This window comes from Alnus glutinosa, chromosome 13, assembly GCF_958979055.1.
Source record: "Alnus glutinosa chromosome 13, dhAlnGlut1.1, whole genome shotgun sequence".
Lineage (NCBI taxonomy): Eukaryota > Viridiplantae > Streptophyta > Magnoliopsida > Fagales > Betulaceae > Alnus > Alnus glutinosa.
The window spans coordinates 295,413-361,345 of NC_084898.1; the positions used below are offsets into that span (position 1 = coordinate 295,413).

The 65,933-nt window shown below is 35.2% G+C and overlaps 6 protein-coding genes across 9 annotated transcripts; 4 read left to right on the forward strand and 2 right to left on the reverse strand.

Annotated features, from left to right (window-relative positions):
- The first annotated feature begins 4,976 nt into the window (after positions 1-4,976).
- On the forward strand, positions 4,977-7,560 carry LOC133853749 (heavy metal-associated isoprenylated plant protein 30-like). Its single transcript, XM_062289766.1, has 3 exons — positions 4,977-5,406; positions 6,400-6,475; positions 7,021-7,560. Exons 1-3 carry the CDS (start codon positions 5,260-5,262, stop codon positions 7,341-7,343), a joined length of 546 nt encoding a protein of 181 aa, XP_062145750.1. The 5' UTR covers positions 4,977-5,259; the 3' UTR covers positions 7,344-7,560.
- A 3,625-nt stretch (positions 7,561-11,185) lies between these two features.
- LOC133854393 (uncharacterized) lies at positions 11,186-16,679 on the forward strand. Of its 3 annotated transcripts, none has more exons than XM_062290583.1 (6): positions 11,186-11,358; positions 11,685-12,124; positions 13,226-14,997; positions 15,466-15,645; positions 15,817-15,994; positions 16,062-16,679. In XM_062290583.1, the coding sequence occupies exons 2-5, from the start codon at positions 11,698-11,700 to the stop codon at positions 15,991-15,993; spliced, it is 2,556 nt and encodes an 851-aa protein (XP_062146567.1). In that variant the 5' UTR covers positions 11,186-11,358; positions 11,685-11,697; the 3' UTR covers position 15,994; positions 16,062-16,679. The 3 variants fall into 3 exon arrangements, with proteins under 3 accessions (XP_062146567.1, XP_062146568.1, XP_062146569.1); XM_062290584.1 differs by having other exon boundaries at positions 13,226-14,988; XM_062290585.1 differs by lacking the exon at positions 16,062-16,679 and having other exon boundaries at positions 15,759-15,897.
- Positions 16,680-26,903: 10,224 nt separating this feature from the next.
- Positions 26,904-29,124, reverse strand: LOC133854462 (B3 domain-containing transcription factor NGA1-like). 2 transcript variants are annotated; one of them, XM_062290688.1, is made up of 2 exons: positions 29,006-29,124; positions 26,904-28,609 (listed from the first exon to the last, which is right to left on the reverse strand). In XM_062290688.1, exon 2 carries the CDS (start codon positions 28,570-28,572, stop codon positions 27,385-27,387), a length of 1,188 nt encoding a protein of 395 aa, XP_062146672.1. In that variant the 5' UTR covers positions 28,573-28,609; positions 29,006-29,124; the 3' UTR covers positions 26,904-27,384. The 2 variants fall into 2 exon arrangements, with proteins under 2 accessions (XP_062146672.1, XP_062146671.1); XM_062290687.1 differs by having other exon boundaries at positions 28,688-29,122.
- Positions 29,125-39,521: 10,397 nt separating this feature from the next.
- Positions 39,522-41,701, forward strand: LOC133854858 (mitochondrial import inner membrane translocase subunit Tim13). The gene is made up of 2 exons (XM_062291128.1): positions 39,522-39,712; positions 41,355-41,701. The coding sequence occupies exons 1-2, from the start codon at positions 39,593-39,595 to the stop codon at positions 41,502-41,504; spliced, it is 270 nt and encodes an 89-aa protein (XP_062147112.1). The 5' UTR covers positions 39,522-39,592; the 3' UTR covers positions 41,505-41,701.
- A 67-nt stretch (positions 41,702-41,768) lies between these two features.
- Positions 41,769-43,088, reverse strand: LOC133854857 (F-box protein At2g27310-like). Its single transcript, XM_062291127.1, has one exon. The coding sequence runs from the start codon at positions 42,908-42,910 to the stop codon at positions 41,822-41,824; it is 1,089 nt and encodes a 362-aa protein (XP_062147111.1). The 5' UTR covers positions 42,911-43,088; the 3' UTR covers positions 41,769-41,821.
- A 13,736-nt stretch (positions 43,089-56,824) lies between these two features.
- On the forward strand, positions 56,825-58,565 carry LOC133854394 (protein DMR6-LIKE OXYGENASE 2-like). Its single transcript, XM_062290586.1, has 4 exons — positions 56,825-57,081; positions 57,194-57,441; positions 57,544-57,865; positions 58,094-58,565. Exons 1-4 carry the CDS (start codon positions 56,863-56,865, stop codon positions 58,343-58,345), a joined length of 1,041 nt encoding a protein of 346 aa, XP_062146570.1. The 5' UTR covers positions 56,825-56,862; the 3' UTR covers positions 58,346-58,565.
- Positions 58,566-65,933: the final 7,368 nt, after the last annotated feature.

The window sequence follows — 65,933 nt, forward strand, 5'->3', positions numbered from 1 at the left end:
GATTTTTTCTTTCATTCTTTTTATATATATATATATATATCGTGAAAGGTTCAACTTTAAGCAAAAGAAGGAAATCTTGAGTCATTTCAAGAAACACATAATCCAAACAGAGATAGATCTATCTCGATTTTGTTGATGAGTTTTACCCAGTTGAAAACAATGTACAAACTGTCACTAAGGAAGAGTGGGTAAAAGAAGATAACACAGTCGTGTCTTCAAGTCACCCTCTACAAGAAACCATAGTGTTCAAGCATAGAACCACTACGGTTAAAGCCTCGCCCTTTAAAGTTGCATCTGAGAACACAGATGTAAAGAAAGCCAAAGAGCTGGTTACGCAGTGCTAAACCAAACACTTGTAATCCAACCTTGTCTCTCATAAGCCAAACACTTGTAATGTTTCATTCCAGTGTTTCTAAGTCTAAGTTTGTAAACGTCAGAATTCATCTGACCTAAGTTCATTTGTAAGTTTTCATTCAAGTTATTTTGAATCTAAGCATTACTTTGAAGTTTATTCATGATCTTTGAGTATTCTGTTATTTTATACTCTGATTTTGAATTTGAATTACGTATGCACATCACCATGTTCATCTATGCTCACCACTTTTCTGTCCACTCCACTTACACCACTTTCTATTTCTAAGTCATATATCTGCTTTGGTCCCCCTTTGTGTGTGTGTGTGTATATATATATATTTAAAGAAATTGGGGGGAAGGGGGTCGTCCTTGATTTAGGACACACAAAATTTAGTTTGATCAACCGATAAAGGAAGGTTTGATTAAATTCATATAATCTTAAATAAAACATAAGTTTTTCCTATTGGATACTCAAATTTAGACATTGTTAGTACAATTTTCGGTATGGTGTGAACTGCACGTTATTTCAGGAGTTTTGCTTCGATGCCTAAATTAGTTTATGTAAGAAAAATTATGCTTAATGCACAAAAGTTCAGTGGCCTATTTATAGGTAAAGAGGCAGATGTCAACATAAATTAGGCTTTTTATTCCTTCTTGATCTAGGAATACTGTCAGAGTTTTACTTGGACTTGATAATTTATTAGACATATGATCTATTCTCGAAAAATTCGGGATCAGATTTGGACTACAGTGAAACAATATACTATATGTAAGCATGAACTAAAAAGTAACAAATAACAATAGTCATTGGTCAGTATATATTAATTGGTTATATGTATATAAATAGTAAAAGAGAATAATATCAATACTTAATTGTTAGTTATATGATATACTGATAATCCAGATACTTAATCATATTATTCATGTAATATAATAGGATTATAGGACTATATGATCATATAATAATATAGCATTGTGGCATATGACATGTAATAACTTATTATATGTTATAAGTTTAACATTAGATATTTAATAATCATTATATCATTTATTTTTATTTTTTTAGTAAATTATATAGTTTATTTAACATACAATATAAATATATAATGTTTATATGTTATATAATATAATATTAATTTTTAAATGAGCTCACCCATCTTTTTTGTATCTTAAATAAATTACAAAACTTACAACAAAATTGGCCGAGCTGAGCTTAATTTTTAAAATTTGTCTTGAACTTAATTTTTAAAACTCGTAAGGAGCTCGAACTCAGCTCAAGCTCGTGATAAAAAAGCTCGAGCTCGACTCGGGCTTGTGATAAATGAGCTCGAGCTCGGCTTAGGCTCGTGATAAATTTAAATGAGCCGAGCTTGCACAAGCACTACTCATTCAAGCTCGGCTCGTTTACAGCCTAGGACTACTTATCAAACTAGACTTAAACCCGGATTATGACTCCTACTTCAATTCTACTTGGAATAGAGTCATAATCTAGATTTCTTAAAATGACTGACACCTGAGTTCCCGGGACATGATTGTCTCGAGCCTTGGCTGGCTAAGTTGACTTTCGATCACAAGTTGTCTGCACTCCCGGGACCCAATCTGGTTTTACCTCCTGTCGCGTATTATCGGGAATAGCTGCTCACTGCCTGACTTTATAGGAATTTCGGGAAGTGCTGCTATCTTGGCTACTTAACGTCTATCTTCTGGGATATGTAAGGGATATAAATAATATAGTGGGATTTTAATGGGTTAATTAGGTTAGTAGGCCTTTAATCTAATGGACTTTTGTTTGTAAATAAGTTAGTTTTGTTGGGCTTTTTACTTTGTAATTTTTTAAGGTGTTGGACCATATTGTAAGTAAGATAAAGAGTGAAGTAGTGAGCAGATAAAGATAAGCAATTAGTGAAGTGGCAATAGCAGAAGACTCTAGAAGATGAGCTAATAATATTCTGTTAGTAAGAAGATTCTAAAAGATGAGTTGGCAATATTTTGTTAGCAACCGATTGGATCTATAAGAATCCAACCGGTAGAGAATGAAAGGAGAAAAAAGAAGAATATTAATCCTTATTGGGCCGGTACTGACCTGAAAGCTCATAATTTTTTTGATGGGCCGTTTTAAGTAAAATTATTTCCAATAGACATTTATAATTATTTTAGAAGACACCTGATCAATTTAAAACTTCCAAATCAACTATGTTTCGATTTGAGTAGTTAATTAATTAAGGGCTATAATTGATAACATCACATACATTGAAAAATTTATAAAGAAAAAAGAAAAATGGTTTGATTAAATTGATTTTGATTATCATCAGTCTTCAATCACAGAAATAAGAAATATTTTGAATCTTAATTAAGACAAATATTATTTCACCAAATGAAAAATAGAATCCACAACGGGACGATTTGACTAGTCAAAATATACATATATACTGCACTTGGAACATATATATGTAACTTCAAAAGCCTATATATATATATATATATATATATATATATATATATATATATATTTTTTTTTTTTAAAAGGAACCTCCATTAATTAAAGCTCATGATCAAGTCTACTTTTCTTTGGAATTTTAAATATCATAGTGATATCATATAATTATGGTCCTACATACCTTATGATAAGATCGAAGAACCTCTAGTATTTCAGTGTGCTGCCTTTCCAACTGTCTACTGAACCTTTTACAAAAACATTAATGGAAGTAGCTAGCTAGCTAGTAATACATATGTTGTTAGGAGGAGATGGCCTCGATCGATGATAATTTATAATAATAAAGACATTCATTCTCATATACGGTTTGTCTCTAAACTGTCGTTGGTGGCATTGATCGACAACAAAAATTGTTTAATTTCTCCATTAATTCATGATAATTAAAAGAATTGCAAACAGCGCAGCAGAGGCCTATCATGTGTGCTGAAACATTATCAATTAATGTTTGAAAAGTTGGAAGAATAATCTAAGTATCGAACCCTCCATATATATGCATGAAATTAATGCAAATGATACGATATAATTAACCACGTACATATTCCTTTCAAAAGATGCATTTGCATTATCATATGTCGTTTGGAGGCGATTATATATATATATATATATATATATATATATATATATATATATATATATATATATATATATATATATATATATATATATATATATATACAGATTTAATTAAAACCATATCAAAAGTATATGCTAGCTGCTCGCTACAACAGTGCATAAGCCTGCGTCATCTGTAATATTTGAAGAAAGAATTTAGTTGGATATATATTTCTGAGAAAATATATAATTTGCCAATTCGATCTGAAGGAAATTAATGAAAATAATAATTAAGTGCTAAAGTAGTTCCTTAATTTAATTTATTTTAAGAATAACGAATAGTTGAGATTTATCACGAGGAATATTACAACCTAATAATTAATGCATAAAATATTCTCCTAATCATGGATGCTTAATTAAGCTCAAAGAATCTCGTGCGGCTGAAGAAGAATTTTCTCAAAACACAAAAGAAGCTAGAGGTGATTTATCACTTATAAGTTGTCGGGTGTGATATTTGTAATATTCGCAGTTACATTTGTAATTAATATGTAGATAACACTTTTAATATCTGCACCTGCATCGTATTTATATTGATCGATTGTATTCGCCCAGTTATAGCAATTATTATCCTTTGTCCGTATATTAGGTAATTATAAGCTTTTTGGACATAATTTATTCTTTTTGACCTTCTTTAGGTCTTTATTAGGGTATATTTTAAACGATTTTGAAAAATAATTTATGCCGGTTTTTAGTGTTTTGAGATTTTTTTTTTTTTTTTTTAAGCCATAATCTTTTAAGAATATATTAATTTCACATTACTTTTACTTTTTGGTCCAAGTGTTATACAAGAAAGCAATGCAACCAATTAAACCAATATAAACGTAACCTATATCAAATCCAAAACAACCGTATCCATATATCCTAAAATCGCTATATGCATACGCATATACGGAAAGTGATTTTTGCTAACCGCATCCGCATATACATACAACAGATAGAGTTTGCAAAAATCACTATCTGTCTTCTGCCCTCATAGATACCCTTAAAAACTATCAATAATAAACGTGTAACCAACTTGTTTCAATATCTGTAAATAGAGTATGGATCGATTTTGTATTAATATTTTCTGGTGGTGTGGAGTGATTGCTGGAAGAATAATGATGTTATTGGTATATATATAAGAATTCAATGGTTCTCATTATTTCAGTACCGTACGTGTTCACTTTAGCTTATTAAATTCCATTTTTTTTTAAAACTATATATAAATCATATATATATAATTAATCCTAAGATTCTCTTCGATCTCCAAAGGCTTATAAAAATGTGAAACACCTAGAAATTAAATAAGAAGAGAATTGAAGGGGCAAACTAGTTAATAGCAATTAATATTAATGTGCATATATATATATATATATATGGGAATATAGCTTTGATATGCTTTGTAGATAGATGTTGCATGTTGTGTAGTGAAGATTTTGAGAATCTATTTTCCCTTTGCATCAAAACCCAGCTAACTAGCTTTCCTTCTTAAGCCCATCTATATCTCATGAGACCTGATATTCCCTTGTGCGTATCAGCAAACCCATGTCAGCAGCTAGCTAGCTTGACCCACATTTGAAGCACTAATGTGAGGATTTAGATACCATTCCCTGGCTAAAGGGTCTAATAATTTGGGAGACTTTATCTCCAAGTCCACTGAATTTAACCACAAGAAATTGCTTGCATGCAATAGTAGACAACAATTTGGAATATTTCTGAGAATAGATTAAGCATTAAGGAAGGTGCAATACCAAGGCCACAGAGGAATATCTTCTAGGGCTTGGTTTTCCCTTGTATATATTTAAGTAACCTACGGTGCCATGGTTGCCGTATTAAAGAAAGCATTCGGCTCCATCATATCTGCCATTGCCCAGTACTGCTACTTTCGCTATCGGGACATCCACAAACTCAACAACTTCGACAACTTCAACTACAACATGCCCAAGGGTCGTCCACTCTCCTTGCAGGTTCACTTTCCTAAGTCTTTTGTTTTCGATCGTTCGAGGTATCTCCCTTTGGCTTCAGCTTTCACCATATTTTTCATTTTCAACTTGCTAGCTAGCTAGCTAGCTACGAGAAAAGAACGGCCGGCCACCTCTCTCTCTCTCGAGTATTTTCATGGCACCATATATATATATAGCATGTCTTAACTTTCTTCTTATTCATCTTCTTATTTTTGCTCTTCTTCTTTCTCTCGTAGCGTTGGCCGTACTATAGCCATACAAATCATGTATTAATTACTCTTTCATTTCTTCAAAGATATACAGTTGTTTCTGTAAAAATATTAATTAAATAATTAAATATATTTTTTCTTTCAATTACTTTTGAGATCGATAAATAGTGATTTAATTTTGTAATAGAACAAAAATCATATATATATATATATGGTTGAATTATGACATGTTTTTGCAGGACATGATACCAAACTAATCATGATTAATTATACAGTGATAAAACCAGGTTACCCATAAATATATATATATATATATATGTAAAAGATCATGATAGCCAAACTCATACGTGTCAATGACTTCTTCAATGGAAGATGGAACATGCCCATCTCTTTTGAACTAACTAGAAGGACCCACTTGTTTTAATAAATAGTGGTAGGATCTCCTTCCATGTCTGATCGATCACTTTCATTCTATATATTAAACCGATTTGGCTATAAAACAAGTTGAAACAAAGAATATATCGACAATATGTTCCCAGCCTAGTGAGCAAAAAAGAATCTCTGACGACAAAAAAGATTAATTTAATTATAGTACCCCTACATAGCTTTTCTTAATCCCTTTTAATTAGTTTCCGGCCCATATATAACCGTCCAAAGTAGAAAGGTCTTTTGATCGATCGAAGAACAAAAGGAACAAAGGAATAAGAAGATTTCATGGATCGAATTAAGCAGCTAGCATCTGTAAATCGTGTTATTCCGATGTGCTAAAACCGTGTTTGCTTTCCAGACCGTGGAGCTCAGAGTAAGAATGTGCTGCGCTGGCTGCGAGAGAGTTGTCAAAGATGCCATTCACAAGCTTAGAGGTACGTCCATATATAGCTTTTTGTTTTTCTATAATTAATAATACATGTCCCCCACTCTTGCATTACTAGCATTCTATTCTATCATTCTATGTATGACACTTCGGTTTCTGTTCTTGTATCCTCTGTTCCATCTCAAAGGACCATGTATATATATCGACCATTCTCAAAATTTATGGGCCATGGTCACTGCCGGCCTGGAATTCAATTAATTATACAGTTTATTTCTCTGATCATCGATGAATTCTGTATGCACAACTAATCATAGGATTATATTATGCTAACACATGCACGGATAAATTTTCAACAAGTTAGCTTTCTCTCACCCAAATCGTAAGTTAAAAAATTTGAACATACCCGCTTGTCGGTTTAATTAAGGCGCAATTCCGAGAGACCAAGTCATACAATTAGACAAGGTACTTCTTGTTTAATTAGTTAATATGGTAATTTATCCACTAAACATATATATTGTCCACAAGAGAAAAATTGGAAGAGACTAGAAAACAAGGAATATTACTTGATGAAGCATGTATGTATATTTTTGTCAGGGGTTGATTCGGTGGAGGTGGACCTAGAGTTGGAAAAGGTAACTGCGGTCGGGTACGTCGATCGAAACAAGGTGCTCAAGGCAGTGAGGAGGGCTGGAAAGAGGGCTGAATTCTGGCCTTACCCGGAACCACCTTTGTACTACACATCCACCGATCGCTATTTCAGAGACACTACTAACGAGTTCAAAGAGAGTTACAACTATTATAAGCACGGCTACAATCTCGGCGACAGGCACGGGACCATTCCGATTAGTCATCGAGGAGACGACAAGGTCAGCAACATGTTCAACGATGACAACGTCAATGCCTGCTGTCTCATGTAATTAACACCATGCGCATCATGATCATCATCATGTGTACGTAATATATGTTACCATATATATCTAGCTAGTTTCTAGAGGCATAATTTGTATGGTCTGGATGGAAAATGATCCGTCAATCTCTTTATGTAAAGCTTTGTTTGCTTCTTTTGTATGCTGATCGTGGCTGGGAGTGGGGAATATATTCAATGGAACAGTTCCAAGGACTCTTTGCTTGCAACAGTTGTTTTCATACCTTCTTTTTTTTTTTTTCCTTGAGCTTTTGTTATTATGCAATCAATAATATTGTAGGGCTTGTTTGGGTGTTCGATTTTTTTTTTTTGTATTATATTCTACTATATTTAAAATGTGAATACTGACAAAATTTGAGTTTTAAAATTATATTTGGATGATTTAAAAAATTTGAAAACAATGTTTGAGAGTATGAATTGAATATAATTGAGAAAAATATATATAAAAAATAAAAAACAAAAAATAAAATTGGGGTGGTTTTCAAACCACCCTTAGGAGTGGTTCTACTACCCCACAGACCACCCCCGAAATCGCTTGGGGATGGCCGACCACCCCCGAAGTCGCTTGGGGGTGGCTTGGCTCTTTCCTAAGAGATGGATTGGCCACCCCGAATCTAATGGGTGTGGCCGAGCTACCCCGTCCCCATCCACTTTTCAACCACCCCCAAATCAGACAGGAGTGGCTGAGCTACCCTTGAAAATCGGTCGGAGGTGGCTTGACTAGCCCCCAATAATTTCTGCCAACCTTGGACACCTCCAACCACCATCTCCATATGCCCAGGAGTGGCTCGATCACCCTTGAGTTTTTATTTATTTTTTTTCAACATTTTTTTAATTATTTTTGAATTGGGTTAATTTTTTTGAGTTAGGTTAAAAATGGGTCGAGAAGTGGGTCGGATAAACCCCGACAACAATTTTGACTTTAAAAATCCACCCAAACAACATTTTCAAATATAATACAATAAGAGACCAACACCCAAACATGCCTGTAGTTTCTACGACTAGCAATAGTGGACAGCATAAAGTATGTGCTTTTGTGGCCCTTCCCAATTAAAAGGGATAGCTTTCTCTGGCTCTTCCATTATTGTCCTTAGATAATGCATGGTCATCATAAATAGTTAAATGGAAAAAGATAAAAAAAAACTCTTTATACATCCATAGTCTTATATGGAGTATGACATATGTGGTATGGGTTTCATTCTATGTGAGAGGATGAATGTTTAAGAGGTATGTTTGTAACACTCTTCAAATGACTTATATTTTGTTTTATTGCATTTAATGGCCAATACTAGCATACTTAATGACATGTTTTTTAAAAGAGAATACCTTTAATAAGGATGGTCTGTAAATCCCATAATTTACAGCAACCAATTAGAATTAGACAAATCATAAAAACTTAAAAAAATACAACAAACATCAAAGCATCCGATCCTATGAAACAAATTAAACACCCATCTTGCCCCTCTCTCTCTCTCTCTCTCCCTGTATCCTCTTCTTCGTTCTTCAGCTCCTTCCTTCCTTTTCGGATGGGGTTGCTATCAGTGAATGCAGGAAAAGCAGAATAGGTACCATTGAAGGCCTTGGCGATCGGACGGCATCCAAGTCTGGCACAGGGAGCACCGGCGACCCGCGGATCCAAACCCGATCTGAATGCCCACAAACCCCATCACCTTGTGCCACTTCGGATCCCCACCAATCCCGTTCGCATTCCCATCCCCAGTGCATCTCTCCCACACCGCCGGAATCCACTGGGTTTCAGCGAGTACACAGTATGGCCGGGCATTCCATGCAACGCCGGTGTACCGGCACAGTCCGCAACCGGCTTCGTGCTCAAAAAGGGCGAGCCCAAGACCATCACCCCACCGACCTCTGATCCTGGGGCGGTCGCATCTGGGGCCGAACCCACTGCTCCCAAGACTTCACGGGCAAGTTCTCTTGCGTCACAGGTGATTGCGGCTCCAGAAAAATCGAGTGCTCAGGGAATAGCGGCGCGCTGCCAACGACCTTGGCCAAGTTCATGCTCAACGGCACTGGTGGGTTCAACTTCTTCGCTATCAGCTTGGTTGATGGGTACAACCTCCCTATGATGGTCAAGCCTCAAGGTGGGACTGGTCAAAATTAAAATGGTGTTTGTTGTAGTCTTCTTCGTAGGCGACATTGTTGTTGAAGGCCTTCGGGATGGATTTGTGTGGTGGTTATCAGTTGGGTGTGTGAGTGTTTGGGTGGTCGTTCTTTAGGCCGTGCGAAGGACTGTCCATTGTTTTGTGTTATTGGTTGTGACATGATGGTGAGTTTGGGTGCCGGCGGCACAGTAGCGTGGGGTGAGAGGAGGTTATGGTTTTTTTAGAGCCGTTTGGTCTCTTAGGAAGTAAAAACTGGAAATTGTTTTTTTTTTTTTTTTTTTTATAAGATTTGGTGTTCTCATATCTATTATATTTAATCTTGTAAGATGATGTGTAAACTCTTTATTGGAAGCTGTAAAACATCACTTTTACAGCCCATCCTTATAGAAGGGGCTCTCTTTTTAAAATTTATCAAATCTAATCTAAATTATGAAATAAATTCTCTCCATTTCACTCAATGGAGACAACTTGTGCAAGAATGAAAAATGATAACATCATGTCATGTAAATGAGTAATTCTAATGAAACATCTTGGTTCCTATTGACGTTTTGGTAGGGCTATATTAGGCTATGGCTAAATTGAACTTGCTTACGACTCTCACCGTCTAGACCCTTTGTGTACGGCTCCCTACGAGTAAGTGCTACTATAATCACGACCATGTAAAATAACCGCCGTTAGTTTCTCCTGACTGCCTTTTTAAATAGAAAAAAAAAATACAATGAAACACCCTATATGCACATGAATGTGTCATCCACACTCGTACATTTGAAAGGGCTGCTGCAGCTTGTCAATGTCCCGGGATATGGTGGTTGATTTGGGTAAAAGGAGCCCTGAATGTGGACGGGGGAGGTTGGAAATATCCTAGCAGGAAACTTAATTGGTAAGGCAAGAAGGCAGCACGCTCTGTATTCTGGGCCGTTGGATTCTCGAAGGATTTGGATCATGGTGACATGGTCAATTCATCTTTTCTGTGGACCCCATTATGTTAAAATTTAAATACATATAATGAATATCAGAACTTTTGTCTTATATTTATTTGTTCCATCGTCCTCACAAATGCAGCAATTTACACTGCTGCCACCTAATTTTTGATATTTTACATCTTTTTTTTTTTTTTTTTTTTTTTTTTTAAAATAAAAATAAAAAATTGCATGCTGTTTTACTCTGTCTATCACTCTCTTTTCATTATAATTCCACCAAATGCTTTCTTATTTGTATGAGATATTTATCTTATCTCCTTTGATATTTTTATATGAAATGAAGATATAATTCTTAATCTGGGCTTGGTCTTGCAATTTCGTAGACTAAATGCTTGTTTTTAAAGAAAATTTCAGTAAGTGTTCAGTTTAAGAGTGCATTTAAAAAAAATAACGATAAAAAATGTGAAAAAAAATGATGTTTCCAAACAGCAATCAAGAAAATGAATATTTGAAAATGCATGATTTTTCAAGGCAGAACTGCATTTTCATTAATTTTATCAAATACTTAAATACTTTTTTAAAAATAATATTTTCATTAATTTTTTTTTTTCTTTTCAATCTGTAAATTTTGAATATACTAAACCAAATAAATACTCATCAAATGAATATATATATATATATATATTTGAAAATTTCGGATTAGTATATGCAGGCCTAAAAAATGAATCAGCTTATTAGCATCATATATATCCCCAAGAGTTGACTGTAATATACAAAAAAGAAGAAAAACCCTTAAATGAAAGATACAAAGGGGTCTAAGGGGACCAGTGCAAAAGAAATCTCTAAGACAAACCCAGAGCGGAAACAGCGTCTCTGTTCGTCAGACGCATTCCAACATCTAAGCTCGAACACCCTCAGAGCCAATCAGCACCGACGATCGAGGAAGAGCCGGTTAACTTGCTTGGTAAGTTCAGAATTTTTTTTATTTTTTTTCACATTTCAATCTTTAAACGCTTAGATTAGTTCATTTGTGCTGTAATTTATGGCTTTTGCTCCGTTATTGATGATGATGATGATGATGATGCTTTGGTGCTATTTGATTGATATAGTATCTTGACCTCTCTGTGTCTCTCATATAGTGTACAATGAATCCTACTTCCTTGGATACACAACACACAAGACGAAAAGAAAAGAAAAGAAAAGAAAGGCCCTGGTTCTTAATCACTTGTTTGTGCAGAAAAAAGAAAAGAAAAGAATTTGTTTTGATCAGTTGGGTGGCTGTGTTTTCAGATTTTGAAGCAAAATGGAGGGTCACGGAGATAAAGGGTCTTCGACATTGCAGTCCCGTTTGTCACCTTTAGCTCAGCCCTTCAATCCCCAACCCAATTCATGGCAGCAAACTTTTACTCCTCCACTAGACCATTCCCCGAGTTCTGACCCTTCTTTTTCCTCGCTCGATTCCTTTTCTGATCTCAAGTTGGATGCTTTTAATTATTGTGGCCATCAGTCCGATATGGGAGTCATTGATTTGCAGTATGATAATCCCTCTGGTTTTGATTTTGATGCTCAATCTTGTAATTATCCGGTGTTGGGTTTTGGCTATGTTGGCCAAGGGGCTGATGGTGGTGATGTTCCATCCAATGTGGAACAGGACAAGAGGAGGGATCATCAAGGGAGTTTCTCCTGGAAGGAAGAAGGTTCAAGAGCCTATGAGAGCTTTCTAAAACAAGGTATCTTTCTCTTACTTGGAGAACTCCATAGCAACTTTGCATATGATTGAACCTTCTGATCCTCAACCTTATAGCTGAAGTCGATCATATTGTATATTGAAAGTTTTTTGTAGTACTTACCTGTGCCAGTTGTATAGCTTTAATCTTAGAACGATGTGTTTCTCATTATATCACTTCATTTGGAACTTAAAGGCATCTCTTGGCCGTGAATCTAACTAACACGGTTTACTTGATTGCTATAGTTTTATTTTTTTTCCCTGGAAAGTGATTCTTACTTAAGTAATTAGTGTGCATAAATTATATGAGAATACTTCTTCTAGTTCTACTTCTAGTCCACTTGTATTTGAAGCAAGGACTGCAACCAATTCAATTGTCTTATGATGTGGGAGAAAATTGGGAGGAAGGGCGTGGGGGGTGCTCCTTGCTCTGTGAATATGTATGACCACAATGTATGAGGAGAGACTCTAATTACCAAGGAAAAAAAATATTTGTGGTCTTTGATTTATATACCAGGAGGAGATGCGATAGAACAAATACAGGACAGTAACACCTAGAACTAGATCTTGAGATTTGAATGGAGAAACTAGTTTGTCATTATCTTAAATATGTCTATATCTATAATTAGGCCTTCATTTTGACTTGCAGCTAAATTACTAAATAAACGACACTATGCATTGGGGAGACCTGGAGACACTAAGTAATTCCTAACAACTTTCTATAGATAATTTGTTTGTTTGTTGTTTTTTTTTTGGTTTCTGCTTTTTAAGAATTGGAATGACAAAAGAAAATCATGAAGTATGCACAGACACTTGTCTATCGAGAATCTTGAAGAGTTGCCTTTAATGGTCCTCAATAATTCTAGTGAAAATAAAAATAAAATTTCCACAACTTTGTCCGTGGACATCAATGCATCATGAACTTTTAATATATTGGCATCATGAATTATTCTTCTTCTTGACAGCCTTTTTATGCCATTCTTCATATAGAACTGGAGAAATTGATGATATGAAGCTACACAAAGATTACTAGGAAACGGTAACAATATTTTGTGATTGTGACAGCCGCACAAAGCCTTACATTTATAAGATGTTATTTTTGCAGGAAAGCATGCTGCTGAAGGGTTGAAGCCTTGTGGTGAATTTTCTGATAATATGCATGGAAAATTAAATGGTACGATCATGGGGGCAGATAGTCAAATCAAATCTAGGGGCACTGAGGGAGTAAATTATGAATCTTTTCCAGAGCCAAATTCTCGGGTCACCTCTTTGAAGTTTTCAACATCATCAGATTTGTGCTCTGCTGCAACAATTCAAAACATTCCTCATGGTCGGTGGTCATATCCAATGCCAGCAGTGAATTGGAGCAGTTGTAATTTGGATGTTGATTCATACAAGAGATCCTTCTCACAACTAGATTCTTTGTCAGCTGAACATACTGTTTCTCCTTCACCAAAGAATAATTCATTGCCCGCTCTATCATATGGATCACAGGGCACTTGCACAACTGTTTCACCCCTTAATCCTGTTTTGTCAGCGAATTCTGATTTTCTAGGCATCAATGCACTCAACAAAAATGAGAATTATTCTGGCTGTAATCCAGAAGAGTTCTATGGGCTAAATGGTGGTAATCGATTTAGCCTAAAAGAGCCACATGTCCTGCTGAATGGCAAAGGCAAAGAGGTCTGCCTAGATCATAGCTTGATAGGAAAAGGTAATGAAGAAAAAAGTGACGAGCCTATCTCTGATGATGGTATAGATCCCTTACTCATGGTCAAATCTGAGCTGCAACCTCATGCAATAAAAACTGGTGCTTCTGTTGAAAGTTCTTCTAAAATACTGGATGAGAATGACTCTGATGTGGATTCACCCTGTTGGAAAGGCACCCTGGCTTCTTGGCAATCGCCATTTGGAGTCTCTGGGCCTGCAAGTTCAATACATCTTGAAAAGGAGCCAGAAACAAAGAACAATTTGAATCCTTTGGCGCCTCATTTTTTTCCTAGTAATGCTAAAGGAGGCATAGACTACCATGAAAATGAATGTTGTAGAAGTGATTTCTCATCTTTCCAGAAAGGTGAATCTTCAGCTGTTTGTTTATCATCAAGAGTACTTAAAAATAGGGATTCTACCAAAGTGGGATCTCATCCTCCTGATTCGAGTAATGGAACTGGTGCTCAATTCTGTAATGGCATCTATGAAGCAAAAAAGGAATATGCTTTAGGCAACTCGAGGAGTAGCTCTTTGCTCAAGTCTGCTCACGTGGTTCAGCCATCTCTTGTGGAAGATTACCTTACATCTAATGGGAAGCTTGTTATTAGGGAAAATGCTGAAGGCTCTTTGAAGGGAATCGAGGATGTTGTGCGTAGTGGTTCAACAAGCGTGCCTGTCCTTGCAAAGGAATGTGCCCTCAGTCCATCTTCTGGAGTTGCTCGTTTTACTGATCTTACTGAAATGCATCAGGCTGCATGGACAAATGCTGAAGGCTCTTTGAAGGGAATCAAGGATGTTGTGCATGCTGGTCCAACAAGGGTGCCTGTCCTTGCAAAGGAACACATCAGTTCATCATCTTCTGGAGTTGGTCTTCTTTCTGATCTAACTGAAACACATCAGGATGTATCTAAGTCTTTGTCTACTCCTAAAGTAGATGTTCAGATAGTGATTAATGCAATGCATGCTCTGACAGAGTTGCTTGTACAGAACTGTTCAAATTTACAGTCATTGAATGCTTACGAGCATGACATAATTCAGCGTATAATGCATAAGCTTTGTGTGTTTTCCACAAATAGGGTTGAACAAAGGGTTTCAATGCCTGAGTCAACTCAAACAGGAACTCCATACTGTCCTTATAAGTCAGCAGAACACTCCAAGGTATGGCAGGTGTGTGTGTGTGTGTGTTGTTTGATTGATTCTTTTGGATCTTTTATGTAGAATGTGGGTCAATTTGACAGGAATTAAACCTTACTCTCCTTTTGAGATTACCGAGTACAATTTCTATTTAGATTTCTCGGGCATGTTAATAGATTATATTTAATGTGCATTTTACACACTCTGGAACTATAATAGCATAGTTAATCATAATTGTACATGGAGATTTAATTTGTTTTACTCTTTGAGGGCAATAACCTTCATTTTTCTCATGTTTGGGGTAACTGTTTTGTCCAATGGTTTACTAATGTTGATTAGTGGATAGATTTCTGAGTACAACATGATTGAAAGTAATGATTATGATTTTTATCATCATAACTTCTATTATTACTGAGGCTACAGGGGGATGGGAGAATTATTCATACAAAGAAAAATGCATATATTGTTGGATTACGAGAACCTGAGTAATGTACTTTTCAGTGCTCCGACGTGGAACTTAGACTAGCATGGACAAAGACAATGGCTGTTCCACATGAGCCTGGCTATCAGAATTACCATGAGGCACAAAAGAGTATTTATACTGTGTTCACTGAGAAAGCGCTGGATTCGTTTTCTTCATGCAGTGATTTATGGGCTGAGAAGGGCAATGACATTATCCAGGTATCATTAGTTGTCCGGATGCTGACAGTTATTATATTAGTACTTGATGTCTTCTTTACCTTTATTTTATTTATTTATTTTTTAATTTTCTTTTTCTTGGGGGGGGGGCGAAGGGAACACTTGATGTTTAGAAGTTGCGGTGAAACCAAATCCTTGCATTCTTTATCTCAGATGCAGGTTATTGCAGATGCTCTAACAGAAAAACATCAGATTCAGGAAGAGATGCATCCAGAAGCTTTACTATATAGAAACTTATGGCTTAAGGCATTACGTGCCCTGAAATATAAAAATTGTGCCTTGAGCATGAAGTATGATGGGATGGATGGATGCAAATCATTCAAAAATTAAGGTGGATTGCTTTCCCTTAATCCTGAACCTTTTCCCAGTTTTATAATGACCGTTTTCTGGTGTGTCAGGTGTTGGGAAAGTTTGCCAAAGACAAAAAGGTAGAGAATGATGGAGTTTCATAATGTTTCACCTGAGCCAAGCATGGGTTATAGTTGTTCGAAGCCAAAGCTACAGATTCTGCTCCCATATATAAGCATGGAGTTAGGGTTTTGTTTACAGATGGCAAGCTTACATTAGGGAATGGGTCTTTATTTAAGATGTATGGTTCAAGGCTCAAATTAATGTATGAATGGAGTGTCATAAGCCGTGCATGGATCGCAGAGACACCGTAGGCGGTATGTTAGAAACATCTTGAAAATTTTGTTTCTTCAGGATCTTAGGGAGGTGACAAGCCCTTGGAGATCTTACTAATGACAAAATTGGAGGCTGCTGTTATCAGGAAATGGGTATTGACCTTGAAATGCAACATCATTGTTTTTTTTTTGTTCAATGGTGAAAAGAGTTTGAGCCGGATTTAGTATGTTATGCTTATGTAACTGGTTAACTGTAATGTGAAGAATAATTTGTCCTGGGTTTGAATGCCTCAATAGAATTGGGTGCATGAATTGGTTCAGCAGTGTGGCAAAAGTGACAACTCAAATTGCAATTTGAACTTTAGGAAGAGGCTTGGGCAGCACTATGCTATATGAATATTCTTTCTAGGCACATTTGTCTGATTCTTTATCTGGGCAGGCACATTTCTCAGATGCCATGTGTGCTTCTAGTGGTGGCAATTGGACCTGGATCCTCTCGAGTTGAGTTTCAACCGGAGAGGATCCTATTGCGTGGCAATTCACGTTCTTGTGTAGGGTTTAGGTCATGTTAAGGCATTGACTATTTATTTAATCAAATTAGTTAAACTCCTCAATTTTAATCAGTTAATATAGTGTTAAGTTCGTGTAAAAAATTACCAATCTTGGATGTCATGTATCGGGATTAAGTTTCGTGTTGATCCTAATCCAACCTCTAATTTTAGCTTGGAAAAAATTACCAACCCTACGTACTTCGATCAGTCTCTGCAAACCTGGTCACTAGAGGCCTTCCTTATGGCTTTCTGCTCATTACTTTATGCCAGAGGGCTTGGCCAAGCTTAGACACTGCGGTCAATCAAAGTTTTGGGCCGAGCTTGGATTCAGTACTCAAATCAAATGGGAACCTTATATTTATGCTTTCGGTCCATTCAAGGTCCGTTGGATCTTTGAGTCCATGACTAGATATCAGGAGCAAGTAGTCTTTTCTTCTCTTAAAATTCTTTCTTTTGAGAAACTTTGTCATTCAATTTTGTTAGGCCAGAATGGCAAGACAATTCTCCATCGATCGCTCTGTATTCTACCATTTGAAGTTTTTATGCCTGAGACAATTACACCAAAATATGGGAAATGTCGGCGAGCGAGTCTTCTTAAAGACATCAAATTATTTGTCCTAATTTAAGAGAATTTTAGCAATCGATTATGATAAACTACTTATAGGACTCATTCGATCAAATAAAAATTGAGTTGCCTAACCACTTATGAGATCCACATGACCGAATTCTCTCACAATCATTTGAGAGAATTCGAATAAATAATTATGAAAGACCACTAATGAAACTCACTAAACCCTCTTAATTCTGGCATATCAAATAAACTTATAATAAAAGGTATCCGGTGGAGTAGTCGAGATGGATCAAAGCATGGTAAGAATGCCATAATGATGAAACGTACATCAAAAGACATTGGCTATATATGAAGCAATGGTGTTCCCTAAGATCTTTACTGCATTTTTAATTAACTACTTCCACCATGCACCCCGTCTTCCTTCTTCAAAACGACCAAAGACGAAGAGAAAGAATTGAAGGGTTTAGGAGTTGGGAGGAATTGAGTGCAAAAATTAAGAGCATTTGTTATCTCTCTCTGGTTGGTCGATGGAGTGGTACCACATGAAGCATTGCAGGCTTTGATGCCATTTTCGTACGTACTTGGAGATGGAAGTCTTGGACAGCCCATGTATGTAAGCCATTCTTCCACGACGAAAACTGACAGCTCATGGAAGTGGGGACAACCTCCGTAGCATGGCAAAATGTCGTCCTTTTACCATAACCCCCCACAAGTTACGACTCATATATATCTATCTAGAGAGACAGCCAAGTTTTATGCTCTCTCTCTCTCTCTATCTCTATCGATGGTTCACATGCACGGCCCATATGGTCCACACCACATTCCATAATTACATGAACCAAAATGATAATGGTAACATAAATGGTGAATAATGCATTGTGGGAAGGAGAAATAAGGCAGGTTGGTAAAGTAATGAAAAAGAAAGAAGAGGGGGCTAGTAGAGTGAAGACAAAAAATAGGGGGGAAGAAGAGACGAAAAAGGAAAGGAATAGGGGAATGGGCAACTGGGCGGGGCAGCATTTGCACATGTGCAGGGTTTTTTTTTTTTTTTTTTTTTTTTCTTTTTTGAAGCTTTTGATATATACCTTAAGCATCAATCTGGGTACCCGGCAATAAATGAGGGAGAGCATCTGGGTGAGGACAAATTTCATCCCATGCCATGCCATCCCATCTCTATCCCATTCCATCCAGGTGGGGGGTCAGTAAATTTGTTGCAGTCAGGTCCACTTACTCCCACACCCTTGTCCCCCGGCAATTTTTTTTTTTTAATTTTTTCACTTAATTTCTTCTTCTTCTTCTTCATATTGTATATGATCCACATTTACGGCTGTAGTAAAGGGTGAGCACTCCATGCATTTGCATGACCTGTAGCTATCGCCCGGCCCCCTTATATTTCACCATAATTACGGTTGTTTTCTGGGATCGGCTGCCACCCTTTGCACTGTCATTGTTAATGCTCTGTCACAAAATATGAAAGCCGTAGCTGTACACTACTGATCATCAGCAGCAGCCCCACCAGCTTTTCTTTCTTTTTCCCTCTGCTTCTTCTGCTGCTGCTTCTATCTTCCATCTTTTTTGTTCTTTTTTCCCTTGCTTTCTGCATGTACAGTCTCTGAAAATAACGAACATCAAAAGTGAAAACCCAGCTCATCTCAGCCGTTCCTTCTCTCACATCTTTGATTACCCACATCAACTCAACAAGACCCAGATCAGATGTATATATATATATATATATATCTTACCCAATTTTACTTTTGGGAACATGGTAGAAATAAGGAACCAAAGCATTCCATTATATATGGACTGTATTTATCTTTTATTTTCACCCCCAAACAAATAGATAATCTACAGGATAGAGCCAAAGGGCGATGGACTGTGAAAGAGAGAGACAGAGAGAGAGAGAGGGTATCACGGGAATGTGGTGCATTAAAACCAAAGAAATATCAACGTGGTCCATGCAGTCTAGGGAGTGGGAGTCGATTGCACGCGTCCTGAGTAGCCAAAGTCTTCGAGGAGAGAGAGAGAGAGAGAGAGAGAGAGAGATAGAAGAAAATTAAACGACGAAAACCACTTTTCTTTTATATTGTTTATATATATACAATTTGCTACTTTTTATTGTCGTCATTGATTACGCCTATTAACCCTAAAAACCTACAGTCTCTCTTTAGGGTGGGGACTCATCAGTCATCTCCATCTCTGTTCAGGACTCTCGCGTACGATTCTTGTTTGCTTCTTAACATTATTTATTATCCTTTGCTACCGCCCTAGTTTCCCCCACTGCCCTGTGCGTTAAACTTTGGACTACTCTGAAATATGTCTGTTACGGGTTTACATTTATGGCATAAGAAGTCATTGTACTAACAAGACTCATAATTTAGAATAAAAACATATAATTTTATTAAGAGTGAAAGACCAGAACAATTTCGAGATGATAATAAGTTATTTTTATTGATAACATTAAAATTAAAATTTAAATATTAATTAAGTAAATATTATTCAACTTTAAAATTAATTTAAGAAGGGTTAATTAGGGTTATTCGAACTAACATTATTCATTCTATCGGTTATGTACTTAGAGAAATTAAGCCCATAATTAAGAACATCATCCTCTTTTGCCCATCTCATCCTACAATAACACCTACCATTCACCACATGCACTCCCTAACTTGCATACTTACTCTAATCCACATGCCTACATATATATACCTCCTTAGATAATTAAATGGGTACGTTGCATTGCAATACAATAAATCTAATCTCGGATCCCGATCTATTGTAATGAGATTGTCCATTACATATGCAATGATGAACAGGATGAAACCTAGCTATAATCTCATCGCAAACAAACTTGTCAGTGAATGCTTACTAATTTGCAGTCCCATTGAGAAGAGAAATGGGATAGCTAGCTAGGTTGATCATTTTATGCTACTGCTGCTCGAAAGAGTCAAAAGTGCATGCAGAAAAGCAGAAAGAGGATCAGATCGGGCAGTTTCCATTTGCAACTCAAGAGTATATATATAGGTATTGTAGTGGAAGATTTCGTTATGCTTGTCTGGTCTGTTCCTTTGTCCATGGGCAGGCCCATATAAATCCTGACTCTGCTGGATTCTGATGCCTCTGTGCCTGCCTGCCTACAATTAGATTCTAGATGCTACGCCTATGACCTGGACGGGTCCCCTCTACTGCAAATTTATTTATTATATATATATATATATATAGAACATATAGAATATATAATATATCCGTCGTGTGTGTGCGCGCGAACAGGGTATATTTATTATATAATACAAAAGAGTGAGCGTTGGCAGTGGGCAGCCTTGAAAAATGAAGACCGAAAAGGATGACAAAGTGGAATAACAAAAGTGATGTGCTTACTTTATTACCGAAAGGACACATCCTAAATACCATGGATTGGGTCATTTTTCTAACAGCTCAAGAGCAGCACACAAAAAAATCTGCGACTTTTGTCCAACAAATTTTGTTGTCAATGAACTTGGGAAGATGATTTACGGTGGTCTCTCTTGAACTACAACCCCTTCCATTGGGGGGGATCGAAAAAGATGAGCTTTTGTCGTATGCCATGTTTTCACGCTAATCAAAGAAACAACACTGGCCAGAAATAGAGATTGGCGTCGTTGAAAATTATTCAAATACTATAGATTACCCCTCCCCCACTCTCACCCCCACCAAAAAAATATAACTTAAGAATAAGGTTGGAGGTCTAAATTTTAACTAAATTAAAGGACACGTTTTTGAGAGAAATATATATATGTATTTCTCTTCTAAGGGAATAGGTATTTTAATGGGAATACTTATTCTAAAGAATAGATTCCTACCAAACATAAGAATGACTATTCTATAGAAATAGTCATTCCATTACGGAAGTCTACTCCGCAAACCAAACGAGGCCTAAGAGTTCACGGCTTTATCAAATATTTAGCTAAATTTAAGGATACTAGCCGGATGTGGAACTTTTTTTTTGGTAGTTTTTACTACAAGGCTAGCAAAAATCACATTCTCGCTATTTTAGCTAGCTCAACGTGAGTACTCTTGCTGCTCTTTACATTCCATTTCACACTAACTAATGTGAGTATTTCAAGTAGTTTTAGTCTTTCTTCTTCTTTTTTATTTTTTATTTTAAAGTAGCTGGCATGGAAAGTTACTTAAAATATGCTACATTAGCCAGTATAAAATGAGTGTAAGAGTAACATTACTCCTTGATCAATTATTCCTAAAATAAAAATATCTATTAGGCATTCAAAAAAATTGAGAAAGCCCCACTAATCTTCTTCTCCCAACCCTTTAAAATTTGAAAAGAACCTCTTATCTCTTGAAAAATTTGAAACCCTTAAAAAAAAAAAAAAAAGAACCTTGATTGTTTTTAAAACTCAAAAGTTTGACCTTAATAAAGTTTCTAAAAGTATATATATTTTCTAAAAACTAGGACATGTGGTTGTCCTTTATCTCTCTACAGTTGTGTAGGCGGAGGCAGGGTGTTCCAACAACCGACCTGGTTCCAATCCATACGGATTAGCTTCCAACGGCAGGTGATGGCAGGGGCGGAGGTTGATTCCCCTTTTCAACAAAATTCAGAGGAGGGGGGGGGGGGGGGGGGGGGGGGGGGTAGGTTATCCCAAATTTTTGACGGAATTCTGACCCACCTCAAACTATTTTTTTAAAATATTTTTAAGAACGACGTTGTTTTATGGTTTTGGACCTTTTGGTGATATTTTTATTTTTTAAGGTAAAATGACGCTGTTTTGAGCCCTAATAATTTACTTCTCCCCCTCAGTGCAAACCTTAAATCAATTCTCTTCATCCATGCGTCATTTGACTCTTGAGACTCTATCTTTGTCTCCTCATCCTTGCGTCTAGCGACATTTGCCTTATCAGTACTTCAAAATGACTAATCAAGTTGCAATTAATTTGAACTCTCTATAATCACTTATAAAACTCAGATTCGCCTAATAAGAAGCAAATATGAGACTTAGCATCCATAAATACCTTTATAATTTACATACTCAATGTGAGAAATCCATCTTCGAAGTAAGAGACTAATTAAATTTTTGAGGTGTTATACACTCTCTCTCTCTCTCTCTCTCTCTCTCTCTCTCTCTCTCTCTCCCTTCGGGCCGAAGTTCCATTTTCACTCGCGAAAGGGAGTTGCATCTTTGTCTGGGTGGGACGAACATGATGGAGATCTCTTATGACTTCCGCTCGATTCCGCCTTTGGCCCTTCGTCAAAAAAGAATTGGAGATCATTTCAACTTCCGAATAGTGGCAAAGGTTAGACCAGGCGGAAAGCAGAAAGCTCATTTCCACTTATATCACCTCCGATGCCCGCCCTTACATTAATTCTTGGGTCGCTTTAATCCATCACGTTATTTCTTCTATTTTCTCTCTTCTCCATGGGCACAACTAATTTGAAGGGAAATGCTGAGTTCTTGAGTTTAGGAGGAAAAATCATTCAATTCTCTGCAATTTATCATCTTTTGTTGCCATGGATGTGCGTCATACATCCCTTGGTCAAAGAAGGTTATATATTGATCATCTCATTGCTCATTTTCTTTGATTTTGAAAATTAATTTCTCAAATTTTGTATTTTTTTTTTTGGGTGTGAATTTATCTAAATTTTCGACCCTTGAAAGAGATCGATTCGTCGAAAAAGAGTTGCCAGGTTTTCTTATTTATTTTTTATTTTTTAAAATTACATCTTTTACTGCTTGTTTGAGTGTGTAAGGAAAGGAAAAAGAAAAAAGAAGAAAAAAAGAAAAGAAAAGGAGTTAAGAATTTTTACGTGATTCTTAGAATGAGGGGATGTTTGTCTTACAATAGGACACGTACAGTCTGGCCCGCAAGTAAAAATCTTGGACTTTGCCTCTGAATAAGATTTTGCTCCCCATTTTTTTTTTTTTTTTTTTATGGTGCGTAATTAAAATTTCATGTTATGCTCCGATTCCTTCTATATATATATATATATATATATATATATATATATATATATATATATATATATATATATATATATACTTTAATCATCCATATATCGGTATTTGTTCTCCATGGAAAATGCAATTTATTTATACAAACTCGTCAAGAGCAAAACTATCAGCAGCTAAAGAAAAAGGAAAATGGGAAATGAATAAGCTTAATTAATTTCATATTTAATATCCCTAAAGTTCAAGTTCTCATAGAGGATCACCATTTTTTCCGGAAGAAGACCTCTACCTGCATATCTAACGGATCGGTGAAATCTGGATCACAAGTTCATGGATCATTGGAGAATTATAACGACTAGAGAGCTAAAAGAAAAGAAAGAAGAGTGCTTTAACGAGCTATATATATATATATATATATATACATCAAACGAATTAATTGCTTCCACACATTCTTTTTCTTCTTCTTCTTCTTCTTTCATTTTGATGGCAAAAGAAAGGCATGAGCACACATTCACCAGGGAAAGAAACGAGCTTCATATATATATAAAAGGTAGTTACCAACAACACATCTAAAGAACAAAAACATGCTTTGTTTGCAAAAGAGAACAAGCAGATCGAAGAATAATTAATAACAAGGACAGAGAAAGAAGACGGAGAGAGAAATTCTGAACAAGAACAAGCTAGTTTCAGTCGAAAGTTAATTCCTAATTAATTAGACTAGCTAGATTAATTAATTGCCGGCCTGTATGAACTAGTAGAATAGAGAACTTCTATGACAAATCTACACAACAATCTATCCTACTTAATAGGTGGAGTACTTGTAATAAATTCATAATTAATCAAAAGACAATTAATTTCCTTTAATGATATTGTTTAATTAATTACTATATGCCTCACTAGTGTACATGCATGTCCGTGTACCGTTAGAATATGATAATATATGGTAGTCACGTACGTATAGCTACCCAATGAACAAGACCTAATTAGCTAGATATATTGATACCTATTAAGGCACGCACCTATTAACCTTTGAGCACACAATTTTAGCAGCCTCTCTTTAATTCATGAATAGCTAGGGATTATCTCTAACTAGCCCTTTGGCCCAGTTTCATGATCAGGAGTTAATTAAAGGGATATATATATATATATATATATATATATATATATATATATATATATATATATATATATATATATATATATATATATATATATATGTAAAGATTCAAGATCTCTTGCATAATCTAAAAAAGAAAAGATAATCCTCTCCCCTAGCCTACTTCCCTTGGCCCAGCCAAAGAATAAAAAGAGCTTGATCGTGCGGATAACTTTTTTTTTTTTTTTTTTTTTTGAATCGAGTACTGGATAACTTATATACCAATTTGAAAACTAATCAGATTATAAATCTTGTGATTGAATGTAGAATACTGTCGAATATAATGCTTCCACACTTCACAAATGCAACAAGCTGGATATTAATTAATGTCTTACTTTACTAAATTAAAAAGGAACAAAAACATCTAAGCTAGGCAAAACGCAAAGTACCTTAGGCTGCATCTTTACCCTCTCGAGAAATACTATATATACACATACCTTCTAGTCCCACACTCTTAAATGCATCCTTCCTTAGTTATGTGACAATAAAAATTATTATTAGATGTAGATTGAATTTAATAGTGATTCATCACAAATCTAATAATGATTTTCACTGCCATATCAAAGAGTATGTACTTGAGAGTGTGTAGCATTTCTCTTACCCTTTTTGAGATATAGTTTTTACCGGTGATTTCCAAGAAGAAAAAAGAAAAAAAAGATAGAGAGTATAAAACTAGTAGCAAACTCATCTCCACAAACAGAGGGGGAAGACATCTCAAAATCCTTGAGTGATTCAATAAAGTATATGATGTTTCACCTTTTGAGAAATGGATGTCAAAGATTACTGCTTAATTTGCTTAATTAATATATTTATGAAAAGATCGATCGACACAATAAGTTAGACTTGTTTTCAAAAGGTGCAAATCAAATTCAACTTTTCTAATCTCGATCATCTAAAAGCATTAATCAAATTACAAGCAACTAGATCAGATTAACAAAACTCAAGTAGGAGACTTCTTCTATAATTAAGATGAAACAATCGACTGATTGTGTCCAGATTTGTGAGACAAATTCGTAAAATCACAGCAAGGCATGGTTCAACTAACGTGATCAATGATGAAAGTGCTAACAAAAATCTAGCAAATGCAGTTTTTTTGAGAGAAAAAAAAAGGGGATCTTTTGACAGTTCTTAATATAAAGAGACATGAACCACATACTCCAAAACAATTTACCATTAATTGTGCCAAGCTCACAATTGTTAATTTGATCTTAATTACCTAGCTTCAAGCATATATATATATATACACTGCATATATGCAATAGTGCATAGCATGATGGGATTAGTAGTAGTAGTTGCATAAATGCTTAAAGTAGTACAACTTTTATTCTAATTTTTTTTTTTTTTTACAAATTCAAGTGACAAAAGTATTTTAATCTGTACATGAGGGGCATATATATATATATATAGGCTGTAACATAGATATACACATGCACCATGGTGAGACAAGGTATATATAATATAATCTAACAGTAAAAAAGATTAAGCAACAAAATCTAACAAATAAATTTAATTATATAGTAACTACAGTGATAAGAATGACACATAATTTTTATTGTAAGAGACTTATACAATAAGAGCTAGCTGTAGTATCTGTACTCAAAACAAATATATAGGGTGGCTGAGAAATGCAACACGTGAGGGAACTTTTAATGTGGATAGAGGTTCATGCATCAAATGGCCTTACAAGGTGGACAAATATACTATAGCCTTTGGAAAATTAGTGGAAAAGTTTGCTGCTTGGCTGTTTAATATTTGTGACTGCCCGAGCACCAGCTAGCCGCAACAAGCTGGATGAACCTAAATTGCAACGACATGGACATCAAACATGACAAAAGTAGTACATATATATATATATATATATATACACACATCATGATGATGACGATGAAAAAGGAAGAAAAGTGCCCTCTTTATGAGATTGTTGAAACTGTACAGGCAACAGCTAATGCAAGTGAATTTTGGTTAGCTGCAGAACTAGTGTCTTAGACTTTCTAATTGTCTTCTGGTATCAAAATCGCTTTCAACTCCAATGAAGGAAGAAATTAATTGATAAACGCAATATATATAAAAAGGAAAAGAAAAGGCAAAACAGGCAGGAATATTGAAAGAACATAGATATATATAGAAGCAGAATGATAAATGGAGACTAATTAAAGATAGTTATCTAACCTTTATTTCAAGGCTCTGCAACCTTTTTCTGTAAAACCTGCGGGGCTTGCCCAACGAAGCAGCGACAAGAACAACAACCTACCAAGGTAACAAACAAACAAAACTTCGATCAATTGCATCAGCTAGCTTGCACTGCACAAAGTGGTTTGATCAGCGGTCAGGAAATGATGTTATGAACTTAATGAACAAGAGAGAGAGAGAGAGAGAGAGAGAGAGAGAGAGAGAGAGTAGTTGGTAGCGAAAGAGAATATATAAAAGACGTTCGGAAATAATATTTCAGTGATAAGCCATGGATAGGATACATATTGGGGAAACAAGGCCCTACAAATCTCTGGCAATGATGATCTAGCTACCTCTTCATCCAATATATATATAATATTTATCTATATATATGGGTTTTTTTTTTTTTTTTGGTCATGTATCATAAATATTTTTATACAAAGTTAATAAAAAGAAGACAATTGGATATAGTGACAGTGTGACTTCTCTATCTCCAAGGGCCTCTTGCTTATGCTAGCTAGGTAGCTAATTCTTCTTCAAAACCCGCCTTCTGTACCAAACTGAATTAAAATCCAATGGTGTAAAATCCTGGCATTGTGCATTTTTGTGGGTCTTCATGAGCATTAAGAAACAAACTAGTGAACGCCAATCAGAACGCTGTGTCGCGGAGCAACTCTTGTCGTTAAGGATCTTTTGGGTGCTTTCTCTCTAGCTAGATGTTGAAATCCAAGGACTTGGATGCCTTCCCTTTATTCAGCAAGTCGGTGGGCACGGTTGGCAGCGGCGTGCCGTTGTAGGGCCTCAATTGGTGACCAGATTGCGACGGAGAAGAAAGTTGGGAAGGCTGCAGCGCCGCCATAGTAGCATGGGGAGCTATTGAGGTAGACGACAATATGACATCGCATGCATCGGATTCTGATATGGGGCAGTCCATGTTTACCCCAAAAAGCCTCAATCTCTTGGCTGCAACTTTCCCTTGTACCACCGGCACCGACCCGAACACCACGGGCGGCTCAGCCCCCCTACTCCGCACCTGAACTTGTTGTTGTTCTTGCTGTTGAGCCGCCGATCTCAGGTAAATCAGTGAAGGGTTTACCATATAATTACAGTAAGCAGCACTGCCGTAGCTGTTGCGGTAAGGATGATGATGATGAAGATTGACATTGCTATTGCTGTTGTTGTTCATATTCAGCTGATGCGACGACAAGTGCAAATGGTCCCTTGGCCGCATTAGCAAATTAGGACCAGCAGTAGTACTACTCCACGCCGAGGGGATGGGGCGGTGGAAGGAGAAGTAAGGGTGCGGAAGATTCGGAAGCGATGCCATTGGGTCCGGCGCGTCTGGGCGGCGCCTCCAATCAATGTAGAGACGATCTCGACCGAGCTCGCCGACACCGCGCTGGAACGAGACGATATCCCCCGCATCGAGCTTCTTCTCCTTGACGAAGCGGCTCCAGCCTTTGGTCATAACGTAGCTCTGGCTGCTGTTCCAGTAAGAGTAGCGGAATCTCCAGGCCTTTCCATTTCTGTCCTCGAAGTTCAACAGCAAGCCTTTCTCGTTGGTGGAGGAGTCCAAAGGGAAGTACTTCTCGGCGTGCTGCTTGGGGATGACGAGGCGATTGAGTTTTCCCACATCGCTGGGAGTCACAACTTTGTCAAACATGTGCTCTCTCTCCATCACGTTGATTCCATCGTCCTGCAGGGAGTCTCCGCGTCTGACATCTTCGTCCTCGTTTCTCGGGGACAAGTCCATGAGGTCATGAAGCTGCCTGCTGCCATCGGAAGCGGCTTCGTAGGAGGAGGAGGAGGAGGAGTAGAAGGAGAAAGGGAGCTTACCTCTCAACATCTGCTCATGAGCTTCTTCTGAGGAAAACCCTTCTCTATGTGACCCCAAATCCATGTTTTACAGCCACCAATTTCAGATTCTCTCACTGGATCTGCAAGATTTGAAGCCACCTGATTAGGAAAAAGCTAGAGGGAAAGAAGAGGGTACTGGGTTTGCAACACCACCGTACCAAAGGCTACTTCCTGTTTTTAAGATAGATTTTTCGTTTGATGCTTTCTAGGGTTGAGGGTTGAGATGATGCTGCAAAAGAAGAGAGAGAGAGAGAGAGAGAAGAGAAACGCAAGGGGCAGCTCTCTATACAATGACGGTCGTCGGTGCATTCCTGTTTGACCAAGAAGACTCTAAAACGAAACTAGATACCCCATGGACGTTTCAAAGAGTGTAAAATTCCTCTTGTTGTTGACCTTGGGAAGGGAGAGACTAGACAGAGAGAGAGAGAGAGAGAGAAAGAAAGAAAATAGTAAGGCGTGGGCTGTGATTTTCTTACAGGGGTGCCTCCCTGGAAGCTTCTCAAGTTAGGCGACTTTCTCTTTTTCTTCCTGAATAAATTCTTTCTTTCTTAATTTCTCTCTTCACACACACACACAGACGAGAAAGAGAGAGAGAGAGAGAGAGAGAGAGAGAGAGAGAGGGGGGGGGGGGGGGGGGGTGGGGGGGAGAGAAAGTATACGTAGGGACCCCATGTATTATCTGGTTGGGCTCATGTGAGCTTGTCCCTGTCATCATCCTGGGTGGTATTCACACTCTTTTTTTTTTTTTTCATTATAAAATTATTGAGCATAGTTTTGTGATGAGGCCCAAAAGGCCAGCTGTTTTGGAGGGCACGAGAGAGATTGTAATTGAATTCCCCAACTAGGGTTGGAGGACCATTTAGTTTTTTTCTTTTATATCCTTCCAATTTTGGAATTTTCCTTCCACTCCAAATTAATGTTGCTTTAATTTGGTTGGCTCTAACTAAAAGTCCTTATACTAATGAAATAGCTAGGGGTTGCAATTACATCATTAATTAGTCTAATTTATGGTATGTGAGGGTTTTGACTTTGCTTTCAACATTTCTGTACGGACCATCCTCTTGTCACAACCAACCGGATGACAAGGGATTAGAGCTAGCTATTACAACTAGTAATGTTTTGACTCCTCTCTTCATGAACTTGTCATTCTTGTCCCGATTGTTGTTGTTACGGGTATTATAAATTTTATTATAAGTCATTTATAAACTATAACTTTTACTGTAAAGTTATTTACAAACTCATATATAAGTCCATAATTACTTAATTATTTTATTAATTATGAACTATCGCGTCAGTTTATAAAAGACTTTGTAGTAAAAGTTGTAATACGAGTTATACTACCTGCATTGGTCTTCTTATAGCATCAACCTAAACACCTAAAGATGGAAACTAAAACCTATAGAGTAAGTAATTAATTAAATCCTCTAAAAAGGAAATCACATTACAAAGATGGAAAGACTAAATAAAAATGAAAATTCCTAATATTCTTTATGGAAATTATATTTGGTGTTAAGATTAATGCTAATTAAATAAGGAAGAAAATTTGTAGGAATTGTGACCAATTAGGAAATTTTTTCCATATGTGCATTGCTGCCCAAGTATGTAGGAAATCAAATGATGTTGTCTGTCGAGATTCCTGTTCATTTCTTTTTGGTCGATTGCTTTATTTTTTTTACATTTCGATGCCATTTTAATCTGTTTATTGCAATCGCACTCCCATTTTAATCTGTTTATTGCAATCGAATGTGGTGCGATTGGGCTATTCTGCCCTTATTTAAGGAATGGAACGGTCGCACTCTCATTTGATTGCAGGTGCAACAAGGCTATTATGCCTCAACCTAGCTGGAATATGTCCTACATCAGTTTACCTCTTCAGTTTTGCTGCTTAATTTTTTCACCATTAAGATACTATATATCACATAAGTTTCTAAGGAAATTATATATATATATATATATATATATATATATATATATATATCCCACGCATTTTTCCTGTCCTGGCCTATGCCCCTATCGAGAAGATAATCTTAGCGAAATTAGCACTATTAGTTTAGTACTCTCCATCATACAGCCTTGCATGTAGATACCATGCATTTTTTGCGACTTTCTTATGAAGTTTTATAATGTTAATTAAATCCTACTCAGAGTTATTGAAGAGGTAACAGTACCACCAATCTTTCCTCCCAAAAGAAAGGTGTTTAATTATGTAACACAAGATGGGTAACAGACACTTGTTCAATTTTCCATATATACAACGAATTAGTTTGAGGGTCCCCTCAATTTCCATTCTAAAATGTTTGACTTTGGCTCTTGAACTCAGCTGACCATTATCTAAGTTGGCTAATCTCACACATATCATGAACATATGTTTAATTAATTGTTATCTCTATCTTCACCGCGCGCAGGGAGAAGGACAGGTTCATAATGGATGGTGTGGATCGGACGGACCCTAGCTAATGCATGTCGACAAACGCGCAGGCCATCCAAGATCCATCAAACACTATTACTAGCATATATCTTCACTTCTCCTAGCTAGACGGCAAAATCCAAATAATTTTGCTCGTTCACACCCTGGCCTCCAAGCCACCTTAATGTACAATGTGGCTATGTACGTATGTGACATGATACGTACGTACGTATGAAAACGACAGTATTTTGTTACGATCTTAGGTGTTTAGGGTTTAACCAAATCAACATCAAACCGTTCTAAGGATTTTAATTAGATCAATGTTATATCGCCCGACCGACACCATGTCATGAGCAGTACTACGTACACTAACTACCAAGGCAACAAAAGAAGGCTGGTATATATGGATCTTAATTAATTCAGAATTACATGTTGCTGCATTTATAAGTTAATTTCTCCTTCATATATATCATGTACACCTGGATTTAAGTGTTTTGATCATCAGTGACAAAACATCAATGGTAATCCTTCTAGTTAGGTTCAGATATAAAACTGAATTAATAATTCCTACCTTCCAAACATTTTAATTAGGATATATGTCATATAAAATTGACAACCAGGAGCGTCTGATCAATAGTTCACATGCATGAGTGGCCGCGGGTTATAGCGATCGACCGACCCAACTTTGTGCTAATTGATGTAGATCACCTACTCGAGTTTGCAAAGATGGGGATGCTTTAAGACATGATTTACACGTGAGGGTTTGGTTCTGTCCTAGTCACCATCCTCCAGCTTTCCTCATCTATTTGTCCGGCCTCATATTTATATATATATATATTCTAATTCTAATTCTAGTTCTCGTGATTCTTGAGTCCCTGGAGTGATGAAAAGATCTCAGCCTGTAGGGCCGTGGATCCCAGTAAGTTGGCTTCGCGCCTGATGATCACCAGTAACCACGTTGTGTCACGTAATAGAACAGCATCTGCAAAGTCATATTTCTCATGCCTAAAAATTTCTTCCACCTTTCTTCAATTCTCTGTGCGAACGTGACAAATAGGAAATTTGCCCACAGAGAGAGAGAGAGAGAGAGAGAGAGAGAGATTAATAGATTATCTGAAAACTGTGATGCTAACATGTCTGCCTCGTGGCTGTGATGCTCTCCACTTGGAGTTAATAGCATGGACCACGCCAAATCAATGAATAGTTTAAGATGATAGTAGTTATCCAGAGCCTCATGACAGTATTCTTGTAATATATATATAGTTGATTAGACCAAGAAAAACAATAATTATATATCATTGATTTCTTTTAAACATGTCGAAGGTTATAAGCTAGATATATGTGTGGCATCCGTCATCTCCCCTGATTACAGTGACGTTTACGTTCAATATTGAAATAATCAGCCAGGTAATCACTTTCCCTAATTACTCATTTGTTTATGTTTATGATTCTTTTGACTTGAGAAACGATGCCCGCGTACGCACCCTAATTTCCGATGCAACTTGCAAAACTTTCGAATCCCAAAAACGCAAACACGCGTTTGAGCCACCCAACCACGCTTCCTTGTCTTATATTAAACTCGATCTCCCTCCCTCCTTAATTAGTATTACGATGATTGGGACACAAGTGATCGATCCATCAAAAGTTAATTATGTAATGCTCGATCGGAAGAAACTTCCTCGAAGAAGAACACTTTGCTATCTTGTCTTATTGAAGTAAGTTCCATCCCTTTAATTTACAAAAGAATCAACCAAAACTGCTCATATATGCAACTTCAAGTAATTAATTCAACTTTGCTTTTACTCCACATGCATCTGCATTTATTTTCCTTCTCTTACAACTGTCTCTCGCTCATGTCGATCATACTAATGGGCTCAACTTAATTTGTCAAGTTCGGGTCATGTAGAGATATGTGTATAAAATTATAAGGTCAATTCTAACCTGATTAATTTAATTAAACGAGTTAGACCTCGTTCAATCCTAACCTACCAATCTTGTGTTGGGTTTATGTCGGATCCACGGATCGTGTCAAAAATTTACAGTCATACCGGCCGTCTCATGTTATATATATATCTTAAATATTAAAGGGGCATATATATTATCTTTATAAAAGAAAATAACTAAAACTGTTTCTCATTGTTTGAAAAAAACATTATTGTACATATATAGTAGGATTAACCTTAATTCATGATTAATTGGTAATTAATGCCGCAGCATAATAATAATTATTATTCCTAATATTGTATATATGCTTGTCATGTGATGCATCCCATAATTATGGTAATGGTATATGTTTAGAGATATGTTAGCTGCACAGTATTTTTGTACAACAATGCCGATGTGTCGAACACTTTTTTTAAAAAAAAAATCTTGGACACATTAGCATTGTTGTGTAAGAATTGTGCAAATAACATATCTCATATATTTATTTCTATGCGTTAGATACTATTTTTAATCTTTCACCGAAATATATATATATATATATATATATATACGGAATTGACTCCTAGAATGGAATAATTATCTATTCTTAAAAATAGTTATTCCTTAAGTAATAGACAACATTTTTTATAAAATAAAAAATAAAATAAAATAAAATATTGATGTTGCTGTGGGTGGCCGCACCACCCCGATGAATTTGGGGGTGGCCTGACCACCTCCAATTGGCGTCGAAGATGGCCTAGCCACCCCGAATTGGGGTTAGGGGTGGCCAATACCACCCCAGAGCTTCTCGAGGGTGGCCGCAACCACCCGTAGAGTCTCTTGGGGTGGCCAAGGCCCTCCCCAATGTCACTGGGGGTAGCAGCACCACCCTAGGATCACCTTGTGGGTCCCCCACAAGATGATCTGGGAGTGGTGCAGCCACCCCCAAGTTCTTTTGTGGGTGGCCGGCCACCCACAATTAGAGCTGACAATTTTTGACACGACCCTCGAACCTGACACAAAGTTAAAGGGTTAGGGTTAAACTTAAAAGGGTTTGGGTCATAAAAGGGTTGACCCGTTTAATAAAAAGGTCATTACAGGGTAAACTCGTTTGACCCGTGGGTTGACCCGTTTGACCCGTATACTTAAACTTTTTTTCTCAACATTAAAAATTAAATTTAAACAATCATGTTACCTCTCTCTTTCTCTTACTGTTTAAAAAGTAAAGACTAAACTAAAAAAAAAAATCTTACAAAAAATAAAACAAGTCTTTTTCTTTTATTGAATTAGAACTTGAACAAAAAAGGCAAATATTAAAAAAAAATTCGCGGGTTTTTTTTTTCTTTGAAGTTTTTGAACTTAGATGTTGAACCAAAACAAGTAAACAATAAAACAACTCAATGTTTCATATTTCAATTGTGAAATAATATGATTATTCAAACAATATGATTTTTTTTAGTTTAAATTTGTGTTTTTATTTTTATTTTTATAGACTTTATTAACAAACGGGTCAAACGGGTCGTGTTAAGGCAACCCGTTATTTAACAGGGTCGTGTTAGGGTTTAAGGATTTGACTCTTTTATCTAAACAGGTCGTGTCATGGTTGACCCTTAACGAGTTGGGAAGTCAAACAGGTCATGTCAACCCGTTTTGACAGCCCTACCCACAACAATTAAATGTTTTTTTTTTAGTTTTTTTTAATTCTTAATTTTAATTTTAGAAAAAAACATTAAAAAAAAAAAATCATGTGGGGGTTTTTTAGTAATTTAGATTCAATTCCAATTATGGCATATCTTTCATTACCAAATTTAAGAAATGTGAATAACTATTAATTCATTTGATACTCTTTCATTCACAATTATAACTATTTATTTTTTCAATAAAATACTTATTCCGCAAACTAAACGGGACCTAAATTTCTCTCTAACCGCGTAATAAGCTAGGCAAAAAAAATGAAGATTTAAGTGTCCTCATAAAAGTTGATCCATCCTACCCAATAAATAAAATAAAATGTAAATAATAGTACGCACCCTTTTCTGTAATCCCATCTGCCAGTTTACACAATAATTAAGCCTTTATTATTTTATCGATTTATATAGAAATTAAAAACCCTCCTTTATATATCTCAACATGAGTAATTCTAGATGTCATGTCTCTTACTTATCAAAAAAAAAAAAAAAAAGTAATTCTAAATGTCATGCTCATATCTCTCTTGTATCTCTCTAAAAATGAGGTGACTTGTAAAATCACCATTGAGCTTGTAATTGATCAAAATTGATCAAATGATGATTTTAAAAGGTACATCATTTTTAAAAGACCACAAGAAGGACATGTGTATGACATCTAGAATTACTCATCTCAACATAGCTAAATTACATGTTTTGCATTGATAGCTAGGCTCGTTAACGAAAAAGTATAAATATAATGATGTTATTGAAATTTTCTTTATCTTATACTAGCTAGATAGATCAGGTACGTGCGTACGTGGTAGGGCTTTTGATAAGAATCTTATTGCTTTATTAAATGAAATTTCATTTTTTAAAATTAAATTTTATATAGTTTGGAAATATTTATAATGTGAGTAATGCTATATATATTCACTTTATCCAACAATTTATATTGACGTACGTGGCAGCCACAACTAATTTTTTAATTTTTATTTTTATTTTTATTTTTACAAGGGTTAATTGAAATGGTTAAAAGATAATTGTGAAATAAAAATATACTTTCTAACATTACTACGTGTATGTCATCTCTTCCTCTTAAATTTTGTTGGGAGAGGATTTGATTTAAGTAATTTAAAACCAATCGAAGATTAGTATTCACAAATAAAAATATTAATAATAATAACTTACATTTTTATTTTTGGTTGAATGGTTATGAATTAAAAAAGGAAGGTAATTAAAAAAGCAAAATCACAAGGAGACATCAAAAGAAAAAAAAAATAATAATAAATTCCGCTACTTAGGGAGCAAAACGTTTTCGAAGATACCCAAAGACAAAATAAATTAGTTCTTGTTGGCGAAAAAAATTAGACAAATAAAGTTGAAGTTATCCATACCTATTATTCCATGGTTTTGAGAAACCCCTTGTGATTTGTAGGTAAAATATCTATGAATAAATAAATAAGAAAAGCAAGGAAAAGAACTAGAATAAAAATATATAAAAACTTGCTCAATAATTGTACTCTTCTAAATTGCTAGAATTATAATATCTTGTTTATCTTAATTATACATTAATGTGAAGCCGCTAGGCCCATTGATACTACCTTCAAGATTCCTATAGCTTTTTTTTCTTCTTTTTGGATAAGCTTTAAAAAATATAACAACATTTAGATTAATTAGAAGAAGCATAGCAATGGGCAAACCGTAGATACAAGAAAGAAATCATATTTTTTTGCTTTTCAACAAGCTAGAAAGTAATTTTGTGGCAGCAAAACCAAGATGGAGAAGGGTTAAAAGTATGCTGTATGTAGTGGTGTTTAATTAAGTATTTGAGTAAACATCAATAATTCTCAAAATGAACAAACAAATCCTTAATTTACAAAAATCAGAAGATTATGAGACTGCATGTGCGTGCCCATGTTTTTGACATCATTAGGCATGCACTTGATTGAATGATCTTGGTTATTTTAAGCTCATCATGTTAAATTAAACTGGTTAGTCTTGCTCATATTCTCGGTGGCATGGCGTGAGTATGAGTACTCCATTCTATATTATTTTTATAATTATATATATATTTTTTGTTTTTTTTTGGTCTTCGGGTTGAAGTACTACTTGAGACGATATTCATTAATTTTTCATTAAACAAGTGGCAAATATTATAGCCAAATAAGCTGGTTATCTAGCTGTAGCATGATTCTTTGACTCAATAACGTCCATATATATATCTTAATTAGGCTATAGGATTAATAACTAAACTAATTAAGCTACTCTAGGAAAGTCATTGATTCTATATATATATATATACATATATATATCTGCAGTCGATCGATCGACCTGGATATATCCTTTGGGAGAGAAAAAGATATGACATAATACTCAGCTTTTACATCCATACATATACTATATATAAGTGAACTAATAATAATATATATTGAAAATTATATAGTGTTAGGGCTTACGCCAATTTCCGTGTGGACTAAGAATGGCTTTCAGCGTTAAGGGAATCAAAGAGAGCAGATTCCGGAGGATCTGAAGTGGTAACAGATTGATCCTCAAGAACTGAAAAAGAAATGGACGAACCAAACTACTTAAAAGTCACCCACAGAAAAAGATCTAGAAAAAGAAAAAGAAAAAGAAAAAAAAAAATTTACAGGCCAGCATCTAGCTAGCATGGATGATAGTGCAGGCACCGTGGAGAAGGATGGGGTGGTGGACTACGATGTCTCACCTGTCGGAGTAATTAATGGACCCCTGCCTACCCTCATTGACATGCATAGCCTTACTAGAATTTCATGCCTTTTTCAGCATATACCAGTAACTAAGCTAGCTGTGATTTCCTTCAATTCCTTCTTTTTCCCCTCCCCTCCCCCCCACTCAAAGAAGGTTTAGGTTTAGGTTGGGGTTGGGGTACTCATAGGGCCCTTTAGGTGGGGGCACGGGGCTGTGCTTATGCTTAGATATATGGTCCTTTCCTCTAATTGGGGTATCGATATTAATTATGGAAGGAGTTCCTTAAATTCAGGCTATCAAGTTAATTTATAAACACCCTTGATGGGAGTTAAGAGAAATGGAAATAAAGTACTAGAAATACCCCATTATCTCTCCCTCTCTCTCTCTCTCTCTCTCTCTCACACACACACACACACACAGGGATCATGAAGTGTTTGTTGAAGATGAAGTAGCTAGATCGCAATTTGTTCAGAAAAAAAGATTATGAGATCGAAAACAGCAAAGAAACTCTAAATATTTGGTGCATGTTGCAGTAGATCGATAGACACTGGACCACACCTTTCAAACTCTCATTGGACCACCAAGCTAGCACACTCTACCCTCCAGTTGGCGGCTACCTTGTCCTCTCTCTCTCTCTCTCTCTCTCTCTCTCTCTCTCTCTCTCTCTCTCTCTCTCTCTCGTGTAAACGACTTTTCCTCATAGCCCAAAGGCCCTCTAACATCTCTCAACAGTCTCCCAAAGTTTGTATGCATGTGTCGTTGCCTGGGCTGGCCGGGTGTATATACATTCGCATGCCAGGTGCCTATCATCACATTACAAATCAATCGAGAGGGAATTAGGAAAGTGATCAAGTGAGTTGTACGTAGCCCTAAATATCATAGGGTTCTGATCTCCACATCTAAATAATTCTAAATTGGCCGGCATCATATATATATATAATATGGGCAATGAGTTTTTATAACATGACAAGAATATTTCAATTCTAACTGGTTTAGTTCCAATTGAAACCGAACTCAAGCCTCGTACTAACTATAATAGGTTAGTAAGTAGCTAAGCTAGGTGCATTATTAGTAACTTTCCAACTCAATTAATTAAAAATTCTTGTTAATAATGTAGCTTTAATTTATGGCATAAATAATTGTATTTATATTTATTAGTTTTCAGAACTTTTGTGATAGTTAACCGCCACAAATGAAAAGGTCATAACGCAACATGAAAAAGTTCGAGCCAGCTGCCTTTCCTAATTCCTAGCTAGGGTTGCTCTTGTCGAGTTCATAGGGCAACTTCTCCTCATATTACAAGATTTTGATGAGGTGAGATGTTCTATTTTAATCCGGCGGCAGCGCTTGAACATCCTCAAATTCCTTCCTCCAGTCTCCGGTTGGTTTTTTTTTTTTAATTTAAACTAGCTAGCTAGCTAGAATCTTTTTACTAGCTAGGATGAGGTGCCTTTATTAAGTTTAAAATAACAAAAATCATCAAATTATTCAACCCTCAAACTGAATAATATTTTGGCTATAATTAGATTTTGGGTTAGCCAACATAATTAATTACATTCATAAATATAAACAAATTTCAATAAGGTCAATACTTGTAAAAGACGAAAACATGGAAATTGATTGGAGTACTGCATCCTTCTTATCAAGTGGCATGGTAATCACGTGACATTGTTATATTAATTATAATCAAATTTAATTGTTTAGCAGCTTGGTTAACTTAGTAAGTGTCATGTGAACTGTCACGTCAGTTTATAAAGAACTTGTAATTAAAGCTAATAGTACCTTTAATAGAACTCTAAACTTATTAATGTTGTTATTCATTACTATTCTTAGCATCCTATTCTATCAAAATTAGAACTGTTAATTTTTTATACGATCCACGAACTCGAGACAAAATTAGCGAGTTTAAGTTGACCTATATAGTCTTATACCCTTTCATCAATACGATTCGAATTTCGCATAAGAACACGAATTCTCACCCTAATTAAAATGTTTAAACTGCTGAGATTCGATTGGTCAATGAGAAAAAGGAAATTAATTTCCACAAAAAGTAGGCAGCACAAAACTATTTCCACAAAAAGTAGGCAGCACAAAACTACTCCCATGGATTAACTATGGTTTAGGAAAGGCCCAAACCCAACTTTTAGAATGAACAACTTGGACTTCCCAATGGCCCGACCCAAATCACATCATCAATGGAGCCCAAATTGCTTGGGCCGGATCAAGTGTGGGGACCTTCAAAGCAACCGGCGTGGCACAAACTAGTTGTTGTAGGGTTTTGTGCATGTTGGATTGTTGATTAGGATTTAGGAGGCAGTGCGGTGCAGAGCAGAAAAGCGATGGATGCTTTTTCATCGTCGCCGTCAAGTGGGTCGCCATCCCAGCAATTCTCGGCGGATGATTTCAAGGACCAGCTCAAGAACCAGTTTGCCCAGGCTTATGCTGAGGAGTTCCTCGAGGTATTTACCTTTTCTTTTTTGGTGTGATTGGTAGCTAAAGCCTAGGCTTCTGGATTCTTACTTTTGTTAATGATTTGATTATTTACTTTGTTACTCAAGTCTTCAGAAATTGTGGAACTAAAAAGACTCAGGCTTTGTGATTAATTTATGAAATCAAGTTAATGTTTCATCCATAACAAATTCTTAGATGCTAATGCAGTGAACTTCAATACATATTTAGCTGGCTACATGAGTTTCAAAGCATACTAAAAGATGAATGAAGTCTGACATTCATTCACTGATCAGTGCATCCTCAATCAGATGCTGCTGCGCTCTCAAGTCTTTTTTTTTTACAAATTTTGTGCCCTTTCAGTTTAGGTTTTATGCATATAAGGAAACAGTTTTTTTTTTCTTGCCTTGGCACTCTTTTAAGGCATTGTTTGTGTCATGCTCTGCCAAGGGATGCCTAGTGATCTATTCATTACCCTAGATGCTTTTCAGAGGTATTGCTACAAATGGGACTACAAGACAGTCGTCTCTGTTTCTTAATTTGAAAGGCAAGGTAGTAACCAGAGTAATCAGAATCTCCTTGTGAAGGTGAACTCACTGATTAGTCTGTTTAACCCTAGCAACATGGTTTGAATAGTCTTAATGGATTTCCTCGGAAGAGGTTCTCTTCTATCTACCTAATAGCTTGATGGTTTAGGTTATAAAGGTCTATTAGAATATTAAGTCAATGATTAAATTCATCTTTTCAGCTTAAGATTTTGAGATAAATGGTAATTTAACATGTTAATAGAGCAGTAGCCCTAAATTCAAACCTTAGCTCCATAATTTGCCTCCCATTTTAGTTAAGTATTCTGCTTGTTGGGCTTCACTTATTGGGGAATTTGAGGTCACATGTGAAATGGAATATTTAAATATTAATTAAATGATCAAATTCACCATTTTTATCAATTTTTGAAATAATTGGTAATTTAATAGGTCCATAAAAATGCATTTACAATTTGAAAGTTCTCTCCAAATGACAATCTCATCTCATCTCATTATGCCTACATGCTATCCTCTTGGCTCTGATTTTTTAGTGTTTGTTAAGTTTGGCAGTTAAGGCAACAATGTATGACATATTTACGTGTGCGCATGCACTTAACTTCTCTATTAGTTAATCCTACTTGAAGTGTTTGGGGAAGCTGTCTAATGTGTCTTACTTGATGATTTAGCTGATATTGATATTTGCTTTACGTTAAATGATTCTATCTAATATGTATGTGCTCAGAATGACCACCGTGGTTATTGGGCTTGACCACATCGCTCTTATAATGTGGTGATTCGTGCGTCCATTAGATGGTCGTATTGGTTTCTTATATTCTCAAAAAGCTTTCTAGCTACTAGGAGGGCGTGCTACCTGATATATGCTCCCACAAGGTATAAATAATTGCTAAGTTCACTTCATAAAATAAAAATAATAATAAATAAATAATCTATGTTAACTAGATCCTCAAGAACTATTTTGGACTTTGCTAGCTTGTTCTTTTCTGAGAAATGAGGGTGGATATCTCTTATTAGAGAATAGCTTCAGAGTGCATCCTAAGTTTTTTTACGTGTCAGATTGTATTTTTCTTTGTTTTCCTTATTTTTGGAGTACATTTTCATTTTCGTGCAGACCATAAGGGGGAAATGCTTTGAAAAGTGTATTACAAAACCAGGGTCAAGCCTGAGTGGGGGTGAGAGTAGTTGCATTTCTAGGTGCGTGGATCGCTACATTGAAGCGACTGGTATTATTAGCAAATCTCTTTTTAGCGCACCACGCTAAAATTTTGGAGTGGAGAGTTTCTTGAAGAATATCAAAGTTGCTTCATTTCAGAGTAACTACAGATAGATGAGTAGAGATTGTATTTGTGGTATGTTATCCCATTTATGATGTTTATCATGGGCACAAATGTCTTCACATTAAGGACTGATTTATGTACTTGAATATTTTTTTCCTTGCAAACTCTGTCACTCTTAGCATTTTTCCTGCTGCCCTTTTAGACTTAAATGCTTGGACCATGTCTAATTGTTGTGGTTTAGAACAAGATGCTTTAAAATGTGCTTAACTGAGAAAAATTCATTGGATTTGGTAGAGAAGTGCTAGAGAAATAAATAAATATAACAAAGAGTTACAAAAATTGCTACTTCAATTGAGACACAGAATCCTTCAATTAAAGTTTCCCGTAACTCCTTTTTCCTCATCATCTCTCTCTTTCGCTTCTCATATTGACGAAAACCCTGTTTGACTTCATGGTGATTAGTACTCCGCAAGCAGTCTAGAGCGTGATTCAGAACCATCAAACTCTTACTTCCACCAACACTTGCACCTGTCAGGTCCTCGATATGCATGCTAATTTCCCTCCATTTTGGACACCCTCCACTTTCTCTCAGTTTGCATCCAACTACTATTTTGCACATGGCCAATTTGTTAGACAACAAGCTCTCATCCACTAGTACAATGCTACCAAAATGAATCACATAGTCCGCACTGAAAGGCCATCTGCTCTGTACCAACACTGGCTTCCAGCTTGAGAGATTGACAGCTTTGCCCTTTTTCTTGTCCAGCAGCACCCAACTTAACCTGAGTTTCTCCTCCAGCTCCTTGCAGTGATCATGTCTCAATTTTTCACCTTCTGATACTGATATTGATGGAGGACCTCTTCTTTCTTCATCATCGTCTTCGATGTAGGCATAGCCAAGTTCATTGTCAAAACGTGTGCGTTCATCATAGTCAAGGCTCAATAGCTCTAGTTTAAATGGGCAATTTGAGTACCATCTGCGAGAGTTGCCATCCACTGCTTGGGGTATGCCATCTAATACTTTAGACAGAACACATTCTTTCGTGTAGTAAAGATCCACCAGCGAAGCAAATTGAGAAGCGGTGGCATGGGTTTTTAGTTCTGGAGATTTGATTTGTTTGCCGTGTAACAGCAATGGATAAGAGTTGGCGTAGAACTTGTGGAAGCTACCAATGGGTGAAGACGAAAGAAGAAGATTTGCTTCTTCAAGTGCAGTAGAGGGCCAGGTGGAGTGACACAGCTGTTTCCATAAGCATTGGTCTCGAGCTATATCACGGAGGTCAGAACAGGTGCAGGCAGCAGCAGCCAGAGTTGAACCATCTAATCGACCAATGATATCTGCTAGGACGTCCCCGTTGAGGGCCTTGAAATGACACACCTTTTGCTCCATTTATAGGCCTGTGAGGGATCTTCGGCTCCTTTTGGAAATGCTGTGTGTGGATAAGAGCTCAAAGTACTTCGCTTCGTATCTTTTGGTTTCAAAATCGATGAATTCAGTAGAATATCCAGTTGCCTTTGTGATAACAGAGTTCCGTGGCTCAGTAGATTAACATGGATTAACGTGTGGATTAGCGTTCAACATTAGTCCAATCAGTCGCCATTTGGAAGCAATAGCCTCAACCGACGAATAGGAGGAGGTGCACCAGAGCTTTCCGTGCCGTGCATGTCAACCTTTTTAATGCTGTGGATTAGCAATCTAATGGCGTGGGTACAAGAGGCAAACTACTGGTCATTCACGTTATCTACGTGTAAGCTATCAATTACAAAACTGAAACCTCTAGAAGGCAACGTGGAGCACTTATCCACCACACATCCTTGGAAAGCAGCCTTTCATCTAACTCGCCCATGGCAATAAGCATGTTGGTTTGCTTAATGATTTTCAAAGTCGATATTATAATCATGGGGTCACCAATATGTCGGCCTCATTTATTTGATATAGTACTGGATATCAATCGGGCCGGTTGAGGCTGAGGATACGGGCTTGATAGTCCAAGATTTTAGACGGATTGATCAAACCCGAACTGCGGCCCATAAAAGCTAACATCCTAGTACAACAATTGTTTAAAGTACGCTAGGAGTAGTAGGACAGGGAATAGTCTTGTCCTAAATGCATTATCAGTAGTGTTGAAAAACATGAAAATTAAGAGAGGCCAACTGATTGCATGTGCTCCACTTGAAATAGTTTCATCCCCAGCTTTGGCATGTTTTCTTCTCGGTTCTGTTTTGCTTAGAAATTCCACTCAGGCATGCACTTTGTCCGCCTACTAATTGTCGCCATGCAAGGAAACAAGAAAACTTATTAAAGATTAAAACAAATATAAATTTGAGTTGTTGCCCAAGGGAATGGAAAACTTATTTGTGTTCCCCACAAGCAAATGCCAAATTTGAATGTTTCATGGTTATGGTTATGAAAGCAATCTGATTACAGAAATGCTACGTGTACTTTAAGTGCTTACTTTTTGACGTGATAATAAAAATTATCATTAGATTTTAGACGGGTTAATCTGTATATATATTTCACATCAACGGTACTTTTCATTACCATATCAGAGAGTAAACATTTGGAAGTATATGCAGCATTTCTCATCTTATTAAGGGTAAGGCCATCACGCATAGTGGGCCATGGAGTTTAGAGAGATAAGGATTAAAAAAAAGAAAGAAAAAAAATTGATTGGTTACTTAGAGCACCCTTGATATCATAGGGAACAGGATCATCTCCATTTCAAATGGAGAGGATTCTCTCCATTTACTTATAAATGAGGGGCATAGTTGTCTTTTTACATTTTTATGGAATGTAAAAAAATAATTATGTCCTTACTTTATAACAAAATAGAGAGAAATGAAGAGAATCCAAATTCGATATCATAAAGTGATTGTTATTAGTGCAAGCAAACATCGATTGTGCGTCAACCTAAATTAACAGGCACAACCTTTCAAAATAGTGTCACAAATTGTCCCTCGAGCTTCTAATTTTGCCAATTAAAACTTTTTTCACAATTTTGCTCGTACAATTTGTGGATTTTTTTATTTTTTTTTTTCTGTAATTTTCGGTTCGAAGAAATGAGCCGGAATAGCATGTGATTTTTCTTCCTTCAACGGCCCAAGTCTTGTTTCAGTGAATTAAATCATATAGCAAAATGTTTGTGGTTGAGAAGTAATGAATTGGAATCAAAGGCGTACGAACAAAAACAAAATCAAAAACAAGAAGAGTTTGAATCAAAGGCCCGTGAATGTCAAAGCACGGGATATTGTTATCATTCGGTGCTCTGGAATGGTCTACTTTGGAGTTGTTCCATTCCGTGAACGAGAGAATCTTTCAACTGACATTTTTTGGTATAGCACAGAAAAATAATAATAAATAAATAAAAGAGGATGTTGAATGGTTGAGGGGTGTACGTATACTCTACCCGTCATACAATTAAGGCAACTTATTTAAAGAAGAGAGTCCCTTCTATTCGGTTTTGCAGTAAAACTTTATTTTTACAGCTTTCAATAGAAAACTTGGGTGGCTTGGCCTTTCTCCCGACGATAGTTTTCAACATCGTCAGGAGGGGTACTAGCTAGTAGCGACAAGGGGTGTGGAGTACTGGTAACTGAGTTGTCGAGTGGTATTGTTGCAGTAGGAGCAAGATTAAAGGAGGAGGAAGAGACTATAGGAGGAGGAAGAAGAGTGGGGAGTGGAGAAGATCTTTTGGGTCTAAAAATCATGTGTGTTCATCTCTATTCTATATAGTATCTTTAGCTGGCGTGTCGATGTTTTATTAGAAGCAGTTAAAGATGGGTTTTAAACTACATCAGGATTAAAGGTTTTCTCTTTAAAGAGATAATGATCGTGACTCCATAAGTCACCCATCCTTTCTTGATTATATTTATGTGACGGTTATATTCTTTTCAAATTTTGCTTATAGGTGATATATATAAATTTATTTTTATTTTTTTCTACTTGTTAAAGTCCTTTAACAACAAACGAAAGGTTGAGGAGGCATCGATCTGTACAATTATATGTAAAATAAAGCATCTCATTTTTATGACCCCAGAATGCGAATTAACTTTCAAACTATATATATATATATATATATATATATGACATAATGTTATGTAATTGGGTCGACGTTCCTACATGGTACGTACGTGATTCCTTTCTCTTCATCAAAAGTCAATTAATCATATTAAATAAGTATATAAATAAATGTGAAGCGTGGGATGATTATTCTTTTTTCTCTTCGTTTAAATATATAAAAAAAATTAAAAATTAAATTAAGAATCTATTCTTGTCTCTACAAAATGAAAAAACTTAGAATCTAAGCAAATAAATAAATAAACTAAATTGAGAAAATAAGTAATAAAAACCTCAGCCGACCCATTGTACGTAAGTGGCTTAGATTATATCTCAGGTGGCAAAAATCTTGAAATGAAGTCGGTATACATGCATGTGGTTGTGCTTTGGCCATGAAAAAGCTCAAAAAGGTGATGTCACTCACTACCAGCCGGTCCCCCATAGATACTTCTTTAACCACATTTTGCTACTCAGTACTCACAATATTCTCATACAAAACGAAGAACTCGTGCCTTTCTTTTTTCTGCCGGTAGAAGTGGCGGAGGGTGGCCGTGGCCCTACCCACCAAATTCTGCAAAGGCCTCCTCTCCATTTCAGTTAGCTGGTCCTTTGTAAAATAAAGGATAAAATTTCTCAAAAAATAAAAATAATAATTTTACTCATTATTTTATAAAGAATCCGCTCTTCTCTTTTTTAATCATCCGTTTCCCCGAATTATATATATATATATATATATATATATATATATATATATATATATATATATATATATATATATATATATATATATATATATATATATAAAATTAATGGAAGGACCTATTTTATAAAGATTTATAATATAAAATATAAAGTGCGCACATAGATTGATTGCTATTAAAAAAAGAAAGTATTTTTCCTTGGCTAAGATTATTCTACCATTTTTCTGTTTTTTTTCTGGGGGAAAATCATACATGAAGTATTTTATATGGTGGATGACGTAAAGGGGTGATCTCATCCTGATTACATCATGCATGAGGGGATTTGACATATATACGTCGATCATCTGCACGGGCTAGCTACTAGCTGCCACACGTAGAGAGCCTGTTCCTGCCGACTTGATGGATTATAGAAAGCAACGGCAACCTGAGCTGTCGACGCGATTATTACAACACATCATCACACAGGACACGCAATAAACGAATCCGGGACAATTTATACGAGGCCTATTGGCTATCGGGTATGAATAGATTTCGAGCAGTACTACTGTTCTTTTGTTTGAACCAGATTAATAATGCTATTCCACATATTCCACTCTCATATAATTAGGCCGACGTGAAGCTGTTACAGTAGTTCTTGACTCGGTCTTTATTAGAAAAGTACAAAAATTTAATAAGGAAAATTACACGTAACCTTCTCAAACTACCACTTAATTATCAATTCACTTCTTAAACTACTAATTGTGTCAATGTCTCTCCTTAAACTATCAAAAAATGTCAATATCCCTCCTAAGACCAACAAAAAGACAAAAATGACCTTAATTTTTTTTGAATAAGACAAAAATGTCCTTATAAATTCAAAAAAAATTAAAACTAAAACTAAAAAACTTTAAAAAAATTAAAAAAAAAATTAAAAAAATTAAATAAAAAACGATTTTTTTTTTTAAAAAAAAAAAAAAAACTAATTTTTTAAATTTTTTTTTTTAAAAAAAGTAAACAAAAAATAACTGAATTTTTTTTTAAAATAAAATAAAACAAATGAAAAAAAGAAAAAAGAAAAACCAGTTTTTATTAAATTAAAAAAATAAAAAGAACAATTTTTTTAAAAGAAAAAAAATGAAAAAACAAAAAATAACTGACATTTATTTATTTTAAAAAAAATAAAACAAATGAAAAAAAAACAGTTTTTATTAAATTAAAAAACGAAAAAGAACATTTTTTTAAAGAAAAAAAAAAACGAAAACACAAAAAAAAAAAAAAAAAAAAAAAAAAAACTGAAATTTATTTATTTATTTTTTAAAAAAATAAAACAAATGAAAAAAAAACCAGTTTTTATCAAATTAAAAAAAAACGAAAAAGAACAATTTTTTTTTAAAAAAAAAAAAACTGAAAATTATTTAAAAAAAAAAAAAAAAAAGAAACAGTTTTAATTTTTTTTTTTTTTTGGAATAATTTTTTGTTATTTTATATTTTTTTAATAATTTTTTTTAGTTCTTATTTTATTTTAATAATTTTATGAAGGGTATTTTTGTCATTAGGGGGACATTGATATTTTCTAGTAGTTTAAGGGGGGAGATTGACACAATTGGTAGTTTGGAGGGGTACATTGACAATGATGTGGTAGTTTGAGGGGGTTACGTGTACTTTTCCCATTTTAATAGCACATCGATCATCGGTGAGTTTTGTCATATTGGTATTGTTATGTAAATACTCTACAAAAAAAAAAAAAAAAAAAAAAAGTAGTAATTTATTAATTTTAGAATTAGTAAAAAGTGATGATGTAATATAAAGTAAAAAGAATTTGAAAAAAATTTATATTGTAGTGAATTTTTTTATTTGAATAGTAATAAAAAATTATTGATGTGATATAAAAAGTGAAAAAAGTGAATATTTTGATGTTGATTGTTATTGGAAAATATGAATAAGTGAGAAAAAGTAGATGAATATAAAAAGCATTACTCTGTTCTATTACGTTCTTTGTCGAACAACACCATTAATCCAGTAATATATATATAGGAGTGAAATAAGATATGAGTATTTAGAAGTATTCTTTTCTCCCATCTCTTACCATCTCTGTTACTCTACTCTTTTCTTTTTAATTAATCTCATGTTTATTTCGACTTAAAATATTTGTTGTCGAAAAATATTTTTCAAGAAAAAAATAATAATTTTTGTTATAATATTATTCGTCGTTTGGCTCGTATGAAACGTACGGAGAATTAGCGGCGGTGAAAGATGAATAGCAACCTCCGGCGGTGGGTACTCAAATCTGCATCTACTTGATCGGATGCTTCTGAATTGTCCCCGTTGTAAATAACTTGTGTTGGGGAATTATCATCCCCTGCATCCAAGTGGGCCCATGAGCAGGCGGGCGTGACTAGGCCCACCAAATCAAAAAATGGGTCACCTGGCTAGGCATTACTCAATATGCAGGAACACGCTCGAGTAACGAACCAATCCTCTATACGAAGAGATGTGATCGGATGATTGAGCTTATTTTGGGATTCGAAAAAGTTAAGTTATACCAAGGACACCTCGATATAGAGGCGTATGGAATATGTTTTCCACTGACAAATATGAGGAGTCCAAGATGGGAGATCCTCCGCATCTATTAAGATCTTTAGTAATTATTAGGACTCCCGACATTTATTGAGATCTCCCACATTTATTAACCAAGATACTTAATGAGTCAAATCTGGTCCGAAGTCAGATTGAGGGACAGTACCATGCGCCGAATGTCAAGCCTGCATATCACACAGGGAGGTTAGGGGCGCCATACCTGGCTGCCGACCGCATCACATCCGATTACTATTCACCCACGCCAAGTAAACAGTGACTTGAGATTGTGAACGCTCACACGCGCGAATTAATTAAAGATGGATGGTATAAATAAAGAGAGGAGCATGTATTACCTAACTCTAATAGCATTTATTCACCTTTAATGTCCTCTCTGACTTTACCATTGGAGGAGGTTTTGCCGGCAAATCCCTGTCCTTTATTGTTCTGGAGAACATTATATCCCTCCCTCGGAGGACTAATCAGTCTAATCAGGTGCTGATACGTCATCATTCGGAAACTGTACCAACAACTTGTTTTGAGTAAATATGTTTATAGTAGATGGATCCAATAACCTCCTTAATCGCATATATAAGTTTTGCAACCAACACTCTTGTTAATTAGCTTTAACCTCCGTTTATTTTGGTGTAAAATGTTTTCTATCGAAAAATAATTTTTATTGAACATATTTTTGGGAATTTGGCGCGTACAAAAAATTACAAATATATTTTATATTTTCATTCAATTAACCTATAAAAAATCATTTGTTTTTCACAACATAAAAATATTAATATTAAATATTTTTTTTTTAAAAAAAAATAACCCAATAATTTGAGTTCTGATTGTGATTTTGTGAAGGCTTGTTGATGGTCTAACAAGGGTCAGGGGGTAGTTTAATGGTAGTCCAGCGGTTTGAGAATGAAAAACTTAAACTTAAAAAATTATTTAAGAAATTTAAAAATTGAAATTATTTATTGAAACTTTTTTTTTTGTCAAACTAAAATTATTTTTAATCGCACCAAAAAATATTAAAAAATATTTTTTGTGAAAATAACCAGTTGCATCTTGATTTGGGGTCGGAAATGAGTATAATTAAAGTGTCTTGATTGATTACAAGAGTGCACAACATCTGCGCTTGTCGTAAAAGTAACATTTTTCATAATTAAATGGTGAATGACGTTAAGGGGTGATATCATCCTGATTACATCATGCACGATGAGGATTTGACGTGCTAATGGTGTTCCTTACCCTGAGCTGTCCACGCAATAAACAAATCCGGGACATTTGTTTAGAGGGTAAATCTGTTCTTTTGCTAAACTTTCTCGTATTTATTGTCTAAATTAGACACAATCTGACGTCAAATTACTAAAAATAGGTTTAGGGTTAAGGCCAGCAAAGCAATAAAGAACAAAAGCAGCAGCAAAATTATAAGCATTTTTTTTTTTTTAATTTTTAATTTTTTGTAAATACAACTTCATTTCACAACAGCAGGATAACAAAATTAAGGCAGTAAGGTGGGCTCCCCAACAATGAACCCAAAACTGATATAACTTAGCAAAAAACAATAACCTAGCAAAGGAATAAGAGAATTTTCAATCCCAAATAATGCTCCGTTTGTTTTGGTGTAAAATGATTTCTGGAAAATGATTTCGATATTTTACAGTGTTTGGTAGGGGCAAAAATAATAGTAAACGAAAATCATTTTCGGTTTAACCGTAAAACCTTCTTTAATTTTTAGAAAAACAATTTTCTGTTTTAAAAACCGTAAATTTTCAATATTTTCTAATCAGATCTTGAAATTGATTGGTACGTACGTACCTTTACAACTCTTCATGATCGACACAAAGACTTCAATTCAAACAATTATTCAAAAGAAAGACGCGTACGCTGTCTCCCGCTCATGTCCGGACGTGAATCGAAACCGTTGGAATTAAAGGAATGTTCTGCTTTTTTAGTTGTTCTATTCGGTGATAAAGCTAATTATAGATTTTGTTAATTAATAGTTCCAAATCAAAGGTCCTAGCATCATGATTTCGATCTTGACGGCTACAATATTCTTTTGAAAATATGGTGTGAATGCAAGCTTGCATGGGCCAATATTGCGAATTCCAATGGGCAGAGCGAATCAACAAGTCAGAAAGTATCGTCCTTAACCTGTCAATGAGCACGTTGTATTTCACAACATCTAATAATTAACGATGGTGGATGGATGGCAATAGGCAAAGAATTCAGCATCACCACTTGCTAATTAAGACCTAATTAACCTCATTATCGGGCTACACCTGAGTAAACAATGTACCTCACTAAAATACGTGAATTAGATGCCATTTTTGACTATAATCGTGCCCTATTAGAGAACGATACTAATTAACCAATGCCATACATAAGGAGAGCACTTCGTCAAAGACTCTATTTCTTAATCATTCTTACTAAGTGCGATCAAATAGATGATCAACGTGAATGCCATGCATGTGGTTCCTTTCTTTTGATCAAACGCCACATTACCATACTAAATAAGTATATAAATAGTCACATTAATTTACACAACCTAAATGTGAATCGTGTGGAGAATTTTTTTTATTTGTTAAAATAGATTTACATCGGCCCAAACTAGTCGACAATAGTAATTGCTCTCTTTTTGTTTGTTTTAGTTTTCAAAAAGCTATTAAATGACGCAGGGACGGACCTGCATAGGGGCCGGGGGGGGGGGGGGGGGGGGGGGGGGGGGGCCTGGCCCCCCAAGCCCCAAAATTTTTCCCCAAAATAAAAAATTTCAAAAAAATAAAATAAAATTTTACCCCCTAATTTTTTAATTTTTTAAGTTTTTTTCCCTCAAAAATTTTTGTTTTCAATTTGGCCCCTCTATTTTTACAAGCCTGAGTCCACCACTGAAATGACGTGCCATCTGCCATCCGTGGCCCATAGATATTTATAAAGAAAAGTAGTGACAACGGATCCATATTTTGAATGAGAGATGTATATATACATCTACTTTTTAAAAATTAAAAAAAAAATAATTATAAATTTTTTATTTTATTTTATTTTTTATATAAAATTGATAAGAGATGCGTAAAAGATAAAAACCAAACATTTTTCATTTTGAATTAACACATGAATTTTGGATATCTGGCTGATATGCAGTTGTTTCTTTTTTTTTTTCAATGGCTTAAACTTAATTTAATATATATATATATAAGAGTAAAATTAAATCAAGACCATTAAAAAAATTATAGCATATATGCTTGTTTTGTTTTTAGCACCTAAGTCATATCATTGATTTTTACTAATACATTATATATTGAGTTATATAACAATCGTATAATAGTTTAGAAAATAGTAATACTCAAATTTTATCCGCTTGTAAATTTGGTCGAGTTTAAGTTACTAATTTGTTGTTGAAAAAAATTTAATTTATCACCTGCTATCTAATTGTATTTAGTTTTTGAAAAATAATTATGACTCCTAACAGATAAAATCAACTGTAAAACATGCAACCAAAATATAAAGCGAAAAAGTAAAGGGCACGGATATTTTGGTTACGAAGTGAAAATTCTTTGCACCAAAGAGAAAAATCACTCATGGACAGCCAAACTCAAGAAATCAACTATTCAGAAGAAAAAGATAGTCACAAGATAGTAGTATTCACAAACCCTTTTGTAGTAGTCGTACCTTGAACTCTGACACGTTCTTATACGTGAATGTCTTTCAACCAGACCTCCTGTTTAAATAGTTCTTCAATAGATTCCTTTAACTTAGAGCTCCTCTCTAAGTTAAACTTCAAACGGTTGAATCAATATAACAAAATAAAACTTTAAGAGAGTGAGCACTTCTAACAATTTCTGCCTAAACACCATTTCTTATCACAATAAGAATTCAGTAATGGAATTCTTAAAATTACATAGCCTATGAGCTTCTTTAAGTAGGCTTCAGAAATCCTAATTCTACTTAAACTTGGATTTGCATAGGCGGCGTCCAGACTTGGTCTAGCGTCAGAACTTGCAACTAAAACTTCGAGTAATTACTGAAGCACGTCCAGACTTGCAACCCTAGCGTCCGGACGGTTGCATGAAGTACTTCCACTGTTAGCAGTCATCGCATCAGCGTCTGGACCTTCTTGCAGACGAATGCTCTATGTGGCTCACGTCTGCTGGGCCGTCCAGACTCCTTCCAGACTCCTTCCAGACTTTTGCTCTCGGAGTTCAGCGTCTGCTAAACCGTTCGGACCTGCAAAGGACTCTGAGTCCTTAAGATGGGCGTCCGGATTCTGGCATCTGGGTGTTCAGAAAGGCTGTAGGGAAAACCGACTTTCTGAGTTGTAAAGTCTCAAGAATATTTTATTCAACAAGAAATTCTCTTCTTAGGGATATGCTATGCATATACTTCCTTGTTCAGCTCTTTTCATATTAGAATTAAATTCTATAACAAATTTTTTGGATTCACAGTATTCTTATTATAGAAGTTCCTGATATGAAAACATTTTTATCAAACAAAATGTAGCAAATTAAAATAAACCAACAATTTTAAATAATTTAAAGGCAATTTGGCAAGAACCCAATAACCTTGTTTGGTAAGGGAGTGTAGGTTAGAGGTAATAGTAAAAAATGATAGATGTGAATCATGTGATATAAAGTAAAAATGATTTATATAGAAAAATGAAAAAGTTTTGTATTATAGTAAATTTTTTTTATTTAAATAGTAATAAAAAATTATTGATATGATATAAAGTAATAATATTTTAAAATTATTTGTGTTTGAAAAAAGTTAAAAGGGGGAGGGGAGAGAAAATTTTCTCACCAACTCCTGCCAAACAAGCCCAACATGTACTTGAGGAACTATCATCTTATTACACATGTGAAAATGAATTGGCAATTTGTGGGATTCTTCATGCATTACAGCTAAGCTGCACATCAGCAAATTGGGTTTTTTTTCGTAATAGGAGGCACCGTCGTGGACAAGTGTCCACCATGCCGAAGTTATGTAAAATTTGGCTTCCTTTTCCTAGCCGGTCGGTTCACGTAATTAAACAAGTTAGGATTTTACTAGCCTGTTGTTTTCGTGTCATCACACGTCTGGCCAAGAAATCATTTCATTATTGTTGTACGGCATTCTGATCAGAAGAATATTGCCAGTCCCGAATTCATGACGTTCGCGGTTGATGTCATTCTAACTACATCATGTACAGTACGTCATGTCGTCATCTTTTTCTATTCTATGTCCTACCACCTGGCCCGGCCGCCTGTCCTGGCCTTGCCGACCGGTCGAAACGAGCAATCCAATCTATCTTAAGCAAATAAGCAATGACGCCATGATGGTGAGGTCGGCAGAGATGGACTACTTCAACAAGGGTTACGTATATCTTTGAGTATACGTAACTTGATAAATTATTTAAGAAGTCACGAGCACATAAGAGACAAGAGTTATAATAATACTTGTTCCATCTCTACCTATATGATAAGGTTGGCCCCATCAGTATGATGCCAATGTTTTTGGAGGCTTCCTTGACACGTGTATATGCAAATTAAAGGAGTTGTTGTTAACTACAGAAGGGCTTTTTGCTGGTGGCACTCATACTCTTGTTATTGGTATAAAAATAGAGAAAAAATGTATAATGTTTAGATTTTTTTTTTTTTTTTTTTAAATAGAATATTGTATGTAATCAAATAATCAATGAATGATGTAGCAAAAACAAGGCTTTGACATATAAACGTATGTCATAAGTTAAACTTTCTTAATTGTGTTTTTATTTCATGTTTTAATTTCCTTAAATTATTATATGATTTTATATAAATGAGTGTAAAGAATAACATTAATTTATTCCTAAAAGATTGATTCAACTAGAGGTATCTCTGTTGTATTTCATTTTTGTCTTTTACTTGGCTATTTTCTTTCTTTTGTCGGATGAATGCTAGACATCCAAACACTTTTTTTTTTTCTTTTTTTTTTTCCAGAATTTAGTTCCAACCTGATGTGTCACAATCCCATAAGACCTATCATTTTGAAAAATGTGCCACAATCTCATAAGATTGTGATCAGAGGGCGAAGCCGGCTTTTAGACTTTGGGGAGGTAAAATTGAAAAAATAATAATTTGGAGGGGGCCAAAACTAAAAAACTAAACAAAAATTTAAGGGTAAAATTTATTTATTTTTGGGAAACCTTTGGCTTGGGGGGCTAAAGTGTAGCTCCACCCCTGATTGTGACATATCAAATTGAAATCAAATTCTATAAAAAAAAAAATGTTAAAATGTCAAGTATTTCTCATTTTTATAAAGAAAAATGATACAGTGGGATCATCAGACGCTACACGCAACAATAAAATATAGTTCAAATGATAAACTTCAGAACCAAAATTCAACAAATTCGACAAATCTGTTTCGGATAATTAATAATAACACGACTCTTTAGGTTACTAGGTATGCATTAGAACTAGTAAAACAAAACTTTTTAATTAATATTCTATTATAATCAGATTTGGAAATTGATATGGCACCTCTTCATCTCTTCCTAATTGATTTAATAGTCTTCTTACCTTTTCCTCACCTTAATTTGTCACCAACTTATTGGCTTACTGGTCTCATCTTATTTCTTTATTTATTTTTGCAAATTCATCTTGTTAATTAAATTGCAGTAATTTTTGACTGACAATTACATTGGCTCTAGATCTTAACTTAATTATTTTTTGATCGTTTACTAATCTTATAAAAGAGAAGGGATGGGTGGATCGACCACTTTACGTACTTTCTCATGGGTGAGAAGGAAGTCAACCATCCCAATTTATTTTGAGTTAGTTGACCCCCCACCCCAATGAGATGGTCGTTCCTTCGAGGACACCCAATAATTTAAAAATATGTTGGAGGTGATTAGACCCCCACAAAAACTGGCTTACAATGAAAGTACGTGCTTATATATATATATATATATATATATATATATATAATTAAGATTGTATTTAAACAATGCAGAAAACTTAAGATCATAACATTCCTCTATGATTCTTGATGTGACTTATTTTTAGTTGTTCATAAAAAATAAATAGCTGAAATTTATAGAATTATAGGCCAGATCTCAATCCGAATTTGAGAAGCGATTGAGTAATGCTATTTAGTAAATTGTTGTATAACTATTATACAATTAAAATGATGCAAGAATAAAAATCAGTACTCATTTATATATATTTTTAAAAGTGTTAATCTAATAATTAATTTCGATCAAGTAGCATGGCAATCGCGTAATAGATAATTAAACAACATTACTCTTTAGAAGCTCTCCAATAAAAAATTAATTTCTCAACGTGGGTTATGAACCTTCAAATGGCGTAACATTTGCTATAACTTCATATATACTTCTTAAACACCACATGTTTTCCGCACGAAAATAAAGAAGAAGGAGAAGGATAAAGAAATTATAAAAGAAGATTCTAGATTTCATTGGAATTGACGAGAAATATTAGAAAAAGTAAGGCCTTGTTCGGTAATTTTCTTTTAGAGAAATTCTTTTTAATAAAAATAAAATGTAATTGCCGTGATATAAAATAAAAAATAAAAAAAAATTAAGTTTTTTTATAAAGGAATGAAAAAGTTCAGTTTTGTAATGATTTTTTTTATTATTTGAATAGTTATAGAAATGATTAATGTGATATAAAGTAAAAAGAATTTGTATAAAAAAGTGAAAAAGTTTTATACCGTAGTGTATTTTTTTTTATTTGAATAGTAATAAAAAATTATTAATGTAAAATAAATAGTAAAAAAAATTAAAATGTTTTAATGTAAATTATTTTTAAAAAATGTAAATTGTTTTTTTGAAAATGGTTATCCCTAACAGACGCACTGCTATCCACTAATCAAACACATGCCAAACAAGGCCATGCTTGGAAGATGCACTGGATCTCTCCTATCGTCACGCCTACGTAGGAAAGGCGATGTCATTCGCGGGCCCCACTCATTTGCTATAAAGTATAAATGCAAATGGGTCGTCACCTCAGCTTGACAACTCAGAACTGAGACCAGAAATTGGCAGATTAGCTTAGCAAAAACATGGCCAGCACTAAGCTATTGCTAACCGACCTAGTATCAGGCGTCAGCCATGTTCCCTCAAGCTACATCCGGCCAATCTCCGACCGGCCAAATCTCTCCGACGTTCAGACATCAGAGGTCTCCATTCCTCTCATCGATCTCCAGGGCCTCCATGGCTCCAACCACTCTGATACTGTCAAACAGATTGGCCAAGCATGCCAACACCATGGTTTCTTTCAGGTACCAATTTGTTGTATATTTGAAGTCCAATATTGATTATTCTATCTTACGATTACATGCACCATGATATATGAACCTTCTTCTTATAATCCATGAGTTGTCAATTTGTCAGGTTAAAAACCATGGAATACCAGAGACATTGATCAATAAAATCATGCGTACATCAAGAGACTTTTTCCGGTTGCCAGAGAGTGAGAGGTTGAAGAATTACTCAGATGACCCTTCCAAGACAACCAGGCTTTCCACTAGTTTCAATGTTAAGACCGAAAAGGTGTCAAACTGGAGGGATTTCTTAAGACTCCATTGCTATCCTCTCGAGGACTATGTTCACGACTGGCCTTCAAACCCTCCATCCTTTAGGTAATTGCTCTGCTATATATCATGATAAATTAATTATCGTTTGTGGTCAAGATTTTGAATAATTATTCTGATTGCAGCTTGTTGTATTGTATTTTTGTATAGGGAGGAGGTGGCAGAGTACTGCACCAGTGTTAGAGGGTTGGTGCTAAGACTGCTTGAGGCCATATCGGAGAGCTTAGGCCTTGAAAGAGACTACATTGGAAAGGCTCTAGGGAAGCATGCCCAACATATGGCGATGAATTATTATCCACCCTGTCCGCAGCCAGAGCTTACCTACGGATTGCCTGGCCATACTGACCCTAATTTAATCACAATTCTTCTTCAGGATGATGTTCCTGGATTGCAGGTCTTAAGCAATGGCAAGTGGATTGCCGTTAATCCTATTTCAAACACCTTCATTGTCAACATCGGTGATCAAATGCAGGTAAAATCACACTCAGTTGCCCCTGTAATCCGGCAGGCAATTGCGAGAAGTCTCGATGAGGCTCACCTGGCCGAATAGGTATTCGGGCCGATAGGCCTTGTCGGAAGCCTCTCACAATTGCAGTCGAGCACTAGATTGCAGCCAATTTCGATCTGCCTTTTTATCTAAACAGATTGGATTTGTCATCAGTTGGCAAGGCATGATGTTAATCTTTGGTTTTTGTATCAGGTTATTAGCAACGATCGATACAAGAGTGTGCTCCATCGCGCTGTTGTGAACAGCAACAAGGAGCGGATATCCATCCCAACGTTCTACTGTCCATCATATGATGCTGCAGTAGAGCCTGCTAAGGAGTTGATCAGCGACGAGCAGCCGGCAGTGTATAGAAAGTTTACCTACGGAGAATACTATGAGAAATTTTGGAACAGAGGCCTTGCAACCCAAACCTGTTTAGACATGTTCAAAGCATCTAGTGCTTGACCTATTACGCTGTTGTTAATTCGTTGTGTACTCTTCTCCGATCCGTTCTAATGGAATTTCTGGTTCTCTTTCTCTGCACCCGTGAACATTAATTGGCTGAAGACTCGACCAATATGTTATTCATTCAGTTTGTAGGACTAGGGATAATGCCTTAAATGCTACTTTCATTTGTATTACGTTTTTGCTTATTAATAAAAAAAACAGTTGCTTATTTTATGAATTTTATTAGAAAATTGGACATATCTTTGTATAAGAAATATGTGTGTCACCTTGATATATTTAAAGGTGAAATCTTTCATTGTCAAAGTCCTGTTTTGTTAGGTGATCGGTATAGCATTGTGGAACGCTACCTCAATATAAAATATATAATCACTTTGATTTTAATAACAGAAATATGAAATATTTTCTTAAGATAAATTTAATGAGAATGGATTAGTCTAAATCATTTGACAAAATATTTTAATAAGGAGTTACTGTTCGGGAAAATATTAGTCTCCTCGGTCCATGAGGCCCATCGAAATTATTTGGACCCGGTCAGCAGACCCGACCGGAACAACTGACCCGAATACACTGCAACGTTCGAGATCGCGGTTGTCTCGAAACCACCCAGGATCCAAGGGATACGAATCACAAATATTTTGCTCCGACACGTGTGACCGCAATCACTCCAAAGAGGTTATGGATCCTGAAAGATCCGTACACCCGAGTCATGTGGTGACGGATCCCGAAAGATCCGTACTCCCGAGCTCACATCTCCAACAACTGCAAATCCCTAGAAATCAGGAATTCTTGGAGCAATCTAATTGCACCAGAACCTCTACAAATACAAAAGAATATCAAGTATCAAAGGGCACTCGATCTCTCTAAAAAATTATTATGAATACTCTCTCAAATCGTCTACAAGTCGCTCAGCCAACATATGGCACATACCTCATAATATGCACCTGATAATCAAAGTTACATCTAACAGCGAAATATAATAATTAGGGAAAATTGCACTGTTGGTCCCTGTGGTATGCCATAATTATTTTTTACTCCCTATAGTTTAAAAAATTACTGGGAGGTCCTCGTAGTATATAATAATTACAAATCGATCCTTGGCGTCAAATTCTGTTAAATTTTTTAACAGATTCTGTCAAATGCCACGTCAGCGACACGTGTCGCCATCTTATGGCGACACGTGTCCATCTTAATAAATAAATAAAAATTTATTAAAAAATAAATAAAAATACTTTTTTTTTTAAAAAAAAAAAATATCAAAAAAAAAAAAAAACTGAACGGGTGGCTTGGCCACCCATTTGGGGGTGGCCTGGCCGCCCCCAGCCACTGGGGGTGGCCGCGTGCCACCCCCAGAGGCCGCAGGGGGTGGCGCGCGGCCACCCCCAAGCCACAGGGGGTGGCCTTCGGGCCACCCCTGGAAGATCCGGGGGTGGCGCGCGGCCACCCCCAAGCCACAGGGGGTGGCCTTCGGGCCACCCCTGGAAGATCCGGGGGTGGCGCGCAGCCACCCCAGTGGCCTGGGGGTGGCCGCGCGCCACCCCGGAGTTGTCTGGGGGTGGCGCGCGGCCACCCCCAGTTGCCTGGGTTGGCCATCGGGCCACCCCCTGTGGCTTGGGGGTGGCCAAGCCACCCGTTCAGTTTTTTTTTTTTTTTTTTTTTTTTTAAAAAAAAAAGTATTTTTATTTATTTTTTAATAAATTTATATTTTTTTATTAAGATGGACACGTGTCGCTGACGTGGCATTTGACGGAATCTGTTAAAAAATTTAACAGAATTTGACGCCAGGGATCGATTTGTAATTATTGCATACCACAAGGATCTCCCAGTAATTTTTTAAACCACAGGGAGTAAAAAATAATTATGGAATATCACAGGGACCAACGATGCAATTTTCCCTAATAATTAATGTGTAGCGAAATACATATCAAAAGCGAAAATATACCTAATACATAGCATTTAATTACAATAAAAGCTATTTCCAAGTCTATCTATTTAAGCCTTATGAAATATATTACACTAATTACATACTAAAATACAGGCTTAATAAATACATATGTCACGTAGGACATGAGCCATAAATAAAATACTCAAAAAAATACGGACTACCGATGAGTCCGTGACTTATGACTGTCACGATGTACTCCAATCATAGCATTTCATACGCTAGGTGAACGAGTCAATATCTATATCCGCAAAACCTGCAACCAAAGCATCAATATCTGCATGGTTGCGGGGGTTGCTGCATTCACACAGGTTGAATTATGAATTCACCGTCTTAACATAAATAAATACGCTAAGACCTTAGAGGTATACTATTCACTGAGTTTTCGCAAAGAACCGACTTTCTTTTCTAGTATTGCGTATACTATAATAGCTACCAATTTTATAAACTTTTGTTTGAAAAACTCTCATAGTTGATACAGCATACACCGAATAATAGAAAATATTTAAAGCATACTATGTAGCTGTGAACATATATAGAAGTTCTAGTCATCCCACCTTAGAAGCTTCTATGTAATGTCCAGGAAAATACTTGAGGGGTTTATTAGGATTAAATAAAAATAAGTCTATTTAGTGTGGTAAAATAAAACAAAGTTTTTTATTTTTAACCTATAGACTTGTAATGGTAGTCATGAAAAAAAAATATATAAGTAATATTTTTAAGTCTAAAGAAAATAGAAAAGGAATAAAAAAAAGTAGAGAAAGGGAAATAAAATAAAATAAAGAAAATGAAATAAAAAGTAAAAGAAAAGAAGGTGAAAAAGTCAACTATTCCAAACCAAAAAGAAAGGACCAACGTTGAAGGAAATCAGGTGTTGAAGTTCAAAAACAAAAAAACAAAAACAAAAGAAAAGAAGTATATAAATTACAAATGCTTGCGCCCCACATGCTGCACAAAGTGAAGGGCCGCCTGGCCCTTCACAAAAGAAAAAGAAAAAAAAAATGATACGTGAAAAGAAAAAGAAAAAAATAATAGAGGAAGAACGCCTCCTGGGAAAAATCCGAAAAAAAAGGGGTTGTTTATGTTTATCTTTGGTTTTCATATAAAAATCGTGATCCACAAAGATCCAACCGTCCAAACTCAAATTTGATTGCGAAAACATGATCTATGAAATCCGATTTACGTTTCTACCGATCGTTTTGAAGTAAAACACTAAACTCATGATTTCGTGATTTTGGGTTAAAATATTGAAATGTGAGTTTAATCAAGTATTTTCTTTAAGTAATGGGTTACTTGAAACTTACTTGGAGCTACCCAAACCATGGGTTTTAGTTTGGTAAAATTTTGGTAAGTTTTCTTTAAACCCTAACTTTTGGGTATTTAATTTTAGTGGTATTTTTATGTGATTAACCCTTAGTAAATGCTTATGGGTTAATAGTATTATGATTTGGAGTAGTGTTTTGTGAATTGGGTAAAAATATGGAAACCCTAATTTGATGAGTTACATTAATTTGGGGTTTTTAAGTATTTAAAACCTAGATTGTTAATTTGTCGATTAATTGTGGTTATAGTGATGATTAGTCTCAAATTAGTTATGGGTTTTGTAAAAATATGTATTTATGGGGATAGGTTCTAAAATTAGTAAAAATAAATAATTATAGGTATTTAGTTTAAATAGTATTTGTGAAGTTAACCCTAAGATTTTCTTATGGGTTAACGTTATTTTAAATGTGTTGATGATTTAAATTAATAAGTTAGTAATTATTGTAAAGAAATTAGTGAATATAATTGTATGGCTAATATTATTATAAGTGTTAGTGAAAATAATATATGGGTTAGTGAAATTAATTGTGGGTTTGTAATTAATTAAATAGTTATTTTAATATCTAACCCTTAGTTAATACTTTGGGTTAGTATTGTTTGAGTTTTATTAGTGTCTTGGATTTATAGGTAGACAATTGGAACCCTTAAAAATATTATAGATTTTTCAACGGTTTAGCCTTGAGTGATTCAAGTGCTAATTAGGGTGTTAATTATTTAAAATGTTAAATAATACAATGTGTTATTCTACAGTGATACATTATAAGGTGGTGTCTAAGAGATCTAATACTTAATATCGGCGCAGCCAAAGTGATTATTCTACTCACTGAGAAAACTATACTTTTATATATTTTTAAGATTGCAAATGATATATTGTTTTACATAATTGAACCGACGTTATGTTGATTATATGCTTTCTTGATGTTTTAAGTAGTTTCAATTATGTTGAAGTATATTAATGATGTCTATGAGAAATGATGTATGACTGAAAAGTGTTATTTAAATTGATTTGAAGGATTTGATTGCTTGCTGTTGCTGGGATTTAAATTACGTAAATATTGATTGATGAATTGATATGTTAAATTGTTTATGGATTTATATTGAAAGTATGAGTTAAATGCATGTTCATGAAATTAGAAAGTATATGTATATTGTTTTAAGGCATGTGGCATAAGCATATGAACGCTAAATGTGCATTGAAGTGAGGTTTACAACCCACGAGAAACGACAAGCCCTTAATCGGCAAGTAGTACCGGGTGCTACTTGGTTGATGTAAAACTCCAATCGGCGGATAGTACCGAGTGCTATTCGGTCGATGTAAAACTTTAATCGGGGGGTAGTTCGCTATCTGGTCGATGTAAAACAAATAAACCTTGCATGAGCATGTATATCATTGTTTTTATGAGTGTAATGTTTTTATGTTATGAGTAGTTTTGCTAGATGTATTAGTATACATAAGAGTTTTAATGAAAAATAGCTTATGTATATTTCTATCGTCTGGTTGCATATGTTAAAAAGCATTGAACTTGGAAGTACAAGAATGTTCACGTACCCATATATGAGTAATATATTGTAGATATGTCTATATGTAGAAGCTTTCAAGGTGGGATGACTGGAACTTTTATATATGTTCTCAGCTACATAGTATACTTTAAATGTTTTCTGAATAGTCCATGTTTACTTCATCAGCTACAAGATTTCAAGAAAATAATTTATAAAAATAAGTAGTTGTTATTATAAACGTAAGACTAAAGAAAAGCCGATTCTTTGCGAAAACTCAGTGAATAGTATACCTCTGAGGTCTTAGTGTAATTATTTATGCTAAGTCGGTGAGCTCATAATTCCACCTGTGCGGATGCCGCAACCCCTACAACCGTGTATACATTGATTCTTTGGTTGCAGGTTCTGCAGATATAAATGTTGACTCGTCCCCCTAGCGTATGGAATGCTATAATTGGAGAACATTGCGACAATCAAAAGTCACAGACTCATTGGTTGTCCGCATTTTAGGTGTTTTATTTATGGCTCGTGTCTTACATGGCATACGTATTTGTTGAACCTGTATTTTATTATGTAATTAATGTAATATGTTTTATAAGCTTTAATTAGTTAGATATGCAAATGGCTTTTGTTGTTGATAACAGTTATGTATTAGATGTATTTCCGCTATTGATATGTGTTCTGCTGCACATTGATATTTATATTCCGCTGTATTAGATGTAATTCTGAAAATCAGGTACATGTTATGGAACATGTACGTTATGTTAGCTGAGCGACAAGTGGTTGTGCCACTGCGATGATCCATTTATGTATGTTTTCAAAAAAAAAAAAAAAAAAATGGGTCGTCACATTCTACATATAAACTCATCTACAATATATTAATTTTGACCGGTAACTTAGACGTTTGTGCACGCAATCACCCCATTATAGGTTTCACACTTACACATAAGTCTTAAGTAATAAAACATAGCATCTTACTCTTCTATACTAAGATACCATCTCTCCAAAATACAAGCAACATCATCTCTATTCTTATTTCAGCTTTGTGCCTTGAACTTCAGTTGGTCATGCGAGCATTATAGTAGAATTCTAATATGCAAGCATGTCTTTACTAAAGAACAATGACAGTCAACCTACTTACTCATAAACATTTTATTACTCATATATGGGGAACATGAACATCCTTGTACATTGAAGTTTAATGCTTTTTGAACACGTGCAACCAGACGATAGAAATATACATATGCTCTTTTTCATTAAAACTTATATGCATACTAATACGTCTTGCAAAACTACTCATAGCATAAAAACATCGCACTCATAAAAACAACGATATATATGTTCATGCAAGTTTCTTCATGGAAGTTATCCTAAGAACTCATGGAATTTAACCCAAGTATCTCATGGAAATTAATCCAAGTTTCATGGGATTTAACCCAAGTACCTCATGAAAATTAATCCAAGAACTCATAGAAATTAATCCAATAACTCATGGGACTAACTCCAAGTATAGTTTCCCGTGGGCTATAAATCTCACTTCGATGTACGTTTAACGTTTATATGCTTATGCCTTATGCCTTATGCCTTAAAACAATATATTTCATTTCTTGCATTATGTCTTTAACACATGCTTTCAATATAAATCCATAAACAGTTTAACAGATTAATTCATCAATCAATATTTCTGTAATTTAAATCCTAACAACAGCTCACAATCAAATTTTTCAAATCAGTTCAGATCATACTTTTTAGTCACACATCATTTCTCATAAATATCATTGATATATTTCAACATAATTGAAATTACTTAACACATCCAAAACATATTATTAACATATAGTCGGTTCAGGTTTATAAAACATCATATACATTTTGCAATTCATTAATATATGAAAATAATAGTTTCTCAGTGAGTAGAATACTCAACTTGGCTGCGCGAATTTAAGCACTAAGTTCTTTAGACACTACCTTGCAATGCATCATTGTGGAATAACATATTGCACTTTTTAGCACTCTAAATAATTTAATACTAAAATTAGCATTTGAATCGTTGAAGGCTAAATCGTTGGAAAACCCATAATATTTTAAGGGTTCCAAACATCTACTTATAAACTCTAGACACTAACTAAAACTCAAACAATACTAACCTAAAATATTTACAGAGGGTTAGATATTAAAATCACTATTTAATTAATTACTAACCCGCAATTAATTTCACTAACCCATAAATTATTTTCACTAACACTTTATAATAATATTAGCCCTAAAATTATATTTAATAATCTCTAGATTATTTCTCACTAACATTTTCTCAATATCATTAACTCTAAAATTATGTTCATTAATCTTTTTACAACAATTACTAACTTATTAACATAATTTAACGATCTAGATTTTAATCACTTAAAAACCCACAAATTAATTTAACCCATCAAATTAGGGTTTTCAAACTTAAACCCATAATTACAAAACATTACCCCAATATCAATATTATTAACCCATAGCATTTACTAAAGGTTAATCATATAAAAATACAGCTAAAATTAAATACCCAAAAGTTAGGATTTGAGGGAAACTTATCCAAAATTTGCCCAAATGAAATCTAACACTGGGAAAGTGTTTAAGAAGCTCCAAACCATGCATATCCTAAAGATAAACAAAGATTAAACTTTACATTTCAAGATTTAATCCAAAATCTCAAATGACAAGAATTTATGAAAATACCTCAAACTAATCAGTAGAAATGTAAATCGAGCTTCGTAGATCATGTTACTGAAGTCAAATTTGAGTTTGGATGGTTGGATCTTCATGAATTAAGGGTTTTCT

Excerpts from the sequence above, each read along its gene's own strand:
- LOC133853749 (XM_062289766.1), top strand. The coding sequence starts at position 5,260 with ATGGTTGCCGTATTAAAGAAAGCATTCGGCTCCATCATATCTGCCATT. Across the intron at positions 5,407-6,399 it reads GTCGTCCACTCTCCTTGCAG|ACCGTGGAGCTCAGAGTAAG; the intron begins GTTCACTTTCCT and ends TTTGCTTTCCAG. Across the intron at positions 6,476-7,020 it reads TGCCATTCACAAGCTTAGAG|GGGTTGATTCGGTGGAGGTG; the intron begins GTACGTCCATAT and ends TATTTTTGTCAG.
- LOC133854394 (XM_062290586.1), top strand. The coding sequence starts at position 56,863 with ATGGCCAGCACTAAGCTATTGCTAACCGACCTAGTATCAGGCGTCAGC. Across the intron at positions 57,082-57,193 it reads AACACCATGGTTTCTTTCAG|GTTAAAAACCATGGAATACC; the intron begins GTACCAATTTGT and ends TCAATTTGTCAG. Across the intron at positions 57,442-57,543 it reads TCAAACCCTCCATCCTTTAG|GGAGGAGGTGGCAGAGTACT; the intron begins GTAATTGCTCTG and ends ATTTTTGTATAG.
- LOC133854393 (XM_062290583.1), top strand. The coding sequence starts at position 11,698 with ATGGAGGGTCACGGAGATAAAGGGTCTTCGACATTGCAGTCCCGTTTG. Across the intron at positions 14,998-15,465 it reads AACACTCCAAGGTATGGCAG|TGCTCCGACGTGGAACTTAG; the intron begins GTGTGTGTGTGT and ends TGTACTTTTCAG. Across the intron at positions 15,646-15,816 it reads AGGGCAATGACATTATCCAG|ATGCAGGTTATTGCAGATGC; the intron begins GTATCATTAGTT and ends TCTTTATCTCAG.
- LOC133854857 (XM_062291127.1), bottom strand. The coding sequence starts at position 42,910 with ATGGAGCAAAAGGTGTGTCATTTCAAGGCCCTCAACGGGGACGTCCTA.
- LOC133854462 (XM_062290688.1), bottom strand. The coding sequence starts at position 28,572 with ATGGATTTGGGGTCACATAGAGAAGGGTTTTCCTCAGAAGAAGCTCAT.
- LOC133854858 (XM_062291128.1), top strand. The coding sequence starts at position 39,593 with ATGGATGCTTTTTCATCGTCGCCGTCAAGTGGGTCGCCATCCCAGCAA. Across the intron at positions 39,713-41,354 it reads ATGCTGAGGAGTTCCTCGAG|ACCATAAGGGGGAAATGCTT; the intron begins GTATTTACCTTT and ends ATTTTCGTGCAG.